Source organism: Camellia sinensis, chromosome 4 (assembly GCF_055761805.1).
Source record: "Camellia sinensis isolate YWXY chromosome 4, ASM5576180v1, whole genome shotgun sequence".
In the NCBI taxonomy this organism is placed as follows: Eukaryota; Viridiplantae; Streptophyta; class Magnoliopsida; order Ericales; family Theaceae; genus Camellia; species Camellia sinensis.
The window spans coordinates 185,203,607-185,274,918 of record NC_138964.1 but is presented as its reverse complement, the minus strand read 5'-3'; the positions used below and the strand labels follow the sequence as shown (position 1 = coordinate 185,274,918).

Here is a 71,312-nt window from a genome sequence, read left to right as displayed (position 1 = left end):
TCCTCTACACGAAGCGCTTAACGTCAGTATCTCGAATGTGAGTTAATGCCTCCGCTAAGACCCATTTCGTGAAGTAATCTGTTGGGACGATCAGGTATCGCTTGTTCCCTGGGGCCCTCGGCAATGGTCCTACGATATCAAGCCCCCACTGGGCGAACGGCCAAGGACTAGTGATAGAGTTCAACTCTTCAGCAGGTAGATGGTTTAACGGCGAGAATTTCTGGCACTGTTCGCACTTTTTTGCATAACACTCGGCGTCCGCTCTCATTGTCGGCCAATAATACTCTTGCATTAAAGCTCGATGGGCCAAAGAGCGTACGCTAGAATAGGCACCACAACTGCCTTCGTTTACCTCAGCCAGAAGCTCCCTGACTTTGTCCGGGTGCACACATTCCAAATATGGGCCAGAGAGTGACTTTTTATAAAGCCTTCCTTGCGGGTCCAAGTAGTATCGCATGGCTTTGTTTCGCAGCTTGTATGCTTCTTTCTTGTCGTCTGGGAGTTGTTCAGAGGATAGGAATGCGACAATGGAATCTATCTAGCTTGGTGTAGATTCTATAACGTTGATTTGGACTTCCTCCGAGGGGCCGATGCTTGGCTTTGGGATGAATCCAACTTTGATGGTTCGTTTAATCTCTGAGTTGATTGCGGAGGCTAGGCAGGCTAAAGCATCTGCGTGGGTGTTCTGATCACGTGTTATCTGATTCAACTCATAATGGTCAAATTTTGCCAACAGGGTATTGGTCGTTTTCATATAGGCCGCCATACGGTCGTTTCTTGCCACGTACTCCCCCTTTAGCTGATTGATCACCAGTTTTGAGTCACAAAACACAAACAGGCACCGAGCACCCAGGATATGCGCATTCCTCAAACCGGCTAAGAGGGCTTCGTATTCGGCTTCGTTATTCGATACTTCGAAGTCGAGCTTCACGACCTGCTTAATTATTGCACCGTCAGGGGTCATGATTACAACTTCAGCTCCACTGCCCCGCTAATTGGACGATCCGTCACAATACAATTGCTAGATGTCCCCGACATAAATCCTCCAGTCCGGCTTCGATTGAATCTCATCTGTCTTAAAGTCGGCAACATTAGACTTGAAGTCGGCAAGGCCCCCAGTGAATTCAGTGATAAAGTCGACAAGCACCTGTCCCTTGATTGAGGTTCTAGGTAGAAATTGAATATCGTATTGGCCAAGTTCCAGAGCCCACTTTGAAACACGTCCGGATGCTTCCGCACTGCGTAGTACTGATCGGAGGGGGTAATCTGTTAGTACCCCAATGCTATGCCCTTGGAAGTAATGCATGAGCTTCCTTGCCGCCATAACTAGGGCTAGGATGAGCTTTTCCAGTGGAAGGTAGCGTGTTTCGACGTCAACCATTGCCTTGCTCACATAATACACTAGCCGCTGCTCCCCCAGCTCTTCCTTTATCAATACGACGCTGACGACTCGGTCAGAAACTGCCAGGTACAGAATGAGTGGGTTGCCAGCAAAGGGTGTTGTTAGGAGTGGTACTGAGCGAAGGTAGGTCTTCAGACCGTTGAAAGCGGCTTTGCAATCGGCGGACCATTCAAAGGCCTTGCCCTGCTGTAGTGTATGAAAGAATTGTCGGCAGCGGTCTATGGATCGGCTGATAAACGTGTTCAGTGCAGCAGCCATCCCCATTAATTTTTGGACCTCCTTTACTGAACGAGGGGAGCCGAGCTCTAGGATTGCTGTGATTTGCCTTGGGTTGGTTTCGATTCCTCTGTGGTTAACAATGTAGCCCAAGAATTTGCCAGAGCTGATACCAAATGCACATTTGGAAACGTTCAACTTCATTCCATATTTGCGTAGGATGCCGAACGTCTCTTCTAGATCGGCTATATGATTCTGCTCTTCTTTGGACTTGACCACCATATCGTCGATGTACACTTCCATCGTTTTGCCGAGTTTTTCTTTGAACATGGTAGTGACCAGTCTCTAGTAGGTTGCCCCTACATTCTTCAACCCAAAAGGCATTACCTTATAGCAATAGGTTCCTCTTGGGGTGAGGAATGCAGTTTTCTCTTGGTCCTCCAGATGCATGGCGATTTGATGATAACCTCTATAGGCATCAAGGAAACTCATACGCTGATGACGCGCCGTAGCATCTACGAGCTGGTCTATTCCGGGAAGAGGAAAGCAATCCTTTGGGCAGGCTTTGTTTAGGTCCGTAAAGTCGACGCACACTCGTCAAGTCCCATTTTTCTTCTTTACCACCACTGTATTAGAGAGCCATGTGAGGTAGGTCACCTCTCTAATTGCTCTAGCGTCGAGCAGCCTGTCGACCTCCTCAACAATGGCGGCAGTGTGCTCTGCGGCAGACCGTCGGCTTTTCTGAATGATCGGCTTGCACTTAGGATCGACATTCAAATGGTGCTGTGAAACTGATGGATCTGTACCTGGCATCTCGTACGGATTCCATGCAAAGACATCGAGGTTGCTCAGTAAGAAAGATATTAGCTGCTGTCGGTCGGCCTGATTCAAGGAGGCGCCGACCATGAAGAACTTGTCTGGGCTTCCATCAATTTGAACTTGTTTTAAGTCTTCCGTTGCTTTTTCATTTGGGAGCCGCCCAACATCATCGAGGCTTTCTCGATCCGGTAACTCAATGGAATTCACTTGTAGTGCCTTTGGCGTTTTCTTCGCAATGAGGTAACATGCTTGTGCCGATTTCTGGGAGCCATGGATTTGCTCAATGCCGCGTTCTGTCGGGAAGCGAAGCAGTTGATGATAGGTGCTGGGCACGGCTCGCATAGTATGCAACTAGGACCGTCCCATGATGAGATTATACGGCGATGACAGCTTGACGACCAAGAATCCCACATCCACTGTTCGGGAACCTGCTCGAACGGGAAGTCAGATTTTCCCCAATGGGTATTTCGGATTGGCATTAAAGCCGAATAGTGGATAAGGGGCCGGGGAGAGATCCGATTCGGAGAAGCCAAGTTTGGTGAATGTCTTGTAGTACATAATCTCTGAAGTGCTCCCCGGATCGACGAGTACGCGCTCAACTGTGAATCGGTTTACGCGTAACTTGATTACCAAGGGATTAATGTGGGGCAGTGTTACTCCGGCTAAATCTGAATCATCGAAAGTGATAACTTCGGCTTTAAGGGGCCGTTTAGCCGGAGTGAGTTGCTCGTGATGGTTACACTTCGACTGAATCGCGTGTACCTCCGATGAGATCGGTAGGCTGTGAATCATGTAGATCGCGCGAAGCGAATGTGAATCCGGAGTCGAGGCTATTGCTTTGGCTGGGTTGCCTTTTCAGACGTACTGTTGTAGCCGGCCATCTTGTGCCAATTTCCCGTTATGCAAGGTGAATGACGGTGCTATGAATTTCTGGGATAGCACCGCCCTTGAAATCCGTTGTACAGAAGGATCGTGTTAATCGTCATCCGAGCTGTTTCTTCTTCGCTTGGGCCTTGTATGGGGACTCTCTTCAGGAGAACTGGAAATTGCAAATCGTCCCTTCTTCTTGGGCCTCAAGGATAATGAGTCAGGGTTGCTATTAGTATCTTGTTGTCGGGTTCGAGATCATCGACCATTTGCTTTTGAAGATCGTTCTAGATTTAGGCGCCCGGCTTGCACGGACTTCGCCATTTCCAAGGCCAAATCTTTACAAAAATGTTCGTTCTGAGCGATCATGCTTTCCAACCTCTGTTCGTTTTACTTTGCTTGTTCTATGATCGCATGCATTATCTCATACTCCGAAGTCGAGGGTGAGGCGAAGTTTAGGGCACGTCTTGCGGTGATAGCCTCTGTTCCAAGAAAGTTTGTTGGAGCGGTTTCATCTTGAGGTATGGGGTTGATAGTGACTGTCGGAGGATCTTTCGTCACGCTCGCCATGGATGTGCTTGAGTATTCCCACAGACGGCGCCAATTATGGAGAAGTGGTTTGGAAATACTCTTCTGATCTTGGGAAACGCTCGTAATCCTCTTTTGGTCACCTGAAAGAGAATAAACACTCCGGTCGGGGGTGCCGGAATTAGCACTCCAACGGGCAAGTTAGTATCTACACTCAAGGATGCTTGTGTTCTAAGTTAAGCACAGCAATTCTCACATACCTCTTTCTGGCTGATGTTTTTCCTGTTTATATCTTTTCTTCTTTGGGCCTCGGGATTAGATCCCTTTCCCACCTCGTATTCAGCACATTTTATGACTGTCCGACCTTCACTCGGCCCCTTGCTCGATCGGCCATTTGGCCGAGTAGGGTTGGATTTGAGCTTTCGAGCCCTTTGCCGAGTGCTTCGGAATATCGACTCTCCCAGGTTTGATTATCCGGAATCTCTATGACTCTCAATAATCGGCCTCTACATATATATATATATATATATATTTCTAATATACAAAATACCTCATTGTATTGAACTGCTCCAAATAGAATCATTACAACAAGGTTAATGATAACAATTACCTTAAAAGACATTGTTAATATTGAAAGTAATTAGAAGGGTATTATTTCTGTGGGCATTCTTAAATTATTATCAAATATCATTTTAACCTTTGAATTAAAAAAGTACTAGCATATCACCTGTACTATGCACAGATTATGTTTATAATCTATACTATATATTAAGCAAAAAGGAATTTTTAACTCCAAGCCTTGTGGGAGTTCCAATCTCTCAATCTAAATTTCTTGATTTTTTTTTATTTAAAAAAAAATAGCATTTATTAACTTCTCCCAACTCTCAAGTCTTACCCTCATAATAACACTTTAATGCATTAAGAACAAGCATAAAAAAAATTCTTTGAAATCCAACACATGAATTCCTTGAAAAGTCTCAATACATATGATTATTATCCCTCATAATAACATTTTAATGCATTAAGAACAAGCATAAAAAAAAATTCTTGAAAAGTCCAATTATCTATGTATGTGAATTGCGATTTTTAAATGTCTTTTTTTTTTTTAAATGTCTTCTTTTTTTTCTTTTTTATATTATATTAAAATTTAATATTTTGATAATAATCATATGTGTTAGACTTTTCAAGAAATTAAATGTCTTTTTTTTAATTATATTATATTAAAGTTTAATATTTTGATAATAATCATATGTGTTGGACTTTTCAAAAAAATTTTTTTATGCTGGTTCTTAATGCATTAAAGTGTTATTACGAGAGATAATAATCATATGTGTTGAAACTTTTCAAGGAATTCATGTGTTGGATTTCAAAGAATTTTTTTTATACTTGTTTTTAATGCATTAAAGTGTTATTATAAGGGTAAGACTTTGGGGTTGGGAGAAGTTAATAAATGCTAAGCTTTTTTTTTTTAAATCAAAAAATCAGGAAATTTAGATTGGAAGATTGGAGCTCCCACAAGACTTGGGATTAAAAATCCCTTTTTACTTAATATATAGTATAGATATAAGCTGACTTTATAAATTATTAATATTGTAAAATTTCTTAACAACGTCAATGAAACAAGTTTAATTTTTTTTTAAGTGTAATTTTTTTTTTTTTTTTTTTTTTTTTAGCTGCAACAGAACAAGTTTAATTAGTAAAATGTCGTACACTCCTTGTATCATTTTATCTCCACCAATCATAATAAAATATTAATTTACTCTTTAAACTATCATGAAATATTATTTTATCCGTTGAATTATAAAAATGTACAATTAAACATTTCTATTATCAAAATATCATATGTAATTAACCTTTATAAAAACCTTAGTCCTATTCCATCTCACCTTCTCACCCCATTTAAAAATCAAAAAATATTTATTTCTAATAATTTTTTTAAAAAAAACTAAGAGGTGTGTAAGATATTAAAAAAATTATTATAGAATAATAATTCCATTTTACTTAGCAAAAATGATAAATACAGGAACAGTATCGTACACCAACAGTCGTACCCCTATATAAAGCTCAGAGCTACCCAACGCAAGTGTTCTCTGCTCGCTCTCGCTCTCTCTAAATTTCACCAGCAAAGATAGAGTCGGATCGAAAGAGGAAGAAGTCTTGTTCGATCTCGACAGCAGATCGAAAGGACAAGAACAAGAAGAAGAACAAGATGTCGTCGTCATCATCGTCCTCGGATAAAGTTAGGGCTTCGCATATACTGATCAAGCACCAAGGCTCCCGACGCAAAGCTTCCTGGAAGGATCCAGAAGGTCGGATCATCACCAACACCACCAGAGACGCCGCCGTCTCTCAGCTCAAATCCCTCCGCGACGACATCGTCTCCGGCAAATCCAAGTTCGATGACGTCGCCTCTCGTTTCTCCGACTGCAGCTCCGCCAAACGCGGCGGCGATCTCGGTCAGTTCTTCTCTTGTTATTCAATTTTGCTTTTCGTATCTTTGTTTGATACTGCGTTGCTATTTGGTTTGTATGTCTTTTTTTGCTCGAATTCAATTTACTTTACCTTCTGTTTGATTGCTCAGGTTTCATTTTCGTTTTTTTTTTTTTTTTTTTTTTTTTTTGGGTGAAAAGAATAAAAACTAGTTTGACAAAAATACACTAAATTTTTTTTACAAATTTTTAAAATTGTTCCGTCCTCCAAAAAGATAAAATCATATGAATGATAGTGTTTTTTTCGTTTTTTTTCACCAAATTAGGTTTTACTTTTTGTTTTTGTTTTTTAAATAAAAATTAAAAATTAGAAAACAGATTCTGAAAACCAAACCAAACGGAGGAGCCATTGAGTTTGTGGATCCTGCTAATTTGGCATCAAAGAGGAAAATTTGGGAGAAAAAAAAAGAAGAAGTAATAGTCTGTTGATCGTCTCAATCCCAATGGTTTGGCCTGGTGGATGAAGCCAGAAACCTGGGGGTTTGCTCCCTCTAAGGGCTCAGGTTTGACTCCCCTCGCCAGCAAACTCTTGGGGCCGCGAACTGGAGGAAATAAATCTGTTTTAGAAGGTTTGTTCGTGCTGCTGTGACTTAGTCTAGTGCATGCAAGTGGGCCAGGATACCCTACATATCAAAAAAAAAAAAAAATGGTCTGTTGATCATCTCAATTAACTTTGCCATATGCTCAGTTAAGTGGAGATTTTCTTTTTCCGAATCCCAGAAAACGATTTTTCTATGAATTGAAAAAGTAGATTATATATGTTCTTGTATTTTATTGAGTTCCATGGAATGATAATATGGTTTTCCATGTCTTACAGTGGTGATGCATTAGAATACTGTCATGGAAGTGCCATCTTGTTGGTTTTTAATCCATTCAAGGATAAATTGTAATTATAAGCGTGCCTGCAAGTGTTGAATAAGAGTAATAGATCTTCAAATTCTCTCTAATGGTATATTTGTTGATGATACCTACTTATCAATATATTTGTACCCCTCTGAGACTCTCAATCTAATGTGTATATTTGTATATATTGATGATATCTGAATGGGTTTGCTTAAGAACTGCCAGGGTAAATAGATTATTGTATTCAGAGGCCCTGGAACTTCTTATTCCTCATCAAGCCTGTGGCATGATGCGTATTTTGGTGCTCTGCCCAGGCTGTGAATTTAATGAACGTTTATAGTGATTTAATGCAGCTGTTTTTTTTTTTTTTTTTAAATTAATTAATTAATTTTTTTTTTTATTTTTTTTACCTCTTTTGGGTCTTGTTAGAATTGAATCCATTTTTTCTTGCATTTACTTCTCAGCTGTTAGGGGGATAATATTTGTCGCATTGCCTGAAAATATTTGTCACAGCTATAAGTTGTATGTAATCTGGCATATGATAGCAGTGATATTTTGAAATAGAGTAAAGAGCTAAAAATAAAGCACACTTTGATGGCGAGTCAAGTCCTCAATCTGATCTTTTGCTTCTTCGTGTCCATATTCAAAATTTGTGTAGAATCTATCTCAAATAGTGTGCGTATATCAATATACATATCTTACAGAACATTGTTGTGCGACTTGAACCCTAGCATACAAAGACATATACTTAGAAATTATGTTGTAGGCATCATCATGGTGAAGGATCCCCACCATGTCGCCCCCTTTTACTTCAGTTATCTTCATTTCTTTCTTTCTTTCTTTCTCTCTCTTTTTTTTAGAGAATACAATTAAATTGTTTTGTATGTTTTTATTATCTGCATTGTGCATGTAAACTTTTCAAAGGAAAAAAATCCACATTATAGCATGAAGATGACTTGTATTCCACATTATATCTCCAGTGTGTGCGTGTTTTTTTCTTATTTTTACTTTATATTTTCTTGAAGGGGTGGAATCGTTCCGCTTGCATTGAACTAATAAAAATATACATGCAGGTCCATTTGGAAAGGGTCAGATGCAAAAACCTTTTGAAGAAGCAACATATGCACTGAAAGTTGGTGAGATAAGTGACATTGTGGATACCGATAGTGGCACCCACATCATCATGAGAACCGGTTGATTTAACCATCAAGAATGTTTTGTGTGTGTGTGTGTGTGTTTTCTCAAAGCACTGGTTGCAAATAGGATTTTCTCTTCTGATTAGGGATGCAATCTTCGACATTAATACCACTGATCTCTGTGCTTTGGGATTATTTGAATTGTTCTGAGGAATTCTGAATTTAGTGATTTACCGGTATTGAGTTGGAAGATTGGGATTTACTTGATGATTTTCAATTTGATCCCTGGTATAATGAATATATCTCTATTTCTATATGTCTCTATACATAGTGAACCCCACGACAACTAGCATGGTGGAAATGTGAGCGGTGTTTGTGTAAAAATTCTCTTCAGTCTCTGTGACTTCGTGATTTTGGATGAATTTGTACATTGATACCGCCATAAGCGGTGAAATAAGGCTTTAGGGAAGCATCTAAATATGACTTCCCTTTGGGATTGGATGACTGGAAGATAGTGTGTAACATGTAAGAAATTGATGAACATGTGTTTTTGAATTGGGGGAGAACCTGCATTTCAGTAGGTTCTTCTGAGAGGGGTGGGTGTTTGCCGAGTCAAATTCTGCAATATCTATTCTCTCATGGACGAGGGACTGTTGACATCTTAATGGACTTTGGCGTTATTGTTGCGTTAGCATGGTTTTGCATGGGCATCAGCCGGGATAATCGACAATAGTTTTTCCTGTAACTGGCCTTTGATTGGTTCTACATGCTGCCACTGATATTGTCTCCATTAGGGTTGTATACACTTGCTGAGTCAAATTCTACGTGCCATAAACCCTAAACCCATAATTGGAGGTTGTATACACTAGATTTGATCGCAGCTATTTTGTCTTGATCAGGACATGCCTCCCAACTGTAACTCATATCCCAACCATAAAAATTGAAAGATTTTGCAGTTTCTATAAAATAATTTCCTGCTATATAACTTTGAAATTTCACTTTTTGCATGGAAACTGAAATTTTTCAGTTACTCAAAATACAAACTAAAATTTCAAAATTTAAATCACACATTATTAAAATAGAAACAGTGAAATTTTGGAGTTTCTCATGCACATACACTACGAAAATTTTCAATTTTTTTTTTATTTATAATTTTATATCTAATATTAAACAGTATGGGGCTAGTTGTTAGATGTTAGTAGAGTTTGAGCCTGCAAGCTCACATTATAAAGTTGTGTTCCACAACTATTAAATCTAAAGTCTTGGTTCAATATTAAAATTTTATTTTATTTTGTTGATAAAGTTCAATATTGATCACCACTCTCATACTCATTGTGAATGTACCGTTCTTAATGACTGAAGAATTGATAGGAAACTTTATTCAGTTGCTTAAGGGCACCACGTAAACCATGCCACACAAATTAATAATAAATTATTACTCCCGTGTTGTCTCATCAATTAGCAACAAGAAGTAGACTTCATCATATTCATCAATCATAACTTTTGAGAGATATCACTTGGCCATGCCTTAGAACATGGAGTTAGTTCAGCCTAACCTGAGATGAAGCGATAGCGTATGATTAGGCAGAAAATTATTTAGAAAAACAAACATGTTTGATTGTATTTTTATTTTAATTTTTGTAAGAAAATAATTTCAAAATATTTTCAACATTTCTTAAAAAATGAGTTATTTAAAAATAAAATAAAAAATAGTTTACCAAACAGATTGATTCACAATGTCATCCGAGAACAACACACTATCCACATCAACCACCATCCCTGGCAGCTAATCGCTGATGCCACTGAATCACAAGAAGCTCCACTACACCAACCTCTCTTCCGCCACCTCGTTGACACCCTCCTCCTCCCGGCAAAGTTCTTTCAGTTTTTCATTGGGATAGAGAAACAAGTATACTTGTTTCAATCCCGTGACCACTAGCTTTGGTCGGTGGGCTTGGAGTCATACTTGGTGGGTCTTGAAGCAGTGTTTGGATCATGAATTTTGGTAGAGATTTAAAAAAAGAAAGAGTGAATGAAATATACGTGAAATGTAATTATATTTCATTAACATTTTACTTACACCTTCTCTTTTCCTTTTTAAATTCCTATTCAAATTCATGATCTAAACACAATGTAAATCTTTGTAAACAGAAAGTGAAACAATCACATTAACATAAGAACTGGGCAAATTTTACTGAAAAGATGAAATGTGGAGAAGAATTAGTCAGAGATGCATGAAGAAACAAACTGCACTAGCCAGCCAGGATCTGTAATCTCAATTTTCACAATTATGATTGTCAATTCTTGGAAAAATTTACATGGGAGAGGAAAAAAAAAGGGGAGATGAATTCTCTGTGCAGTTCAAAATTGTGGACTTACCACAGGTCTCATTTTGATGACATGCCCATGTTGATGGAATTGACTCCCACCTGATTTCATCATATTTGTATTCGAAAATGAACCATCCATTTTCAAAATCATACTCATCATCTAGTTTTTTGAAGACAAATGTGATAATGATATTAAAGGATCAGTTTAGACCGGAGAGAAGCTTGGCCCAAAAGAAAAAGTGTGCACATTAGTCTTAACTTGGCTTCAATGGTAGATGAGGCAAACTAGAGCTGGTTTCTAAGTCAGTAGGGGTCACTGATGAAAATGGCTTGACAGATGATCTGAGTGATTCTGGTCCCTCTGAGTTGATTCTCCTGCATAATGCATCACAGTTACTAATCACCTCAGTCAACCTTCCCTTCAGCTCCCCAAGTTCAACTTTCAATGCATGAACTGCATGCAATTTTTTGAAATAAAGTTAAATAACAATTTTAATAATAGTAAAGTCTATTTATACTAAGCATTCATAACACATCAGCAGATTTTTGCAAACTAATGGTTCAATTTGACAAATCTTTTCATCTGGATTTGCCATTGTGACTACCACCAAACTCTTCAGGGTCAAGCTTTCTTAATTGTACAGTTATTGCTTATCAACTGAATTCCACAACACATTTGGGATGGTAAGCCGCTTCCCATCTCAAATTGATTATTTGCAACCCGAGACTGGATAGTGCTTTTCTTTCTTTTTTCCTTTTTTTTTTTTTTTTTTTTTTGAAACTTAGTTATTGAAAAGTCTAGATAAGAACATCAGTCACCTTCTGATAGATGATGTGAAGAAGCCTTCATTGTCGAGACTGAATAATTAAGACGTTGAAGAAGTTTAACCACCAAAGCATCTGCAACTTCTATCTTGTTTTCTATTTCTTCCTGCAGCAATTATAACTAAGTTAAGACGCATTACAAATATATACAAATTTTTTTATTTTTTAAAAAAGAATAGGATGGGATTGGAAAGCAAGTCAAATTCATCTTTCTTGTAACAATGGCAACAAGTTTTCAAACACAAAAAATAATTAACCAGTGCAAACACTTTCATTGGTGGATTCTTGCTACTGTAATTAAATAAAAACTTTAATATATTATTTCAAGAACCTTTTTTTATAATAAATGTGGTCCAGCTTGCATAAGAGTTCTATGCTACTCAGAAGATCTGGATCCCAATTTTTAAACCATGACTCAAATCGAGATCAATGCAATTGTACAAAAAAATAAATCCAGAGAGGGATTTAGGAGAATCAGCTGCAGATCTATGTAATCCATGCCTTGTCCAAATAGAACTCATAAATATGCTCACTGCACTGTTGCAAACACATGATTTTTTTTTTTTTTTTTAAATTCTCAACCAAACCTGTTTCTTACTAATCTTCTGGGCCTTTGCCTCCTGCCAATCACGGTGAACTGAGAAGAGCTCCAGCAGTACTTTTGGATTTACTGTACCTATTTCATCCATAGGAAGCAGAATGCCAATAATTGGCTCATCAAACACTTTCTGTAATTAAATGAGATGCATTAAATACAAAAAATGGTGTGAATAAAGAAACAAATACAAGAATAGATCTTGGGTACACAAAAAACAAGCACGGCCAAATTAATTAATGCCAAACCCTCGCTTTATTGAAAAAGAACAGGTCAGATGTTTGACTTGTGCATGTTGATATCTCATACGAATATGCACCGTAAATCTGTTGCGGCAGACTAATGCTTCCATTCCATTCTCTTTATGTATGAATAAGATGAATGAACAGTTCACACATAGGAGTAAGTTTGAAAGGATGAAACTCAGGAATTGACGGGGGCCCATACAAGCGGTTGTGAAGCATGTGTTTAATTCGATGCACATTAAAAATAAAAATAAAAAACCACATGGAGACATGTGAGATGAAAGTGAGGTTTTATCTGTATTTTCGGAAAATAAGAAAAGAAAACAGAAAACGGCAGGGCCAGAAGCAGTTATAAGGTAAGGGCAGGGTCAGAAGCAGAAAGAGCTAAAAAGAGGCCAAAGGACACCAGTGAAAGCTGGCTCTTGACCAAAAGCAGTGACCTCTCAGTTCTCCAACAGTGTTCGTTGAAAGAGAATTAGTAGTTCTCAAGCCAGAACTATATCTTAGCAATTGAGAACTAAAAGTGCTAGCGCATTGAAGGAGCCTTGCAAAACTCAATTGAACTTAACAAAACCTCAGATTGAAATGGACTTAATTCAAAGGAGGTATGAATAATACTCCAAAATTACTTAAATCTGGTGATTTGTTCTGTTATATTTTATACATTTCTCTGTAAAATGTGTAAGAACTTCCAAATTCCCAAATTCCACCATCAAACAACATTGAGTTTCAACTCCCAAATCAAATGTGCAGAGTTATTCAAATTTTCAAAAAGAAAGAAACTATCACCTGAAGCAGCAGAAGAGGATGAAGGTTTCCTCACTAGCATATCTGTCAAGCTAGTCTCGGTTGGCAATGCCGTCAGTATGGGAGTTGCCTGCATTAAGAAACAAATACATGTATACATATAAAACTTATAAAGCCAGCAATTCAGTTTGCTTGGTGCAAACAACAAAGTGAAAGTGTATAACTTTTTTTTTCAATTTCAAAATTATCCAACAAAAAACAGTTTGAAAAACTTTTGTGCGTCCTGTCAAGGCAAAATTGCAAAAAATTCACACATTGGAAATCATTCAACTTCTCAATTTATGTAACTACTTTAATCTATCAAATTCCCAACCCTATTTGTATTATGATCACGTATTGCATGTGCCCACGATCTCTAGTGCCTATATATCTATTCTTATATAAAGTGTACAACTGATTTGGTGTAAATTCTGTCATGGTTTTATTCTTTCAAGAATGCGCTTTACATCAGTAATTTTCACATGCTAAACAATTTTTCTTATTTATCAAACTGTCTAAAACTGCTAAACGGTTTTCCTCATTCATCAAACTGTCCCTCAATTCAATCATTAACCATCCAAAAATTTAACTACAAATTGCAAACGAATTGTGTTTTCACCCACCTCAAGTATATATACACACACATAAGTAAAACAACAAAAATTGAGAAAAAGCCAAAACAATGAGAAATGCAAAACCCTAGAAGGAGGTGATGAAGAGAAAGACTCACAATTTTGAGGGATCTGAGCCTCTCTAGGATGGGATCTGCGCCTCGGAATCGCTCAGAGACAGTGGTGATCTCATCAACCGCCCCCTTGACGTACATAAAATAAAATGCAAAAGTTTTTACAACAACAATATTGGCAAATTTATCAAGTAAAGAAATAATTGTTTTGAAAAACACACAGAAAATTGAACATGAATCGAAAAGAGACAACCTTTGAGCTTAAAAGGGTTGATTCTGATGAACCCATTGCAAAACAGAGCCAAAGCAAAATCGGAATCGTAGTAGTTGATGGGAAATTCTAAAACTGTTTTGTACTTTCTATGTGGAGGACTAATACGACGCCGTGCAAGTGTTTAAATTGTGTAAATGTCCCCGTTTCGTAACTTGGATTCCCAATTTATAAATACCCGCCACCCATTTGGCTTTATATCTTTCTTTCTGGAACAGAAAGTGAAACAGACGAACAAATCTCTCTCTCTCGATTGCTGAGGCAAATTCTAGGGTTTTCAGACTTCAGATTCATCGGTGTTGTGTAGATTAGCCATTTCTAGGTGTTAGAATAGTAGTATGAGATGGGAAATGATATGTATTGATTTGAATTGTATTAAATTCAATTGTGCCTTAATATAGGTCGAGAAAGAGTATCTATTTAAAAAAAATTAATTATGAAAAAGAATATGTTAATTATGACAATACCTAATATATTTAGAAAATCAATACTTAATATATATATAAAAATATATATTATATATACATTAACATTATTTATAGTAGGAATAAACCAACAGATAAGTAAGAATAAACTAGCGGATAAAGGAAGAGATCTTCATTTTTGGAAAAAAAAAAAAATGACAGCGGAATAGAGGAAGAGATCTTCATTACAGGAAAAAAAAAATTGACAGCGGAATAGGTTGAGGTCTGGCAGGCGGCTAAGGCAAGGCTGCTGCCCGCCAATAAGGCGAAGAACACCAAAACAAAAGCTTACGCCTCATTTGGGAACAGGTTAATTTGGTAACTTTTTTAGCTATTTAGCTAAAAAGGTAGGTAAAAAAAACTTGTATGTTCGGGATGACTTTTTGACTAATTACGAAAAGATATGCAAAAAGTAGAGAGAAAATACAATCTTTGACTTTTTTGTACGAGTTGTTAACTTTTTGGCTAATTTAATAACTTTTTGACTAATTTAATAACTTTTTGACTAATTGACTAAAAAAGGAAGTCCCAAACGGGGCCTTAATACTAGTATAATACAAGGGTATAATACTGGGGTTTTCAGACTTGAGGTTCATTGGTGTTGTGTAGATTTTAAGTACTTGTTTGTTTAAAAATCATCATGAAGCCTCGAAATGCCGCAACCCCCAAATCGGCCGCGGCAAAGAAGACTCCACTGGCCAGAAAATCTGCCGCGAGTACCTCTCCGAATCCACCACCGGACTCAGGGACAGAACGGCTACGCCCAAAACCAGAGCTAATTCGAACCTGAACAGCCTGGTAGAATTTGATTTCTTGGCTTAATTTTATTAGGGTAAATTACACTCACACCATGACGTTTAGTCTTTTGAAAATTACATTTTCCTTATAGTTCCTCTTAACGATTTAATTTTTTTAAATACTAATTTTGTCCTCATTAAATAAATTACATTGATACCCCTCATATTTTTTAAATTACAATTACCTCCCTAAGATTTAAAGTAGTATTACCAATCGCCCTCAGTTAGTATTAGTTGAAAAAAAAAATTCATTGAAAAAAAAAATTTAATTGAAAAAAAAATAATTGGAAAAAAAAATTTATTTGAAAAAAAAAAAATTGTTAGTAAAATTTTAAATTTCTATTTAAAAATCAATGTAAACTCATTTTTTAAATTTACGTTTTTTCCTCAAATTTACAAAATGAGACAATAATTTATAAACCAAAAAAATTATCAAACAAATTTTTATGACAGTTTTTAAAATTTTTGTAAATATAAATTAAAAATTGAAAACGAAATGGTTATCAAACAGGCCTCAGATGGTAAAAATGTCGTAAAATTAACAAATAAATAAATAAGTTACCAACGTAAAAAATGACTTATCAAAAAATTCTTAGGCTATGTATGGTTTGATTTTTAGAATTTTTTTTAAAAAATTAAAAATTAATTTGGTTAAGAAATAAAAAATAAAAAATAATTATCATTTAAGTTTAAAAAATAATTATCATTTTAACTTTTGGGCAGGTTATATATATACGTATGGCTGTTTCAATTTAATTTGTAAAAAAATATTTCTAGCCATTCGAAAGATAAAAATTATATAAAAATAAAAATTATTTTTTATTTTTTATTTCTTAACCAAATTAATTTTTAATTTTTTAAAAAAAATTCTAAAAATCAAATCATACATAACCTAAGAATCTTCTAATAAGTCATTTCTCACGTTGGTAACTTATTTAATTATTTGTTAATTTTACGACATCTTTATCATCTGAAACCTGTTTGGTAAACATTTCGTTTTTAGTTTTCAATTTATATTTACAAAAATTTTAAAAATTATCATAAAAACTTGTTTGATAATTTTTTTGGTTTATAAATGATTGTCTCAGTTTGTAAATTTGAAAAAAAAATGTAAATTCAAAAAATGAGTTTACGTTGATTTTTAAACAGAAATTTAAAAAATTTACTAACAAAATTTTTATTCCATTAATTTTTTTTTCAAATAATTTTTTTCCAATTAATTTTTTTTTTCAATGAATTTTTTTTTCAACTAATACTAATTGAGGGGGCAATTGCTAATGCTACTTTAAATCTTAGGGAGGAGATTGTAATTTTTAAAATGTGAGGGATGTCAATGTAATTTACCAAGTGAGAGCAAAATTGGTATTTAAAAAAATTAAGGGTTGGTTTGGGGTGTCCTAAAAAAGTGTACTTTTTGTCTTTTTACGGAAAAATATGTAGAAAAGTAGAGAGGTGATGTAATGGAAAAAAGATAAAAAGATGGATTATATAGGTTATACCAAACCTAGCCTAAATTGCTAAGGAGAATTTGTAATGAAACTTTAAATCTCAGGGGAAAGGTGTAATTTCTAAAAGGTGAGGGAGAACTGTGATAAATATAAATCTCAGGGTGTCCGTGTAATCTACCCATTTTATTATACATTACATATGTGATTATGTTTGTGCTGTATTTTTTTTTTTTTTTTATGCTAATATTGAGTTTGGCAGTGAAACGAGTAATTCAATTTTGCTAGTAAGTAATTCGAGTTTCGCCAAGCTTTAGTATTATGAAAGATTAATCTTACTAGGCTAGGTGCAATGTTTCGTCCAAGCCTCTCGCTTTGGTATCACTTCTTTGAAGCTATTATGTGGATCCTCAGCGTCTATGGGTTGAGTGTCATTGTAATATCTATATTACTAGCATATCACCCGTGCTATGCGCGGATTATGTTTATAATTATCTATATATGTGAATTGTGATTTTTAAATGTCTTTTTTTTTTTTCTTTTTAAATGCCGTCTTTTTTTCCTTTTTTATATTATATTAAAGTTTAATATTTTGATAATAATCATATGTGTTAGACTTTTTAAGGAATTAAATGTCTTTTTTTTTTTATTATATTATATTAAAATTTAATATTTTGATAATAATCATATGTGTTAGACTTTTTAAGAAATTTTTTTTATGCTTGTTCTTAATGCATTAAAGTGTTATTATGAGAGATAATAATCAAATGTGTTGGGACTTTTCAAAGAATTCATATGTGTTGGATTCAAAAAAAATTTTTTATGCTTGTTCTTAATGCATTAAAGTGTTATTATGAGGGTAAAACTTGAGGGTTGGGAGAAGTTAATAAATGCTAAGGTTTTTTTTTTAAATCAAAAAATCAGGAAATTTAGATTGAGAGATTGTACCTCCCACAAGGCTTGGGGTTAAAAACTCTCTTTTGCTTAATATATAGTATAGATTTGGAATCAAACTAATGTGTTATCAACAAAAAAAAAAAAAAAAAAAAAAGGAAAAAGAAAAAAAAAAGAAAAGAAGAGCATATTCAAGTATGATTGGATTCGCTTGCCTTGTTTTGAAACTGAATTAGGGCGTGGACACATAGATTCATATTTATACATGCACAAAACATTGCATATGTATAGGTATTAGAGTGTGATTGTGTTTATGTGTGTGTTTCAGGTAATTGGTCTTATTTGATTTTGGTTGAACAAGCTAGAGCATCGGATGATTCTGTTGTGTTGACACCGAAAACAAAAGTAGCTGAAGTAAGGAAAACTGTAGTAAGGAAAGTAGTGGTTAGAACCAAAACTCCTACTTCAGCAAAAGCTGTTTCTAGGCAGAAACCTAAGTCAGGGGAAACTGGAAAGTCGAATGTTGAAGAATCGGTGGAGAAGGAAGTGATTGGGGATGCTAGGGATGTAGATTCTGCAAAGAAGGAAGAATTCAATATTTTTGGTGTTGGAGAATCTTTGGAGAAGGAAGAACACAGTGTTGAAAATGTTGAAGGAGACAAAAGGAAGGAGGATCAGGATGTTGTGAATGTTGAAGAACTCCCATAGGACAAAGGAAAGAGAATTGAAGCAGAACTGCCTTTGGTTCCAAATGTTGGAAAACCTACAAGTCTGGAAAATCCTGGTGCTGTAGATGTCGGGGAGTCCTTAGAGAATCAAGAACCTGATATGGCAAGAGAGGAAAATAAGGTGAAGGAAAATATGAAGGAGCATACGACAACTAATGGCGATAAAGTGGAAATAAAACATGTGTCTGCCAACACAGAGGAAGATATTAATAATGAGTTGAAAGGAGAAGATACTAAATAGGGTGATGAATACAATGTTGAGGATAGGATGGAGGAATGCAGTGACCGATTGGATCTTAAAGAATTTGGTGAGGAAGAGCTTGTAGAGGACGACATGCCAGAGCAAGGCGAAGGAGCAAAGTCATTAGAAGAGGAACACATGGAATTAACCGCTGCAGCAAAAGAGCGTAAGATTAGGAAAGAGCTTGAGATATTTGTTGGTGGGTTGGATCGTGATGTGGTGGAAGAGGATGTGAAAAAGGCTTTTGAAAAGATTGGAGAGGTAGTTGAAGTTAGGTTGCACAAGAATCCTTTGACTGACAAGAATAAGGGCTATGCGTTTGTGAAGTTTTCAACTAAGGAGCAAGCGCGCCGAGCTTTGTCAGAAATGAGAACCCCTATTGTATGGATATTCTCTTAGTCACGTTGTTTCTTTTTCCAATGCCAGTACCTAAGAAGCACGGACACTTCTAAGAAGGTGACGTATCCGTGTCGTGTCCGTGTCGGACACCGACACTCTTTGGACACTCTTAGGACATGTGTCCGATACTCTTCAAAACGTGTCCTATTTTTTAAATATTTTTAAAGACTCGGACACTCTTTTGACACTTGGAGGACACACGTGTCAATTGTTTAAACACATGTGTCTATTGATTATAGATATGTAAAACTAATTATAAGTTTGAACAAAACAACTTAAGATACAATAATAAAACAAAAACCTTATAAATTTATAGGAAATAGTGCTATATTGCATTTTTTATTATCTTTGAATGATATATTCATATATATAACATATAATAAATATATAAAATTATATATTTCATGCGTGTCCTCTACGTGTCGTGTTCTGCATTTTTTTAAAATTAACGTGTCGGCGTGTCCGTGTCGTATTCGTGTCGTGTCACGTGTCCGTGTCCATGCTTCTTAGGCCAGTACATTCTGATCCTTTTGTTCACAGATATGTGGGAAGCGATGTGGGACTGCACCAAGTGAGGACAATGATTCATTGTTCTTGGGAAATATTTGCAATGCTTGGACAAAGGAAGCTGTAAGATTTTACTTACCTTAGTAGATGGACCTTTAGCAAGATTACTTGCTCATTCTATATATACTGTGTGAGCAGATCAAACAAAAACTTAAAGACTATGGCATTGAAGGTGTTGAGCACATTACTCTTGTCCCAGATGCCCAATATGAAGGGTTGAGTCGTGGTTTTGCATTCCTTGAGTTCTCTTGTCATGCTGATGCTATACTTGCATATAAGAGGCTTCAAAAGCCTGATGTTATTTTTGGCCATCCTGAGAGAACTGCCAAAGTAGCCTTTTCTGAACCTTTACATGAGCCAGACCCAGAGGTAATGGCCCAGGTGAAGTCTGTATTTATTGATGGGCTCACTCCTCACTGGAATGAAGACCGAGTTAGGGAGAAATTGAAAGGTTATGGGGAGATTGTTAGTATTATGCTGGCTCGGAACATGTCAACTGCCAAGAGGAAGGATTTTGGATTTGTTGATTTCACTACACATGAGGCAGCTGTTGCTTGTGTTGAGGGCATAAATGACACAGACATGGGAGCTCAAAGGTATTTTTCAGTTCTGTAGTTATATTAACACTTTCGGATGTGCTTTGGTAGCGTGCCAAATATTTTTTTGTAGGAGTTGCCTTGCTAATATTTTCCACGTCCATTATGGGTAGATTAGGTGAGGTGGACATCGCAAGTATTGACGATTTTCTGCATTTTTTATCTTGTACAACTGGAACCTCTGAAAAGTACAAAATTTGATTAAATTTCTTTTCTCCTAATTTGTAGCTATTCATGATGCCAATTTACTCTTTATGACTTGTATATCTTAATCGTTTTGAAATGCACAACTTTTGCCACTATGTACAGATGCATGCAAGTAATCTTGGCCATATGTTTCAGAACCAGTGTTTAGTGTGGTATTAACAGAGTGAGTTATGTTGTTTTCATGTATTGTTAGACTAAAGTGAAAGCAAGACTTTCAAATCCTTCGCCAAAAATTCAGGCTGTGAAGGGTGGAATGTGCGGAGGGTTTAGAATTGGCCATGGTGGTGCTAGAAGCTTTTCAAAATTTGGTAACTCTAACAATTGGCACTACTGTTGCTTCATTATCCTTTCTGGACCATTTTTATAAAATTGTGGTTTTTATTGTTTACAGGAAGGGGTTTTGGATGTGGTGGACATGCATTCAATTAGCCAAACTTTCAACGTGGCAGGGGTTTCTATCAACGTGGACGTGGTCAAACTTGGAGAATGGGGTTTTCCCATGAGCATGACCTTGGTAACCAATATCCTCCTTCCCATCGATGGGAAGCGTTTGGACGAGGTTATTTTATGACCCTACTGAATTTTCTATATTTTATTAACTCTTTCTGCTAACACACATATAGACAGACAATGCAGCCTATTTGTGTGTATGTGTTTATATATGTGTGTGTGTATGTGTGTGTGTGCGCGCGCCTCTATCATAAAGAATAAACCAAGAAGCAGTTTTACATTGTAGCATCCTTTCAGCCCCCATATGCAAGACCATTCTCTATTATTTTCTTTTCCCCTTTGTCTTCTTTTCTTCGTCTTAAAAAAAATAAAAATAAAAAAAGAACTATGAAAGCCCCAAAGCATTCCATGTGTTAGCTTTTTCCCTTCTGATTTTCTTTCTTCCTATCCTTTTAAATTTCTGAAATTTCGACACTTTCGAGACCTGATTGGAGGAGAGGTGTGACATAGATTGGAACTTTGTTCCTTATCTGATGATTCCACTTGTATAAGCTCTACTTTTTCATTCTAGTTTAAATCCACCCCTCCTCCGCAGCCCTAAAAAAATGAATAAAAAAGAAGGAATAAACAGAAAATATATGATCTCAAGGACTGGGTTTCATAGTTCCTACTTGGCAGAAACGTTATAAATTTGGGCCAACTTCATTGTGCTTAAGTTCACATGATTACAGAATCTTCTATCAAAACAATTTTCACATGTTCTTACCATCAAAAGTGGTAATTTTTAACTCACAGACCTGAAATGTTGGACCAAAATTGATCATCTATGTCCTCAACATTTTTTGTAATGGTTACTGCTAATCTTTATAACCTGAATGCATTCACTTATCAAGCCCTTGTATGTAACCTTATATAAGCAGGTGGAAGGAGAGATTTGTTTGGCAGTTCTCATGATGCATCTGGTGGAAATGCTGTTCCAGCAAGACCTAACCTTGATAGGATCAGGCTCGAAGCAACTGGTGGTGGCCGTGGGAGGCATATCCCAGTCAGGAGGCAACCATTTTCCCCCGAAGAAGGATTTAACGGGGCCTTTGTTGGAAGGCACTTTGATGACCACTACTTTTATGACAACAGTTCACATGGGATAAAACGACCATTTTTCATGGCAGTAAGCTGGACTTCATTTAAATTTCTTTTTTTGTTGAAGAATTATTGGTTTGAGATTTCAGTCAGTGTCACACATAATGTAACTTGTTAAATGTTTTTTTTTTTTGGCATTAAGGACCATGATGCTGATTACATGGAGCCTAGCAGACTTAGACCTCAATTAGATTATTCTGATCCAGCAGCTCACACACATCGCTATCAAGGTATGGATTTTGTGCCCAATGTTCCTTTTTCCCTGCTTGTTTGTATGGATTGTTTTTTATCAGATTGCTCATGCTCATGTCTCTTTTTCTTTTAGATTCTTTTGGAGCTGACAGCAGTCTCTACTCACACGATTATTATGGCTCTGATGTGAGCACTCATAGCTTACTTTATGTTTATTGGTTCACATCTTACACTTTACCATACTTTTGATATTCTACCTTCTGTCATGTTACAGTATGGTGAAGACTCATATTCATCTTTTTATGGGAATGATCACCCATATGGAGGTGGCTATTACTACTAGATTTGAGAGGCTTTGGTAATTTGAATGTCCTACCTTCCTAATTTTACAGCTGGCTGCGATATTGTTCTATTAATGTTTCTAAGGCTCTTGCAAGTGGACAACGGATGGTGGGATGGACATCACTCAATGGTGGATTGAGGACTTTCTGCTCAAAGGAAAGCTAAAATTAGTTTCTATCTTCATTTCCTCTTTTCTTTCTATTTTTCAGTTGTCCTTATTAGACCTCTTTCCTCATTTGTCTTCCTCCATCTCCCTTCTCCTTCTTTATTCTCTTTTTTACAAATTTGTGAACATAAGTTTGTATCAAATGTGTCTAGTTTAGGTGATGCCTCTTCGTAGGACCTTTAATAGAGATGTCAATATGTTTTTGTGTAATAGGGTATGAAAATGGCATCAACTCTGTATTGCCCTAGATAGGAGCAGCTTGAGGACAGTAGGTATGCTCTGTTACGATTAGCTGCAGAGATTGTGTTACTTGATCATATTTTTATGTGGGATTGAATACACATGTTGATCATTTATCTTGAACCTTAGAGGAAACAATTGGGGTGACTATTTGTTTTCTAGAAGGCTGAGTCTCAGGTCAAGATTTTCTTTCATTGATGTATTCAGAAGTACCTTCAATGTTCAAATGGTGGTTTTTTGGAGATTACAGTTATTGTTTTGTGGGGAGAGAAAATTCAGCTCTCATCTTATATTTATGTCACGTGGGAGTGAACCTTTTAGTAGTATAATCCTAACTTCATGATATAATCAAAAGGCTTATCATGTATTGGAGTTGACTTTCTATGATTACTTTTCATGATCATTTGTGTGATTTGAGGTTCATGGGATGTTGACGCTGACCTTATTTGTAACAAAATCGTATTAACTCTACCTCAGGAGCAATTGTAATGTGTAGTTGGATTCAATGTGTCTGACGTTCATGTGGTCAATTGTGGATAGGGATGTGATTTGCTAAGATCAAAGGTGGTATGTGATGTATTTAATGTGTATTATGTAAAGGAGTTGTGTTACCTGAGTGAAATTGAGGTTTTGAAGGTTTTGTTTTCATGCATATCCGGAGGAGTGTGAACAATCACCTGGGTCAGTGATGTTTCTTTGCAGTCAATATCAGTTATTATGTTTTTTAGGAAGATATTTATGAAATTATGATTTGATGGTGAAGTATATTAGGGACTCTTAGTGGTTATTTTTTTCCTATTGACTGCCATTAGGTGGTCTAGGTTGGTATGGAGTCAATAATTTTTACAGTGAGACAAATTTGTGTTGTCATTAGGTGAATCATGTTTGAGGTTCCTTGCATTCCTCTAGTCACTTGTCTTGTATAGTTATAGATATGACTTTGGTTTGCATTGAATCTTATCTTAAAACTAGAGATTTAACCATCTCCTGTTATTAATCAAAATTCTGTTACATTTGGATTTCTGAAATAACATAGAAGAAAGTGATTTATGTATGATTTTGTAGGTCCATTTTGAGTTTCTTTTAGTAGAATTGAATGTTTCAACATGCACACGTTATGAAAATTTTGGGGAAACTGTCTAATATAAAAGAAAATTTGAAGATGAATTAATGGAGATTAAAACCCATGATGGAAATTATGACCTCTTTGAGTATTTGTTTGACTGTGAGCTGATTCCTTCAAGGGAGCTTTTCGATCAGATGTGTGAGTCCATTCCTCTTCTTAATTTAGAACTTGAAGACTGCATTACCTTTCATTAGGACTTTTTCAAGTTCTACAGAATCTGTTTTGTGGTTGTGCTTTGCCTGTGTGCTCGGAGAACTCAAACGGGAAATAGGTTGAAGTTTGATATTGATATAACATAGTCCTGTGACTGAAGTTTCTGAAGCCTATTTGTCTCACTTTTGTGAAATTTCTAGATTCTGATACAAAGAGTATAGGATGCTGGTTGTGAAGTTCCTGCTTAGAGGGGAAAAAGTGCTAGTACGCCAATGATACCTTATATGCTGAGGACACAGCTTGTTGAGGTGTTTCTACTTGCTATTGTAGCGTAAACTTTGGAAATGGCTGGGAGATCACAGGTTAATTCGTAGCAGTTTAATTGTATCCTAGTTGTTGGGTTCTTTGCATCATCTTAATGCTTTTTTAATAAAATTTACTCCTTATTTAAAAAAAATAAATAAAAAGAACAGTTTAATTGTATCCTATTGGATGATCATTATACATAGCATTCCATCAGTTAACTGTAACTGACAACAGCTTTGATGGTCCTGTTTAGCAATTTTCAGAATAATTTTGCCCAGAATATGGCATGAAATTAATCGATTTCTTATTTTTCCCCTTGAATTGCTGCCCCTAGGCTAAGAAATCGAGTGGGTGGGGTGGGGTGTTTTGTTCTAACATGAGGGCTGAGGGTAAAGTTTTATAATTTGTTCACAGGTGGAATTTGGAAGCAGCATTACTGTTTTATGAGGTAATGATTGAAGATAATATATATAGCAGTCTCCACAAACTCTCGAGTTTAGTTCTATAATATAATCTATAATCCTTCGTGACACAAATAAATTCTGATGGTGTAGGTGTTTCTGGCACATTTGTGATAGTGATCAAATTTATTACAGATTGGTGGGATTATTGATTTCATTTAGGGTGAAGATTGACATTGGCATTTGGTGACGTGCTTGATTTAATATAGACAATAGGTATTTCTGCTTTTCTTCGTATTTTGATTGATTACACAGAAACAGCTTCATGTATTGAATTTTCCCATCTGCTCCTTGCACTTCCTGTTTTCTGTGCTTATGTCCAGCTTTTGCCCCCCCCCCCCCCCCCCCTCTCTCTGAATTCCATTTGAAGTTGTAACAAAGGGATATTGGATCTTACATCAATGTACACCTATGTAAAATCAAAGTTTTCACATCCAGTAATTATTAGTGAAAATATATAAGACAAGGCTCCAAATGAACGGAAAGATCATTTTTTGGTAATTGGGTACAAATGTCTGATATGTTGACATGGATGTAGAACCGGGGGTAGGTATTGTGATTTTCCCTTGTACCGCTATGCTAAAACCCTGTCATCATAATTTTTCAGTTATGGACTATGCTTTGCTTAAAAGTTTTACAGGTTATATTACACTAAGGTTGCAACGACCATATCATGCCACAGCTCAGGCCTCAACGCATTTCGCTACCAACTGATTATGACACCCTTCCGAACCTTTTTTGGCCTCTCTTTTATTCTATATTTTATTTTATTTTTTTCCAGATTTCTTCTTAGGCCTGAACCTTCACCAAACTAAAGTCATGGTTGGCAACTGTAATATTTTACATTTGACGAGTAATGGTTAGCAAGGATGCACTTGATGAAGAAAGGGTAATTTGGCCCAACGTTAAGGATTGTCATTGGTGTCCGTGTCGTTGGTGGTGCAGGGTTAAGAGTCACGAAAACAGTTTTTATCGAGACAAGAGTAAGGTTTTGTACATCTTACCTCCTCTAGATCCCACTTTAACAGTAGTCTTATGCACTGAATTTTCCTTTTAAGATGCATGTAATAGTGTATATTGTTAGAGTGCCATGTGCAAGAGGGTTTTTTTTTTTTTTTTTTTTTTTTTGTGTGGTGGTTTTATTGTTGATAATTTTGATCACTCCATGTCTGGTGCTTGATGGCTTAGCTTGTGTTTTGAAAGGAAGTGAAATATGCATAATTTTGTTTACAATTTTTGATGACCCCATATGGTGTTGTGGTTTTAACATGTCTACTATTTTGAATTGCTTTGATGTGGTTCTGTGTCCTTTGTTTCTATTTGTTATTTTATTATTTTTAAGCAAGTTAAAAATTACTAATGACTTTCTTAAATTTGATTTGCATATTTCAAATTCTCAACACTTTCTGTACTATTATTATTATTGTTATTAATGTAGCATTCTTGACAAAAAAAGGAAATGTATTTCCTAGTGATTGATCTGTCATGTTATAAATCTCTTTCTTTTACCATCTATTTATAGCTCTTGTATCCCTTTTGTGTTTATTTTTATTCAAAATCAAATAAATAGTGTGTGGATAAATTTTATTCTTTAATTATGGTAGCATTGCACCAACATCTGTGGAAGCCACACCAATTAATTTTTCTTTTTCATAGGGCCACCGGATTACCAAATGATATTATTTTGTTTGTATCACGTTTCCCACCTCCATCCGTTTTGTTTTTCTTTTTTTATTAATCATTTGACACCATTTCCAGTCTAAAAAGAAAAAAGAAAATTGGTGGAATTTTGTGTTTATAGAATAAAAACAAAAAAATCAAGGAGATTACAAAAGGTATTTTATTTACTATCATTAATAATAATAATAATAACAATAACTAAGGCCTCAATTCAAAATTGAGTTAACTTGCCCTGCAACAATTTTGAATCACTAGTAAGCAATCAGTACATATAACAAGCATTTTGTTTTCCTATCAATCTGGTCTCCATTTTTCTGTAACCAACAACATAACATTAAAGAGAGTTTGCAATATAATTCTGAAAGCAAAAAAAGACTTTTTTAAACCAAAACCAAAATACTATCAAATCAGCCTACAGTGCCCGCAATTTGTGCGATGTGCAGCTCTATAAGCCTATAAAAGTTTTGTTTAAGAGAGAATACAGACACCACAACACACAACTAAGATGCGAGCTATTTCAAGGTGCTATAACGATTGGTGCCATGCTTGGCCCAATGATCCTTGAGATCGAGCGGAGTGGAAAGGTCATAACCCTCATCAGCAAGTCGGTTAAGCAATTTAGCAAACACATTCCCACTCATCTTTCTTCCCCCAACTCGAGCATGGCGTTTGTTGGACATCTGAGGTAGAGGATACATTGACATGGTGGTGGTGCAGCACGCCGATTGCCACCCACCGTTCCCCCACTTATAGCAAGGCTGAGGCACCCCGGTGCACGAGCAAACTGGGATCGGCATTGTTGACTCGTCAAAGTTGACCTGGTTCAACCCTAAATTATCCTTCCACACCATGAGATCACCGTCTAGGTCATCACTGTTGCCACCCAATTCCGGCTCGTTTTTCCAACCGTTGGATGTGTCCCCAGTTACTTGGCTAAAATCTTCTTGCCCCCTTTTACCCTTTCTCGGAGATTTGGACTTTTTTGTTGAAGTTGCTTTGGTCTCCTTTGTTTGCTTTACCTTTCTTGGCTTGGCAGCCTCGCAAGAAACTCCTGTACTCTGGTAGGGATTGCTTGTTGGAATTTCCCTTGGATCATATCCTGTTTCATCCAACTGATGTATGGAATGCATTTGCTGGTGGTGGTAAATGTTCTTTGCCCCATGTCCGATTTCATTTTCGGGTGAATCGGGAGATATGTTATTCTCGTTCATGGAACTCTCACGGAATTGAAGGGCGGAAAGGGCCTTGTCTCGATCATCAATTGCACTGTTCCGCTCTGCAATTGCTGCGTCTCGCTGCAACATTGCCATGTCTCGCTCGGCAAAGGCTCTCCTCCTCTCGTCTAGTGCCATATTCCTTTCGCGGATGGCAGCATCCCTCTCGGCCATGATGGCCATGTATGTCTTTATCGTCAAATTGTTTTCCTTCAATGAAAACAGAAGTCAGTTAAATGGAGCTGTACATAAATCTATAATTGCCCAATCATAAGCATAATTGTACAGGTCAGAAACCAAAATTTTAAAGTTTGGACAGCAAGTAACTGTCCTAATTTTCATTTGCTTATTAATGTCAAAACCATACACCATGATGGTTAAACCCATTTTGAGCATTAGCTAGAGTTTTGATCAATGTTCTAGACTCAAAACATAACAGCCTCGGAATTAAACGGCTTCAGGCATGGCAACCTAAAATGAATTTGTCAGTCATGGGTTTCTAAAGCATACCATCATGCAAGCTAGAAATAAGATTTCAGTTAACACAATAAGAAGTGCAGGGTCATACCATCGTGGATAATGGGCAACACTAGAAATCCATCCTCCAATATGCCTGTTTCTGCAACAGTGAAAACCCCGTCCAGCGAATCTGAAATCAAGAAAAGGACTTCAAACCCCCAATCAATTTAATTTAAGTTCTTTAAAACATTAAAAACTTTAAAGGCAATCAAGTATATTTTTGTCATACATTCAATATTGGTACGTAGAGTCCTAGGAACTGTTTCTGTGGAGATATTTTTATATTACACACAGAAATGTGGCCTTGAATGAATAGTATAAACTAGCTAGGTTGGTTCAGCTTCTAGTCAAACCACTCTGATAGCCAGATAGTTGGACAAAGAAAGAAGGGGTTCTTGATACAATTTAACATGGTTATATAGTGTGTTTAACTAAATTCCAATATCTCAAGAACAGCTTAAATGAATTTTAAGAACTAGTCAAGTCAGAAGCTTTTAAGGGCCTGCTAACAAATCCCATGGGGATAGTGAAGCTTTCAAATACCAGCCTCTAAATCCTAGGGATGCTTATAGCCTGTTGTTCAATAGATATTGACATGACCCACAACCTTTATTCTAGTCTCTGAATAATTCAGAGAGAACCATGTAAGAAATTGGAGCTCATGGATTCAGAACAGAAACTTTTAACATTAAAGAAATAGAATCAAGAGCTGCAAAAAGTGCATAGGAAATGAAGTATGTATATGGTATAGACATTTAACACATAATTTACCGTGGCTTTGAAGAATCGACAAAAGCCCTCCTAGTTGCCCCCCAATCTCTTTCTCTGCATGGGAAAAGAGTGGGGAGAGGGAGAAGATGAATGCTGTTTCAAAAGAATAAATTAGCCAAGTATGGTAACATCAAGAAAACAATGAATACAAACAAATCAATGATCAACCAAAGAGACATAAAGTACATACACTATATAGGTGAAAAGATTGAGTATAAATTCCTAAAGTCAGAATTGTTAGTGTTCAACAATATGACAAGATATCAACATTTGAGAGAGAGAGAGAGTGAGAGACAGCTTCTCAATTGTTATTCAACTAAATCAACTTACAAGAATTTATTTTAAAGTTAACAGTGGTCAAGTTTTGGAGATGCATGGCATCCAGCATAATTTGTGTATAACAAAAGCTGATCAGAGCCAAACACCGTAGTTCATATGCACATGAAGCTGCAAGGCCACTTACAGGCCACTTACATTTCTATCTTTGGGAATGATCATAGCATAGGACTATAGCAGCAGGTATAAGATAAAGATGAAGGAAAATCATCGAGAAGATATAATCATACGACTACACCACACGCCACGGCTCACCACAACGACAATTTTACACCACATTCTTAGTCTAATTCTGTCATCAAAAGATTTTTATCCAAAGAAAATCTGATTAAAAATGTATCAAACATTTGCCAATACAGTGAGTCTATCCCATTTATGCACAAGCTCCATATTTAACTATGAAATAGTTTGAAATCTAAATAATACATCCTATTCCCATAATGCAACATTTACCAACACATTAGGGTTTGACTTTACCACAATATTCTATAATACTTCTTCATCCAGGCAATCACCACCAAGAGGTGACCATCAACAATGTTTTTCAAACAGTATCTTATTCTCAATGTGAAGGCTGTTCACTTGTATGATGTTCCTTCTTTTTTCATCCATTTCAGCCGTGGTCTTTCAAAAAAAAAAAAAAGTGCCTAAATTACGATTATCTGAAATTTTCCTGCAGTAACATGATGATGGCTGTAACAAATTTAGAATTCCTGACTCATTATCTGAGAAGATAATGTTTCCATTACTGGTGCTATTACTATATTTGTGGTAGTTGGGACAGAAGATTGGGCAAGTTCATGAAGTCTATGAGGAGGAAGAAAAGCGAAACTGTGGAAAGGATTTGATCTTTAAAGGTAGTGGCTTGTCAAATGGACTCTCCTAAACAGATATGTTTTTTCAGCTTAAAGATGGCAAGAGCCACTTGAAACTCAGATTCTGCTATAAGAAGAGCACAATTTCCAAACAACTTGAAGAAACTCCCAAAATAGGTTCCAAGTGCAACGAGCCAATCCAAGCAAATGAATCATCATTTCATGAGTGTGCATAAAACCAGGGCTACCCTCAAGTTACTTTCCACTTGCCAATCATTGAATCACTATGTGGTGTCTTGAAGGTGGTTGCTCACTAGGCAAGAACATATTTTCATCTATCAGTGCTCTATATTGAGCTTTTATTCATTTTTGAGTATTTGATTGATGTTAGGGACCAAGAAAGTCATGAAGACTAAAATATCTGCAAACTAAAAAAATCCATAAGAGTGGATTTGAAATTATCATGTGACTCGCAACTATTAGAACTAAAAGAACACAGTTCATTTGGCTTGAGACAAAGCCTATCTGTCGATACAGTTTATAAATCCAAAATCAGATTTTCCCCCTTCACCCTTACTCATATGATTAAAAATAAATGAACAAAAACAAATAGAACCCTTTATAGCAATTATATGTAATTAAAACTACCATTCCATTAGACACATCGTCTAAGAATAAAACTTGATAACTTTTCCTTAGCAGATTTAGAGTGACAAACTTTGGAGGACTGCCCAGCCATGCCCATCCCATTTAGCATTAATAGGTAAAGAATGTGTTCAAGCTTACTGTCAGTTAAAATCTTAGATATCCATGAGATTATACAACTAAGCTATAGACATCTTTATCAATAAACTTCTTTGATTCCTTGACGCTGCATTTGGTTGGAGATTTAAGGAGAGATTTGGAAAAGAAAAGGAAAAAATTAGGTGAAATGTGAATAAAATATACCTATATTTCACCTAATTTCACACACCTTTTCCATTTCCCTTTCCAAATCCCTCAACCAAACATAGCATAAAATAAATGAATTCCACCTAATGAAACCAATACTACTAATTAGGGTTGATCAACGGATGCACCGACCCTGCCCAACCCGACCACTTTTGAATGGATGCGTGACACGTAGCGGGAGGGTGCGGGCCCAAATTTTGGGTTTTCACGAGTTTGGGTCGGGTTGCGGTTGATCCGCCTGTTTACCCATTAAACCCGACCCGCATGTGTTTGTCATTTTTTTTTTTTGGCTCCCTTTTTCTAATCTGACCACACTAACCTAACCTAACCTAATTCATTCATCTTCTTCAATAAATTACACTCTCTCTCTCTCTCTCTCTCTCTCTCTCTCTCTCTCCCCCCAAAACCCTACCCATACTGACGGCGACGACGATCGAGCGACGATCTACACTGAAAAGCCATCGGCAATCAACGATAAGTGTTTTTTTTTTTTTTAATTTGTACACCCTCAACCAGCCCTTTTTTGAGAATCTCAGATTAAAACCCTAACCCATTGGCATTCTTCGACCTGAAAGAGGATCGGCAATCGTGGTGTGGTGGTGAGATATTGTCTTTTCTTCTTCTTTCCTCTTCTTCTCTTATTCTTTGATATCTCTAATCTATTCGTTCTGTAATTATTATTTTTTTGTTCGACTTCGACAACCTCTGAAGTTCTTATTTTCTGTAATCGGTTCGGTAATCTGTTCTATAAATTTTTTTTGTTACGTAATCTGTTCGTTCTTATTTTCTTTCTTTTTCATTTTTTCATTTTTTTCTTTTGTACCAGTTTGTTGTAATTCTAAAGTGAAACCAGTGGAAGAGAGGTTTTACACAGTGTGAAGAAGCTTACAGAGAGGAAAAAAAAAGTGTAAGTTTCCTCTTTTCTTTCCCTCTTCGTACACCAATTTTTTGTATTATGCAACATTGAATCTGTTTACAGTGTGAAGAAGCTCACAGAGAGGGAAAAATGGTGTAACTAAATCTATTTTTTGATTTTTTTTTTTTTACAATGTTGAGTGGATAAACTAGAAAAAATGGTGTAACTTTCCATTGTAGCAAACTGTGTTGAATATTGAATTTGTAAACTGTGTTTGGATAAACTGTGTTTGAATATTGAATTTGTAAGCAAATTTGTGAATGAAAAATGGAAAAACTTAACGAACTTATACAATTTGTAGGCAAATAAGTCTTATAGTAATTTATTTTTCTAAAATCCCCTTTTTAGTTTTAGTTTTTTTTTTGGTTGGAGGATGTTTGTCTTTTTTTATTTACAAATTCTTCACAGAAACATTTGAAGCATGAGCTTATACAAATAACAAATTCAGTTACTAGACCAGTACATATTTCTATTCTTTACCCTTAAAAATCAATCAAATGTAACTAAATTAAATGGGTTAAATGGATATCATGTTAGGATAATTTCAGGTACTAAGTAATGCAATTTACTAATAGGCTTACTGAGTTAACATTGTATGAGTCGCTAAGTAGTTGCTAAGTAGTAATGTTTGTCTTTATTTATTTATCTTTTGGTCAGGTACTAAGTAGTGCAGTGTCAATACACAAGTTTGTTATTCATTCTCTCTCTTGTTCTATGTTTGGTTTTTGACAATTTATTTGATAATCTTTTTGTCACGGATCCTCCAAGCGAAGAAACATTTTTTGTTAATCCTAATGTTGAGCCTGAATCATCTTCTATTGACCCCTCTATCCAACCTATTGCTCCCCCTCCTAGACCACCCTTGGCCAAAAGTAGTAGTAGTAGTGGGAGAACACAATCAAAGGCTTGGGATCATTTTGAAAAGATTAAGGTCATGTTTAATTCACAAAATTAATAGTAAAGTATTAATAATCCTATTAAATTAGTGTGGTATTCACTATCCAATTGGATTAATATCCATTGGATTAATAATCTCACTCCTACCTCATTACTAATAATCTTACAAATTTGTTGGATTAATTATCCATTGGATTAATTATCCTAAACCAAAATGTTAAAACAAACATAGGATAATTGGGCCCACGAATTAATAACTCCAATCTCATGCTCTAATCCACTCAATCAAACATGCCCTAAGGATATTGATGGAAAAGATAGGGCTATGTGCAAGTATTATAAGAAAGAATATATGGCACGCTCCAAGAGTCCTGGAACAAGTAATTTATTAACTCATTTGAAAAATTGCACAAAGCATCCATATAGAGATACTCAGGGGCAACAAACATTGGGATTTAAACCTAGAGAAGTTGGTGGGGAGGGTGGTGTTGAGGTTGTGGCTACATCATTTTCTATAGAAGTTGGTAGGAGGTATCTTGCCGAGATGATAGTAATTGATGAATTGCCCTTTAAATTTGTGGATGGGGTTGGTTTTAAGATGTTTTGTAATGTCATGCAACCCAAGTTCAAGATCCCATCTCGACATACCGTTGCTAGGGACATTGTAGATATATACACTAATGAAAGGGCGAGGTTGAAGAAACTTGTGAAGAGACGTAGAATTTGCTTTACCACAGACACATGGCCTTTCATACAAAATTTGAGTTATATGTGCAACACATTTCATTGATGATGATTGGAAGTTACAAAAGAGGATCATTAATATTTGTTAAGTTGAAGACCACAGAGGAGAAACTCTTGGTAAAAAAATTGAGACACTCTTAATAGAGTGGGACATTGATGGCCTTTTTACCTTAACTGTTGACAATGCGAGTTCTAATAATCCAACCATTAGATTCTTGAAACGAACCACAAAACTATGGAAATGAACTGTCTTGGGTCATGACTTTTTACATATGCGTTGTTGTGCGCATATTCTAAATCTCATTGTTAGTGATGGATTGAAGGACCTTGAGTCTTGTATAGAGAATGTGAGACATGCAGTGAGGTATGTGAGGTCTTCTCCAAACCGCCTTGAAATTTTTAAAAAGTACGTAGAAAGTATAAAAATTGAGAGTAAGAGCCTCTTGTGCTTAGATGTGCCAATACGGTGGAATTCCACATATCTTATGTTGTAGGCGGAGAAAAAATTTGAGAGTGTTTTTCAAATAATGGGTAAAGAGGACTACAATTATAAACACTACTTTTTGGATAATGAAGGGGTGAGAGGAGAGAGATGCCTCCAGCTAAGGATTGAGATAATTGCAGGGCGTTTTTGAAATTTCTTAAAATGTTCTACAATTCAACAAAGAGATTTTCTAGGTCTTTATTTGTTACTTCAAATACATTCTACACAGAAATTTTTGTCATTGAAAACATTATTGGACAATTAATCAAAGATAATGATCCTTTTTTGTCTTCAATGGCAAAGAAAATGAAATAGAAGTTTGACAAGTATTGGGGAAATGGGAATAAAATCAATCTCCTTTTGTATGCTGCGGTTGTGCCTGATCCTTGAAGGAAAATGACATATTTGCAATTTTGTTTTTCAACAATTTTTGGTGGGGATGTAGTGAAAGTGAAAGAAATGTTAGAGAAGGTGAAACATTGTTTAAGTCAATTGTATGATCATTATGCCACGCTTGATTCAACAAATGTGAATACCTCCAATTTAAATGAAACAATAGATGTGGTGATAGATGAAAATGATCCACATTAGAGGGACAATTTTGTAGTAGTGAGAGTATGTCGGAATTGGACAAGTATTTGGGTGATATTGAAAAAGGTAAGAAAAATGCTCAATTTGATATCTTAGAGTGATGAAAGATTAATGCAACAAAGTATAAAGTATTATCACTTATAGCACGAGATGTGTTGGCAATGCCTGTTTCCACTGTTACTTCTGAGTCGGCTTTAGTGCAGGAGGTCGTATACTTGATCCATTCCGTAGTTCACTTGCTCCCAATATGGTGAAAGTTCTTGTTTGTACACAAAATTAGCTTCGAAGTAACATTCCAACATGCCTTCGGCAAGCAATGGATGATGTTGAAAAATTTTAACAACAATATGATTCAGGTAATATATATATACAATGATTTATTTTGTTTTAAATTTTATTGAATTTGTATTATTCAAAATTCATTATCTTCACTTCACATGTTTTTGTTGTATTATGTTTTATGTGTAGTTATTTCGAAATCAAATTCATGTTCAAGCCCAAGTCTGGAGAGTTGTTTTATTTAAGTTTAATATCATTGGTAAAATACTTCCCCTTTATTAAATTTTGTGACTTTTTAGTGTTTTTCTTATTAAATAATTTCATTTTTTTGTTATACAGACTTAGATGGCTCATGGTTTGGCTCAAAGAAATCAATGCCTTTATTGTTTCTTTTTAAGTTATTTTGAAAATATGACCATTGGTTGAAACTTTCTTTAGATGACTACAATACTTTATTTTGGATGATTGTATTAAGATGCTTTAAATTTTTTGGATGAGTGTAATATTTTATTTTGGATGATTGCAATACTTTATTTTAGGTGATTGTATGTTGAAAATTTGTGTTGCATTGTTGCGTCCATTGTCCAAGTTGTTTGTTGTGCCCAATGGGAAAAACAGAGTTTGTTTGTGCCCACTGCCCACTGGTTGTTTGTTTGTTGTATATGCATGCACAACACACTGTGTAACTGAATCTGAATAGAGTGTTTGTTTGTTTGAATCTAAATCTGAACAGGTTGTTTTTGTATATTGCAGCAATGCAAACTGATATAGAAGTCTTCTGTGATCCCTCACACAATGTTTGAACTAGTTTGTAATACTATTCTATTATAAGTTGTTATATTCTATTAATAGAAGACTTCTAATAGAATAGAAGTCTATTATTATGCATGCACAGCACACACACACACTGTTTGTAATACTATTGTTCGTGTGTTTTTGCAGTATATGTGTTTGTTTGCTTTGCCCACTAGAGTGTTTATTTATGTATGCATTGCACATAGGTGGTGGTTGAGAAAAGAAGTGCACATTTTTTTTTTTTCTTTTTTTGAGGAAGTGCACATGTTAAATTATGTCGAAAATTTATAAAATTTTAAACCGCCAACCCAATTCGCATCCATCCACCAATCCGCATCCGCCGGATTGGCAGATGGATGTGGATGGATTTTCTCCAATCCGGCGAACGGATGACGGATTAGAGGTTTCGTGGCCGCAACCAACCTGCGACCACCCCTACTACTAATTGTAAAAAACACGAAGTCCTTGAATGCAGATGATAAATCTCATGACACAACTAACAAATATTTTTAAAAAAATAAAAAATAGTGCAACAAAACTATCTAAATGTCAAATTTTGTAGAATGTGTACCTCAATTGAACAATGCAAGCACCAAACTTCTGAAGGAAGATTATTTTGTTGACCTTACCTGAAAATTTAAAATCCTTGTGAATCTTTAAGTCCAAGGTAAAATTCAGAATACAAATTATACAGTTAGCATTAGATGTCACATATAATATAAGAACATAATTAGAAGAAAGAGGTTAAAAAAAACAAATGACAAAGAAAAAAGAAAAAAGATATCACAGAACATCTAAATTCATACACCAGTCAGAGACGGTTTTCAGTGGAACATTTTTCTGTACTGCAATACCTATATTGCAAACAATTCATAAATTCTTCAAACTCAAATATTGAATGCGCCATGATTCTTCTGTAATTAATAATAATAATAATAATAAATTATTATTATTATTATTATTATTATTATTATTATTATAATTATGTAAAATGAAAACAAAGAAAATATATATATATACATACATATTTTTTTGATAAGAGTATTTTTATTAAAAGAAGAGCATCAAGATGATGCTAACAAATACATCTACGAAATCTGCCAAAGAATATAAATCCGGAACCACTTTCCCCAAGACCCAACTATACAAAATCACAAAGAATCTATTTTTCAAAAAAGGTACCAGGACCGCCACCCCTTAGAAAATTCATCTATTACGCTCCAACCAAATCAACCACATCAAACACAATGGCGCCAAATTCCAAGCCTTCAAACACTTTCTCCCAACCCCGCCCCCTTTCCAACTACAAAGAACATCCACCACTCACTTCCTGAAAGGGTCTTGCTAACACGTGTCCTTAGGACACAAGAAAAAGACAAAAAGCGGAAAGATCACATGACACTTTTTACCCATTCAAAATATTTTTTCATAAATTTCATAAAATATCAACCTCTTTATCTTTTTTCCAAAACACTTTTCATCCAAGTCCATATATTAACTAATGCTCGGGACAGTTGTTAGCATTTGTGTTTCCTAATGTCAATGCAGTATTTTTTGTTATGGTGCAACCAAAAAAATTTCAATATGCTTTTAAGACAATTATTTCTTAGGTTTGATTTAGATTTAGAACTCAATTAGGGCAGAAAAGGCTGTGGATCTCTTGAATCTGTTATTTCCTCCCTACCTCATTGGTCAAGTTCTTAATAGGTATTCAGCACCACAATTTTTCACATTAGAACAAGCACAAAAAATATCTACTTAGTTTAGGTAACCTAGTTAGCTAGCATCATGGGAAGAAATACGTTTCTTTCATAATTCATACTCATTATTTCATCAAAGTGATTTCAAGATTGGGCAGCCGTATGCTATGTTGCAAAGAAATGAAATCGGAAGTAACAATACTTTTTGAGATGATCGGGAAACTGAATGTCGAAGGTCAATTGCCTGCGTGCCACATCCCAAATGTTGGTCTAAAAGCATTTTCATATTTCCATACTCTCTCCATCATCGTTCCAATCGGTCCAATTCATCCAAACACACGATATGCATTTGATAGAGATAGTGTGTGGATATTTGTAATTGTATGTTTATGATAGAATTTATTTCCAAATCTTTCAACAAAATTCACAGCTTGGCGAAACCTAAACTACTATGAGGAGTTGACCAAATTCACTTCACCAAACGCAAACATTTCCATTCTCAACGTGCTAAAACAGAGAATCAAACTTTTACATCATATACAAAATCAAACTTGCTAAATACACAGTCAAAAACACAAATTTACACAAAATCGAGAGCTAATTCAGAGAATACCAAAAATCAATTCACTCAAAACACCGAGAAGACGATCGAAACCGTGAAACCGAAAATAGGTAAAGAGATCGGAAATGCGATCGATTAGAACAAAACAAAACAAAAACAAAAAAATATTGAAGATAAAATGCTTACCAGAGAATCAACGCAGAGCTGATTCGAAGTTTTTCTTCGTCTTCTCAGAAAGAGAAAAAAGAAAGTGATATTTATTTGGCTTAGCTGTTGCCAATGACGACTTCGAAGATGCTTTTTCTCTCTCTCTCTTTCGTGTGTCAGTCTTGTCTGTACATTTTTTCTTTTTTAAATACGGGGGATTTAGGGCATGGGGGAAAAACGTCGGCGTTTTCGGGATTTAGATGGTGAAACCACGGCGTTTGGACCAGAGGTGCAAGTCTTCACCGCTGTGGTCCTGACGTCAAAGAAGGTTTTTGAACCGCGTCTACAGTTGTCTTCGTGTATTGACCCCACCACATCATCCCCTAATCAAGCCCCTTGGTACACCAACTTTGAAATGGAGTAATTGTTAGTTTTTATTTTTCTTTTTTTAAAATTTTTTACAAATTAAGTATTGTTTTGATAATTTAATAATCGGTTCATTTTGTGACATTTTATTGTATATTATTTATGAAAAAATTTACTCAATTAGTCAATTTTAATTTCTTTATTTTATTTTGTTTGTCTAAAAAAAATAATCTATAATTCGTTTTACAAAATAAACTGTTCAGATTATCGAATCGAAACACATGATGAATAACCCCCTCAAATTCTCTCAATCCTAATTACTTAATAATTCAAAAACCATCATAATAGATCACCCGGTAGTTATTTATGTGGGTATATTCGGGTTGAGTAATATTAGAAATTTCAAAAGTTCTATTAAAAATTTTATCAAATGTCTTACATGAGTGTGTAACCTACAGGGGACTCACATTGTATCGGTTTCACGCCTATGTGATACATTTTGTAAAAAATTTGATAGAATTTTTGAAATTTTTAAAATTTTTCATTTGGATTTTAGTATTTATTACCACTTTGTGAGGTTAAGCCTACTCTTTTGTGCCTAGAGCACGTAGTGGGACCTTAGTTTCAATCTAATGTAGGTGTAGTGGGATCTCCTACAAATTGTTGTGTAGTGCTGAGGAATAATTCTTTATAAACAGTATATGTGGATTAACTTATTTATATATTTTTTTTGTTTATAAAAAATATAAATAATAAATACATAAGATTATGATGATATGTAGATAGACTAGGATTTCCCGTAATAATTTTTTGGGCTTGGCTTCTGTCCAGTCCTTAATCAGATTGGACCGTGCTGTTGGGCCCATGGAGACCCACTACGGGTCCCGTTTTGATAATCTAAATCGTTCAATGTGTAGAACTTGTCGAGTACTATAAGCCTATAAAAAATCACGTTAATCGGATATCGGTAGCTATGTGATCAAATCAGTTTTGTTTAAAAAAAATGGACAGTGAGTAAATTAACAGTTGACAAAAATCTGATTTGATCACATAGCTACCGCTATCCGATTAATGTGATTTTTTACAAGCTTATAGTACTCGACGAGTTCTACACATTGAACGATTCAGATTATCAAAACGGGACCCGTGGTGGGCCCCACGGGCCCAACAGCACGGTCCAGTCCAATTAAGGACTGGATTGGACAAAAGCCAACGCCTAATTTTTTATACTACTCCTAAATAGAGACAATTTGACTCACTTTACTTTGCTAAGCGAAAAACAAAATCAAATTGTTGGCCGAATGCTAATGCCACTATGATATTTCAAAATTATGAATAATTTTTTAAAATATTACTTCTTTTTATAGGAGGTGTAGAAAGATTTAAAACACTACATGATAGAAGCATGTAAATTCACTAAAAAAAATTTGAAAACCCTATTGTTGAGCAAGAGGAAGTTCCAAATCAATCACAGCTGATAGAGAATTCTGTTAAGGAGAAGAAACAAGTTCATTTGGGAAGTGAGTTGGCTTTTTTATTTTTTGACTTTTTTAGTCTAGGGCTAAAAAATTTCGTTTGGGAAGGATTTTTTTGGTTTTTTTGACTTTTTGTGAAAAAAAGAATGTAATAATTATGGATTAAATGTGATATTTTGCCTTATTGAGTTAAAAAAATTATTTTATTTTTTTGTAATTATTTTAGTCAAAAAAAGCCCAAACCTCAACTCCCCAAACGAGGCGAAAGGCTTGAAAGTAGAAGCCTAGATTGCCTAAATCACCTCTCATCCTCCATACTTTTTAGGTATTTTACAAAACAATTCACTCATGTGTGTGGTTTGTCTTAAGCTTCAAACATGTTGTTAGGCAATTCCACTGCCACCTTTAATCTAAAGCAAAAACCACCTGATATCCATAATGAGCACCTCCAGCCACTCCAGCACCAACAAGGACTCGGAGACTCCAGTAGCTCAAATTACCAGGATGCAGCACAGCTCGATGGGATCATACCTCGAACCAGAGAGCATAGCCATTCACCTAGTAAACATCGAGTGGTGGATAGAAGAGATAAGGCTGAATATCGAGCCCAGGTGGGTGAGCGTGGGAGGAAGACTTTTGCAGGCAACACAGATGGAAGCTCTAAGGCCATCAGAGCTATCCAAAAAGATAGTGCGTAAATATCTTGGTCTGGCTAGCACAGATCCGCTACCCATCCTTCCTAATCGTTCATCAATGAATGTTATGCTGTGGAACTGTCGGGGAGCCGACAACAAAATCTTTAGAAGAAACTTTCGAGAACTTGTTAGACTTCATCACCCTAATGTTGTGGCTCTGTTTGAAACAAAAGTTTTTTTTAGCTCTATGGGACTTTTCTTCAATCACTTGGGGTTTACTGCCTCTACCATTGTAGATCCTGTTGGGCGAGTTGGAGGTATATGGCTAATTTAGGACCCCTCACAAGTATCTATTAGCGCTCATATTGCCAATTTCCAAGTCATCCAAGCCATTGTGAAAAGAGAGAATTATGAAGTTAAATTAATATAAATAATGTAAAGTCACCGTATAAGTAAAAATAATAATTTATTTAAATGCAAAAAGGAGTCATGCATATATCATAATTAAAAAAATTTAAGTCATAACTAAAAAAAAAAAAAAAATTGTAACAAAAAATTACATAAGATAAAAGATTTTTTGAACCATCACCAAAATAATATCATAGTTAACGTTAATAAAGACTCCAATCCAAACAGAGTAGGCTTTGACCTATTTTGAAAAGTAAGTTAAAAATTAATTTTTTAATATTTTTTATTTTTTAAAAGACATGTAAAAAATAAATAAAAAAGATTATATGATTAAAAAACCAAAAATAATAATTTTTAACCTAGATGCCAAAATAGGCATTTGTAGGCGTAATTTCTTTGGAGAAATTATTGGTTAGTCTTATTAAAAGACAAATATCCTATTATTTTGAGACAGAAATGTGATGAATCTCAGTAATTTAACCAATCACAACCAAGTTAAATCACCACAATAATTTTCCGTTTCTTCCGATCCAAACGTGGCATACAACTAACTTAGAAGTGACACAGAAGTAGTGTCGGTTGCGAGCTTGCACGAAACTTCCTACGTGGTCCGTCCGTCTGTGTAAACGTGTGATCGATCGACATCTATTCAATTCCAAATCTCTCTCCGATCTGATCATCAATATTCAATCTTTGAAAAATTTGCAATCGATAATTCGAAGGGAGAGAAAAACAAAAATGTCGTCTACGTTCAGCGGCGATGAAACTGCTCCGTTCTTCGGCTTCCTCGGCGCTGCAGCTGCCCTCGTTTTCTCCTGTAAGCCTAACCCTAACCTTAATTTCCTCCCTGTTTGGTTCTCAAGAAACTGTACGAAAATAAAAGGAATCGAAAATTTTAGGGCTAATTTCACTTTTTATCTCTTAAACTGTTACCATTTTTTTTCATTTATTTTTTAAACTATCAATTTCATCTGATTTTGATGGGAATTTTTTTTTTTTTATAAAATTTTCTTTTTGTCATCAAATTACGGTTCATTTGTAAAATAGTGATTAAATAGATGAAATTAGTACTTTAGGATGATATGAAAAAAAAAAAAAATGGTGATAGTTATGGGGATCAAAAGTGAAATTAACCCAAAATTTTAATTTGACTTGGGATTTATTAGGAAATCCTTTTCTTCAAGTACTTGTATCCAATTAGTTCCTAACATATTCTTGTTTTCCAGTAACTTTTATTGTTTGGACATTTGATCTAAATCATAGTATTTTAGTATTTTATGAACAATTTTACTGTATGAATGCTTACATGAATATTATTATTATTATTAGGGTATTTTGATAACTCTTCCAGGAGTTGTTGGAAAATAATTTGGACTAAATAGAACATAAATAGGTAAAGAGAAATTTATGAATAAATGCCCCAAAATGTTTGTTTGTTTCAGGTATGGGAGCTGCCTATGGAACGGCGAAGAGCGGTGTGGGAGTGGCTTCAATGGGTGTAATGAGGCCAGAGCTCGTGATGAAGTCAATTGTGCCAGTTGTTATGGCTGGTGTGTTGGGTATTTACGGTTTGATTATCGCTGTGATTATCAGTACTGGAATTAATCCTAAGGCCAAGTCGTATTACCTTTTTGATGGGTACGCACACCTGTCGTCGGGTCTAGCTTGTGGTCTTGCTGGGCTTTCAGCCGGAATGGCTATCGGGATTGTTGGTGATGCTGGTGTTAGGTACTCTCTCTGCCATTGTCCATCTTTAATGTTTGTTGGAGGGTTATAGTTTATTTGTTTATTTTTAATCTTAAATATAATGTTGTTGAATTTTGGAATTATGATACTAGTGACATGTGTTTCTTGTGGAAAATGGAATTGCGAAGAGAATTATGTTCACGGTATTCGATGAAGCTGTCTGTTTATATAATTTGAGAAGCATGGGATGTGGAGCTATGATCATGAAGGCTTTGCATTGTATCATATGAATAAGGCTGCTCTGCACCAGCATTTAAATGTAGAAGAATTGGCATCCAAATTGAAATGGAAGCCACAAGTGATACTCAATTGATTCCAGGATTATCTAGGGTTACATCCATCCATGGCTACTTCGGTTTTATGATGATCAGAAATGTTACAAGACATTACAGAGATATCCACCTTATCCTAACTATAAATACATAGAAACTTGGGCAATAAAGCAAATGTAGAAATACCAAAAGTATCCTCACCCCAAATTCGGGTAGCTGGAGTCCACTATTTATTAGGATTTACACTACCCCAACAACATAGGCATTATGCCAAGTATGGGACTGGGGGCACTTGTAAATATTGGTTCTGTTTTTCCATCACATATTTATGAATTGTTATTCTCATGTGCCAGTTTTTGTGGGTATATTTCTTTGTACTTTTTACAATGAAGGGCTCAGTCTTAGGAAATGTATATATAAAGTTTTATGAGGCATCCATGGCGACTTTAGGTACAATAGTTATAATGCTTCTCAAGATTCATTATTCAGCTGGGACTCACAATTGGTAGTTAAACTATTTGAACCTATCCTGGTATCACATAGGCATGCCTGACTTATCCCAGAGTGCTAATTGATTATAAAATCTGCTTACGTCTATATAAATTGGTCTCTAAGGAGTTCCTCAATGAGCTTTTGTGTCAATGGACTATGGAGCTCAATATTTTACCGCTTGAATGGCACATAATCCAGTTTTGGATAATTATACTGTTATATTTGTTGGCATATTATAATCACCGAAAGTCACTTAGTATTTTATTAGCCGAAAGGCACTAGGGTCTGTAATCATTGTTATGCCCTCAGGGATCATCTTGTAATTGTCTTGTTTGTAAACCCTAATCTTCATTTATAAATAAGGGGTGATATCTCATCATACCCTAAGCTGGTTATTCAAGCTTCATGGTATCAGAGCTGAACCTATAGGGTTTCGGCTCACCCTCGTTGGTAGACCTTTTCACCAACAACACTCTAGGGTTCGAAGCTTACCTAGGTGGATCATCACTCAGCCGTCTTCCTCAGCCGTCTTCCTCAGTCGATCTTCCTCAGTCGATCTCCTCAGCCGTCTTCCTCAGTCGATCTCCTCATCCCCTCAGCTCGTCTTCCTCAGCCGTCTTCCTCGTCGACCTCCTCTGTCGATCGTCACTCAGCCGACAGCTCCGCAGCTCGGCGACCTCCTCCAGCCATTTCGTCGCTCGTCTTCTTCGTCGTCCTCAGCCTCTGATCTCACTGTGGTATATAAATATATATATATACCTATATATCCTGATATATATATATATAAATAGAGCCGGATATATATATATTTATATATAAAGACATGTATAAATAAATCAACTTAAAATTAAAAATAAATAAATAAATAAAATAAAATGAAATAAAAAAAAAATATATATATATATATATTCAAAAAAAAAAAAAAAAATTATTTCTTAATTTTTGTTATGTCTTTATAGTGGTCATTGTGCCTGTTATCTCACTACCACCTTCCGGGTTTGTGATTTCTACTAGTTTGTTGCGGGTTTGGTAGTATTGTATCCATGACAGATTCCACTAGTGTGTCCTCTTCGTCTCAAACACCAAAGAGTGAGAGTCTCATTCTACCTACTACCATGATTGAGAATCCCAACCCTAGTCTGAAAATCACCACCTCTCTATTTAATGGTCAGAACTACCTAACATGGTCTCAAAGTTTGACTTTGTTTTTGAAAAGTAGAGGAAAGATGGGGTATGTTGATGGCAGGATACAGGCACCTAGTACCACTGACTCAGGTTATGACCAATGGGAGATTACCAACTCTTTAATTATGAGTTGGCTTATCCATTCGATGGTTCCAGAACTTGGTGAGGGCTACTTGTCTATGGAGTCTGCCCAGGACATTTGGGAGGCTGTGGCTGTTACCTATTCCCGCAAAGGAAATTTTTCACAGGCATTTGAGTTGCGTCGCTCTATTGAGAGCACACTTCAGGGGGAGCAGACTGTTCTTCAGTACTTCACTTTCCTCACCAACGGCTGGAAACGCCTTGACCACCTGGAAGACTATAAGCCCGTTTGCCCTACTGATTCTGTTGGGTACAAGAAGTTCATTGCTCGGGAACGGGTCTTTAAATTTTTGGCCGGCCTAAATATGGAGTATGATCCAGTTAGGGGTCGTGTTCTGAGTATGGACACCCTTCCTTTACTACAGGAGGCATTTGCCTATGTACAAAATGAGGAGAGTCGTCGGTCAACTATGATGTCCCCTGTCTCTACTGACCGTTCCGCATTACTGTCTACTCCTCGAGATGGCCTCAGCCTGCCTCCTCCGTCTGTTGCTAAGGAGTCTGTATTTTGTGATTATTGCAAGAAGCCGCGGCATACTCGTGAGACATGTTGGAAGCTTCATGGGACTCCATCTGGGGGTCGAGGTGATCGGTCAGGTTCTCGAGGAGGTCGGTCAGGCCACTCTCGAGGACGTGGTTCCTATTCCCCGGCTCATCAGTCTAGTGCCGTTGATACCCTTGATTCTAATTCTACTTCTGTTACCCAAGCTTCTGATACTGAGCTAGAGGATGCTTTGCGCCAATTGTTGGACCGCCGATCTTCTACTGCTCTCAGTACCGCTTCCTCGTCCTTTGCCCGCTCAGGTAACTTAGCATTTGTTCCTTGTGCGTTCCTGTGTCATACATCTTTGCCTTGAATTATTGATTCTGGTGCCTCAGATCATATGTCTGGCTCCTCTGATCTTTTCTCTGCCTATAAGCCCTCTTCAGGTCAAGACAAAGTTAGGATTGCCGATGGAACTGTTTCTTCCATTTCTGGAAAAGGTTTAGTCCAAGTCACTCCTACCATGCATCTATCTTCTGTTCTTCATGTTCCCAAGTTTTCTGTTAATCTGTTATCCTTAAGTCGTCTTACCCAGGATTTGAATTGTTGTGTGACGTTTTTTCCTGATCATTGTCTTTTTCAGGACCTTGTCACGGGGAGGACGATTGGTAGTGGTAGTGCAGAAAATGGTCTCTACTTCCTAGATCAACCGGACAAACTTGCTTATTCTTCCACCACGTCTTCTACTACCCCCGCTGATGTATGGTTGTGGCATCGGCGTCTTGGGCATCCCTCATTTCATTTACTTAAGCATTTATTTCCTTCTAGTTTCGCAAATCATCATGTGTCTGACTTTCTTTGTGAGTCTTGTCAACTTGGAAAACAACATAGAGCTTCTTTTGCTCCCAGTTTGAATAAAAGCTTAGTTCCTTTTTCATTAATACATTCTGATGTTTGGGGTCCCTCTCGTGTTCTGTCTGTGAAAGGTCATCGCTGGTTTGTTACATTTATTGATGATTTTTCTCGTGCTACTTGGGTGTATCTCATGAAAGATAAGAGTGAAGTTTTCTCTGTGTTTCGCACTTTTCATAAGATGATTTGTACTCAGTTTGGGGCCACTATCAAAATATTTCGTTCTGATAATGGCGGGGAATACATAGATTCTGGGTTAGGACAATATTTCTCTACTCATGGCATTATCCATCAGACCTCTTGCACCAATACCCCTCAACAAAATAGGGTGGCCGAACGCAAGAATCGGCATCTTCTTGATATGGCTCGGTGCATGTGTTTTTTTATGAACGTGCCTCAACCCTATTGGGGCGACGCTGTTCTCACCGCTGCCCATCTTATTAACCGTCTCCCTACCCAGGTCTTGGACAAACAGGCTCCGCTTCACGTCCTCCTCGGTTCTCAGTCCTTGTTTTCTATTCCTCCCAAAATATTTGGTTGTGTCTGTTTTGTCCATAATCACTCTCCCTCTCGTGGTAAGTTGGACCCTCGCTCCCTCAAGTGTGTTTTCCTTGGTTATTCTCCTACTCAAAAGGGGTATAAATGTTACCACCCTTCTTCTCGTAAGTGGTTTGTGTCCATGGATGTCACTTTCTTTGAGTCCCAGTCCTATTTCTTGTCCTCTCCGGTGTCACCGTCCTCATTTCCGGGGGAGCCTTGGCGTGAAGTGAGTCCTGTGTCTCCTATGGTAGAAGTGAGTCCTGTGCCTCCTATGGTAGAACCAGTTGTTCTTGCACCCCCTTCTTCTACTGGAACTATAGAACCCACTGTCACCAAGAATAAGGATGGGCATATTTATGTCCGGGACATCGACAGAAAACAAGTTAACTGGATACAAGGGACCGTTTCTGCTACTCCACTGCCATCTCCTGCTTCTGATGAGAGTCTAGGTAACTTTGAATCTCGTGAGTCCATTGATCTTGATGTTCCTATTGCCAAAAGGAAGGGTGTGAGATCTTGTACTCAACATCCTATCTCACAGTTTGTATCATACTCTCATTTGTCATCCTCATATAGAGCGTTTGTGTCCAATATTTCCTCTGTTAGCATTCCTAACCATTTTTAGGATGCTCTTGCTATCTCTGAGTGGAAACTAGTCATGATTGAGGAAATGAAAGCACTTAGGAAGAATGGCACTTGGGAATTGACTGAGTTACCTACGGGCAAACGACCTGTGGGCTGTAAATGGGTATATACTGTGAAACACAAAGCAGATGGGTCTATTGAGCGTTACAAGGCAAGACTTGTGGCAAAAGGGTTTACTCAGACACATGGCATTGATTATCAGGAGACCTTCGCACCCGTGGCTAAAATGAATTCAGTCAGAGTACTTCTCTCTCTAACAGCTAATTTAGATTGGCCGCTTTATCAGTTTGATGTCAAGAATGCTTTTCTCCATGGTGATCTCGAAGAAGAAGTATATATGGACATTCCTCCGGGTTTTGAGGATCATCAAACAGAAGGGAAAGTATGCAAACTTCGGAAGTCATTATATGGTCTCAAACAGTCTCCAAGGGCTTGGTTTGAAAGATTCACTCAGGCTATGTTTAAATATGATTTCAAACAAAGTCAGGCAGATCATACCTTGTTTGTGAAACATTCCTCATGCGGTACGACTACAGCACTTATTGTTTATGTAGATGACATAGTTCTTACAGGCAATGATAGTGGGGAAATATCTCTGTTGAAGAAATACTTAGCCAAAGAGTTTGAAATCAAAGACTTGGGAAGCTTGAAGTATTTTCTGGGAATTGAAGTTGCTCGCTCTAAGAATGGGATATTTATCTCACAGAGAAAATATGTGCTTGACCTGTTGAAGGAAACTGGGATGCTTGGCTGCAAGGCATGTGCCACCCCACTGGAACCCAATCAAAAATTGGGAGATGATGAAGGAGGAGAAGTTGTGGATAGGGGGAGCTATCAACGATTAGTGGGTAAGCTCATTTACCTATCTCACTCCCGTCCTGATATTGCTGTTGCTGTCAGTGTAGTTAGTCAGTTTATGCATGCTCCTCATCAGATTCACTTTGAGGCTGTCATGAGAATCTTGAGGTATTTGAAGTCTGCTCCTGGTAAGGGTCTGTATTTTTTAAAGTATGATCATCTTCGTGTAGAAGCCTATACAGATGCTGACTGGGCTGGGTCAGTAACTGATAGGAGATCAACTTCAGGGTATTGCACATTTGTCGGCGGCAACCTAGTTACTTGGAGGAGTAAGAAACAAAATGTGGTTGCCAGGTCAAGTGCAGAAGCTGAGTTTAGAGCTATGGCACAAGATGTGTGTGAACTTTTATGGATCAAATTATTGTTGAGTGATCTAGGTATTGCTCAGACGGACTCCATGCGGTTATATTGTGATAATAAGGCCGCCATCAACATTGCTCACAATCCAGTTCAACATGACAGGACAAAACATGTTGAGATTGATCGCCACTTCATTAAGGAGAAACTCACTAGTGGTACTATTTGTACTCCTTTTGTTCAGTCTGGTGAACAACTTGCTGACATTCTCACCAAGGGAATTGGGAATAAACCGTTTCATGACATATTAGGCAAGCTGGGCATGAGAGATATCTTCGCACCAGCTTGAGGGGGAGTGTTGGCATATTATAATCACCGAAAGTCACTTAGTATTTTATTAGCCGAAAGGCACTAGGGTCTGTAATCATTGTTATGCCCTCAGGGATCATCTTGTAATTGTCTTGTTTGTAAATCCTAATCTTCATTTATAAATAAGGGGTGATATCTCATCATACCCTAAGCTGATTATTCAAGCTTCAATATTTTGGTGTAGTATGTTCGTCACTTGGGATGCAGTGCTGGCTATTATATATATCTGTCAGATAAATTTTATATTCATAATAAGCATGTTCCCTCCTGATATTTGACTGTATTTTGGCAGAGCTAATGCACAACAGCCCAAGCTTTTTGTTGGAATGATTCTCATTCTCATCTTTGCTGAAGCATTGGCGCTGTATGGCCTCATTGTTGGCATCATCCTTTCTTCTCGTGCTGGCCAATCTAGAGCAGATTAGAGAGAATACTATCCTCTTTTTTCTTTTTTTGGTGGTTTATGGGCATCGCCTTACAGTCAGGTTAGAGATACGAGTTTGGAAGGGGTACAATATTTATTCTTGCTATTGTGTTGCACACAATTTCTTTATCACATGTAATTTTATGCTGATTGTAATATTGGGAGCAATTTTCCTCCCTGAAATAAAACTGCATAAAGCTTGTTTCTTCCATTTGCATCATGTTGTGGTTTATGTTAAAAGTTTTTGTTTTCATAACAGTTACTTTCTATTTCAAGCTGAAGTCTGGACATGAAGATTGTCACACTCATTGCTTCTAGTTGACAAATTCTGTTACTTCCACTGTAGATATTTCATGCTTTCATGGCTTACCTAGTCGCCATGCAAGGTCTGGCTGAGGATTTGTACCACAAATTCTTTTCAATTACTGGACACTTCAGATGTAATGAATGAGGTCGTCCAAAAACACAGAATCCATGGATAGAATTTAGGGCTTTTTTGGTTCAAATTTGAAGATGAGAGTCTACCCTGTGGATATTAAGCCTCGTTTGAGAACATACTAATTTAGTAACTTTTTGATTATTTGATTAAAATATGAGCTAAAAAAAAGTAATATGTTTGGGATGATTTTTTGACTTTTTACGAAAAGATGTGCAAAAAATAGAGAGAAAAGAGAATCTTTAATTTTTTGGTATGAATTATTGATTTTTTGATTTTTTTAATTATTTTTTAACTAAATGGGTCACTTTCCAAATGAAGCCTAAGCCAACTTCATTGAAGAAGCAAATGGAAGAAGCAAATGGTACTAGTGTTTGGGGATATTATTAGATCCAAGTAATTTTTTAAAAGAAGTACAAATATCAGCAAGAGTACAAGTAGAAACTGTGTCTATTCCACAGTATAAAAAAAAAAATTGATCATTTGCTATTTACAGTTCGGTGGTGTCAAAGAAGCATTTACACAATTGAAAAAATAAAACGACAATGCTACGTAGCTCAAATTTTGTGGCTCAAAAGTGGCTCAAATGGCCAAAACGACGTCGTTTTGAGTACAGAACAACATAAAAATGGCCAAAACGACGTCGTTTTGGCCATTTGAGCCACTTTTGAGCCACAAAATTTGAGCTACAAGACATTTTCCAAAATAAAATATTCTTTGATTCTTCGTTTTTCTTTATAGTTGGTTGGATCCATTTTTCTTTTTTTTTTCGTTGCACTCATATTTAAAAAAGAAAAAGAAATTATATTATTAAGGAATCTGTCCCATTATTTGTCATAAAAAATCGTAATTATATAATCTCATCATGTCTTCAAAATAATAGAAATCAAACATTTTTTTGAAACAACAATGCTAGGTAGCTCAAAGTTTTGTGGCTCAAATGGCTCAAATCACTCAAAACGACGTCATTTTGACAGATTTTGAGTGTAAAATGACTTCGTTTTGACATATTTGAGCCATTTGAGTCACAAAATTTTGAATTACCAAACATTTTCCTTTTTGAAATATAGACTTGCTATTTTTTTAAAGACAAATGTGGCTACATTTTTTTTTTTCTTTCATGTTTATGAATTATTTATACTCAATGATGCACAACATAAATCTATACTATATATTAAGCAAAAGGGGGTTTTTAACCCCAAGTCTTGTGGGAGTTTCAATTTCCCAATCTAAATTTCCTGATTTTTTGATTTAAAAATAAAATAAAATCTTAGCATTTATTAACTTATCTCAACTCTCAAGTCTTACCCTCATAATAACACTTTAATGCATTAAGAACAAATATAATTTTTTTTTTTTGAAATCCAACACATATGAATTTTTTGAAAAGTTCCAACACATATGATTATTATCTCTCATAATAACATTTTAATGTATTAAAAACAAACATAAAAAAAATTCTTGAAAAGTCCAACACATATGATTATTATCAAAATATTAAACTTTAATATAATATAATAATAAAAGAAGGAGGTTTTTAAACTTTAATCTATATTATATATTAAGCAAAATGAAATTTTTAACCCCAAGCCTTGTGGGAACTCCAATCTCCCAATCTAAATTTCTTGATTTTTTGATTTTTTTTTATAAAAAAACCTTAGCACTTATTAACTTCTCGCAACCCCCAAGTCTTACCCTCATAATAACACTTTAATGCATTAAGAACAAGCATAAAAAAAAATTCTTTGAAATCTAATATATGAATTCCTTGAAAAGTCCCAACACATATGATTATTATCTCTCATAATAACACTTTAATGCATTAAGAACAAGTATAAAAAAAAAAATTCTTAAAAAGTCTAACACATATGATTATTATCAAAATATTAAACTTTAATATAATATAATAAAAAAATACATTTAATTCCTTGAAAAGTCTAACACATATGATTATTATCAAAATATTAAACTTTAATATGATCTATACTATATATTAAGCAAAAGAGGGTTTTTAATCCCAAACCTTGTGGGAGCTCCAATCTCCCAATCTAAATTTCTTGATTTTTTGATTTAAAAAAAAAAAAAACCTTAGCATTTATTAACTTCTCCCAACCCCCTAGTCTTATCCTCATAATAACACTTTAATGCATTAAGAACAAGCATAAAAAAAATTCTTTGAAATCCAACATATGAATTCTTTGGAAAGTCCCAACACATATGATTATTATCCCTTATAATAACACTTTAATGCTTTAAGAACAAGTATAAAAAAAAAATTCATGAAAAGTCTAACATGTATGATTATTATCAAAATATTAAACTTTAATATAATATAATAAAAAAAAGACATTTAATTCCTTGAAAAGTCTAACACATATGATTATTATCAAAATATTAAACTTTAATATAATATAAAAAAGGACAAAAAGAAGACATTTAAAAAAAAAGAAGAAAACATTTAAAAATCGCAATTCAAAAAAAAAACCTTAGCATTTATTAATTTCTCCCAACCCCTGCATTAAGAACAAGCATAAAAAAATTCTTTGAAATTTAACACATATGAATTTCTTGAAAAGTCTCAACACATATGATTATTATCCCTCATAACAACAGTTTAATGCATTAAGAACAAGCATAAAAAAAATTTCTTAAAAAGTTTAACATATATGATTATTATCAAAATATTAATTTTAATATAATATAATAAAAAAAGACATTTAATTAATTGAAAAGTTTAACACATATAATTATTATCAAAATATTAAACTTTAATATAATATAAAAAAAAAGAAGAATTTTTTAAAAAAAAAAAGATATTTTAAAATTACAATTCATATATATAAATAATTATAAACAATACAGGTGATATGTCAGTACTTTATATAATCGAACAGTCATGATAGAGACCCTCTCTAATCACCACCCCACAACCCCACAGACACGTGGCGGGTGGTGATTGGAAGAGTAGGAAAAAAAATGTAACCAATGAGAGAGAAAGGAGATCAAAAACGGTGGGGGAGAAAAGGGGCATGAAACATTTTTGATAATGGAAATAGGATTCGTGCGGAATCCCGCTGCCCAAGAGTACCGAGCAGTCCACCAAGCCTGTTCCCAAAATAAATAATGGCTTGTAGATAGATCTCTCTGATACATTTTAAGACACATACTTCAAACCTGATCATTAATTTTTTTTCAAGGCCTCCTACATAAACCAGATTTACATACACAACATTTTCAAGCCTCAGCAAATTTTCCAAGCCTCTCTCATCCACAAATTACGAAAAAGAATTTAAAAAAAGAAATAAAAAATCGAAGTGGAAATCAATAAAAATCAAAATGTTCTATGAAAGAGGTAGCCAATAGTTACCGCATATCCAACGAACATTTCCTCTTGGCGATCAACATGACCCTTACAACAGAGACAGTATGCTCTGTTTCAAACTGTAGGATCTTCTGCTTGGGGTTTGGGGTGCAAAATTAAGCCCAAACATCTCTTTGGGAACCCGCCCTGGCTCGATGATTCCAGCCAGCTTTGAGACAATGAAGGCGCTATCTGCAACGTGGTGCATGTCTTCTGTGTTGGTCCACAACCGGGAGGTCAGCTGTGACCTCCTGTTCTTTGAATTGATTTTGATACCCCATTTGAGGTAGAGGCTCTCTCTATCTTGCTCTGAGAACCTCTTCTTCATTTGTCTCCTCAGCATCTCCCTCTCGCGACAAAGAGCCTTCATGCTGTTTCCAAATGAAAGAAAGATGTCAAGAATTTAAAATAATAATAATAATTTTAAAAAAAAATGTAATTGTTATATTGTCATATTGCATTAACTAGTTGAACACGACAGTATAACCTAGTACTAAAGACAAATAGAATAGAAGTAAAGATAAAATAATTGCACTTTAATGGAGGTGCAAATGGCTGCAAGTGCGAGCTGTGTCCCATGCCACAACTTTCACTTGCACCGGACACAAACCCACTCACACCTCCATGTATCAGTCTCCCGTCCCTTGCAGAAAATCACATCACAATACTGAAATGAAACAATGTATGTTCACAGGAAAAACGGGGGACATTCGGCAATGCCCACATGGTGAAGAAGCAATCTGATGATTGCAACAAATACCAGATTGGAGCTCTTTTCTTTGGAAACTTATTAGATACTCCCAAAGTACTACATGACATTGCCAACACACATTAAGTAGGTCATCATTTGTCTTCTAACTATTTAACAAAGGTAAGTCAGCATGTCTTGCCCATAATTTTTTTTGCTACATAATTGGTTTGGAGCACCACGTAAATAATGCCACATGGTGGTCTAGGTCTATTGAATAATTATCCTTCTATTTCCTTTTTTCTTTTGTTTGGCCAAACAATGACAAAAGGAGATTTGCAGGAAAATGAATCCCACATTAGTTGCAGATCTTTTTTTTTTCTGTCCCGCAACCTACTAGATGAATATAAATTTTACCTCGAAGCAGGCAAGAGAGTCTGACCCTCTTCAATAGTCTTGCTACCTCGAGAAAACGTATCCTTGAGGAAGGATAGCCTCCTGAGCTCCACTTCCATATAAATGGAGTCTGTTGGGTCGCCTTTAAATAGCAGGAAGAAGTAGGTTCTGTGGGCCAATGACACATTGCAAACATCCCAAAGTTCAATAATTTCCTTTTGGAGCCTGTTGAATTCTGAGGGCCAATTCGAAAGACTCTTCGAATCATCTTCTATTGGATCCAAGCCAACATCTTTTACATTCTTTAAGGATTTCTTGGCCTTTGGTTCAGACTCATGCACCTGTCAGGTATAACAAAACATGTTAAATGAATAAAAGCAGCCCGAGTATCATATAAATGGGAAACAAATGCAAACTGAAAGACTTGAGCGGAAGACCTCTCCTGCATTGAGCTTTGATACCATGTTAGATACCACTGTCCTAAAAAGCTTAGGCTGTTAGAAAAGGGACCCAACAATGCAAATCAAGCTCTCTAACAGAATCCACTACATAGGGAGAATTATGACAACTAAAATGGTCATTCCTTATAACCCATTTTCAGAGTTTGTATAAGAAGATAAACGAGAATAGTTAAAATAATTGAGACTCTCCCACGAGTGGACAATATTATTGACTATATATGTAGCATGGAAACTTCTATAGAGGAGTTGTGTCCAATAACAATTTGTGGGCACTCCCACGAGTGTCAAGTAATTCTTTAATTGTGCATAGGATGAACACACTCTACATGCACATACTTTTAGAGAGAGAGAGAGACACACACACACACAAAGATAACATCATCCATGACAGCCATGATTCAAGAATGAAATGAATACTCTCTCAAATCTGAAACTAAAGAAAGAGAGTAATAATAGTATTATACATAAAATTACTATATGATGTTAGTTAAAAATTCAATCGTTAACATTATTGTTAAGTTGTATATCATTCCTTTATTGCAAACTGGGTAATAAGAAATGACACTTTCTTGTTGCTTTAATGAAATACAAAAACAGTCAATTCATACACAAAGGTAAGGCCACATACATCTAACCCTCCCTCCCCAAACCAGCAGTAATAGAAGCCTCCTGCACTAGGTTGTTAAGTAAGACACTTATATCCCAACAAAGTGTACATGTACATGCATATCTTGTGTATCCATTTTATTATATAAAGTGTATACTTGAGCTAGTGTAAACGCTGCTAGGTTTTTTTACTTTTCCAAGAATGCCCTTCCCATCACTTTTGATAATTATTAGAATAACTTTTCTCCTTCATCGAACTGTCTAAAACTGCTAATTAGTTTTCCTCAATCATCAAACTATCCAAAAATTTAAATATAAAATTGCAAATGCATTGCATTTGCATCTGCCGCTAGTATATATACACACACCCATCTATATGTAGGTCCTAAAGGGAAAAGATAGGAAAACACCCATTTACACTTTCAAACACACCCATAGAGAGAGTCATGGGTGTGTGTTTCCTAAATGGCAATTGTCAAAATTTTACCCAGGGTATGCCACGCATGACAACAACCAGCTACCTTGTGCATGGGCCTTTGGGTCGGGCCTATGGCCTAGGTTTTAGGTAGTCCATCAGTCTGGGCTTATGGGCCAGTCCATGGGCCTTACCTATTTGTCCAAGCCCAGCTCATATTTTAGGACTAGGCCAAGGACCAGCTCGGGCCGGACTGTGGGCTATGAACTTTTTGATGAGCCTTGTATGTACAAACTAATAAAAAGAGTACATTTTTTATACGAAAATATTCATATTTACCTTTCCATGTACCGTTGTGTCCATGCCCTACACTAATTGAATTTGCCATGTTGGCATTTTCATTTTGTCTCATGTATGTGTTTATGCTACTCAAGTTGTTGATACAACTAGAAGAAAAAAGCCATGAATCTCAGCCGCTCAGGCTTAGCTAAATGACTGTCGTAAATCATAAAGTGCATTTATTATGAATCCCCATAGCATAATAGGTGTCGACTGTTCTCACTGTGCTTAATTAATAATGAAGTCATATATAATTGATAAATGAAAAGAACACAAAAGTTTCTCTAGAACTCGTTAACAAATTCCTGCTTTGGCATCAGCATAAACTCTGTTGAGCCATAGTTTTTCACAGAAATACTTAAAATAAAAGCTGGAAATAGAAATAAAACTCACAGGATTATCAGCAACTTGCTTCTCTTGCTGAAGCTCAGCCTTTTCCTCCATTCGTACAATGCATGTATTAACACTAGTAATGTTATCATCAGTTGAAGTTCTGCCTCTGTGTGCTTCAAGATCAATAGCAGCAACACTCCCGATAGAAGATTGAGAACCTTTTCTTGATAGCCTTTCAATGTTGGCACCATAGTTCAATTCATAAAGCCTTCTTCGGATATCCTCAGGTCTTCCAATGAATTCTTTCTCGAACCCAGTTGGTGGTGTGTGCTCATTATCATTAGTTTCCTCCTTCTCAAACCATGGTGAATATGGGCTAGTCATCAGGCTTGCTTTACAGCTTCTACTTTTAGTTAATTTCAAGCTTTGAGAGCCAGACATGTACTCTGTTAACGGCCATGTAGATGGTTTTTCGTGAGAATGAGCAACGAAATGGGGAATGTAACTTAACATACTATCTTCCTTTAGTGGCGGTGACACAAACTCCTGATCTGTTGTGTCTCCATTCCCAGCCACCATCGATTCAGAGATTTCAGTGTTCTGTTCAGGAGATGATGATCTATTTGATTCTTCTGCCTCTATGCATCGAACGTCCTTGCATAAATCCTCTGAAGTTCCATTGGTTTTTTCTTCAATCATGTCCCAACTCCGTCCAGAATTGCTTCGGATAAACATAGAAGCACCGACCAACAGCTGTGGAGAAGTATCATTCGGCACAAAGTTCTCTTCAAATTCGGGAAGAATTTGTATGTAGTGATCATCAGAGCTTCTCCCACTATGTCCATAAGAATAAAGGGATCTGTTGACTGCTTTAACACCAATGTTCAAGGAGTGAGGACTTGCCAAAGGGGATGTCTCTGGTACTGGATTTTCACATTCCGGTGACTTCCGAACTTGCAAGCGTGGGTAGTTATTAAAACCTACCTGGAGAAGTACAGAAGGAAAAAATAAATAAACTCAACTAAACAAGGCACACCTAGATGGAATGGATGCTTCAGTACAACAATTTAACTACAGTTACCCGTGTCATTGAATGTCCCTCATCCCCAACCAGTTGTAGCAAATCCTGAACCTGGGATTGAGCCAAGTCTCGTTGAACAGTAAGATCGATCATCTCCTTCTCCAGCTGCACAAGTAGAAAAAGTATATAAATAAAAAGATAAAGGCATTCAACACATGAGCCAATAAGACAAATGCTGCTTCTTGCATGGATGGAAAAATTTGCAGCATGTTCATGAATCATACTTCAAATGTTAGTAACTCAAGGTGCACTCTTAACTTTCCCCAAAAATGTCATTGAAATTGAACTTTTTAAGCCTACAGCTATCAAAAAGTCAAATAAGCAGACATTAGAAGGATTTCCATATGTAATGCCATGGTTCTTCGGACTTTTTAAGCGTACTTCTTCTTCCTTCTGCAATGAACTTCTTGTGTGTTTTTTTATCAAATCAAGACACATTAGCAAAGTACATAATTTAACAATTTGAGTTAAAAGTGAAGTAAAATGACATTAAAACCATACATCCTAAAATGACATAGTTTTGCTTAACTTTAAACATAGGCCATTGGATTACTACAAGAAGTCCAGAGAGATTCATTGTAGAGAATCTTGACCCGGTCAACGATGGTACACCAAATTAATTACCATTTTCTGTTAGGTTAAGTTGTTAAAGATATCCCTTACAGTGAAGTAAAAGTCAAATGAAGTATCTAAACGGCATCCTTGCAATGTTATTAAACTAAATGGTTCATCACCAGATCTCATATTTTCAAATTGGTATTGCTCTTGAGGTGGGATTTTGTTGACATTTCAACTGCTCCTCTCTTGTAATAATCTAAGAGTTACAAAATCAATATGCTTTTAGATCACAAAAGTCCTAAAAATTCAACCAAAATTGAAATGAGATTGTCAAAGGATTAGAAGCAAGGCAAGGAATAAAGATTAGAAATGATTAAATAGACCAAGAAAATTCTTTTTGCATGTTCCGTACAAAACGAGAAATATACGAAAGGCTTAATATGACAATCAGACAGTGAAAAGGAATGGAAGTTATGCAACCTAAAAGGAAAAATGGAATTAATTATAAATGATGGAGAAGGATGCACACAGAAATAAGGGATTACACTTATGGTTGCTAAACTAACTCACTCTAGTGGATGTGATCATGTGACATAATTTAGGGAAAATTTCACTCTACCCTCCAATGTAGTTTAACCTATGTGTGGATTACCCCCTATCATTTGGAAATAACCATACAATCCCCTTATAGTTTGTGGACTGGAGTGCACCATCAGGCATCATGTCCAAGTTAACAAGTGTGAAGCACATGCCAGGACATAAAGGGGTTATGCGCTCATTTCCAAATGTCAGAGGGATAAATTGCACATGGAGTAAAACAAAGAGGGTTAAAGTAAATTTTGTCTCCCAAAAAATGACAAAAATGTTTGTGGTTTGCATAATCAAGTTACTTATGTACAAGGGTTTCTCAGTTCACAAACTGGAGGGATTTATGTGCTTATTTCCAAATGACAAGTGGTTATGTGCACATAGGCCAAACCACAAGGGGGCGAAGTGAAATTTTCCCTATAATTTAATTTAAGATCCAGAAGTACGACATTGTGGTTTTAAAGAGTCTTGAAATTTATATTCATCATGCAACGATTACACAGAAATTTATGAACTGTTTGATATTATTATTGAAGAGGTATTGCAATTTGATAATGAAAGCCCAATCATTACCTTTTCAATCTGAAGGCCTTTCTCTCTCAGTAATGCCGAATAATGTGATGCAACAAAGGTGGGCCCTTGACTTCTCAGTTCACTCTCCAACCTAGCTAATTCTCTCTGCAGATGCTTTACTAATGCTTTATCCGATATGACTACATTAACTTGAGCGTTAGTTGTTACTTCTTTGGCACAACTTGCAAACAATAGCGTATTTCTTGATTGCTCAACATGACTTCTCGCAGGGCTCATGGTACAGATGATGGCAGTTCTAGCATTGTCTCCCAACGAGGATTGCAATATGCGAGTTAGCTTAGAATCTCTGAAAGGAACATGCCCATTTCTTCCCTTGCTGCACCCAATGATAGGACAACACAAATGATAACAAAACTTGCAATCAACAAATGGTAATGTTCAGGATGAAACATCATACAATCAAACCAAAAAAAACACAGACAAGAAAAAGAAAAGGCAGGTAAAAGGATTAAAGGCACAAAATTCCTGAGAATTTAACCATTATGGTTGATTTAAAAAGACCACAACAACAAATCTTTGATGTAATAAGATCATCATGATTACCCATAGGAGTGTACTAGCCAAAAGTGATGATAGTAATCTGAGAAAATGTAGAGTAAAGCAGAACGACCAAGTGATTAGACGTATGATCCTGACAACTGCATTGTCTTAATAAAATAAACAACTAACCATTACTAGCACCTGGTTGATATAAGTGATTACCAGTCAACGAATTTGAAAATCATGGCCTAAATGATGATGGTCAGAATCAAGTTTGAGTTACTCTGATGAAGATAATTCAAGTAGTCCTTGGTTTTTTGCTTTAAAACAATTCATTTGACTCTTGCTCCTATTAAGACCATCAACAGGAAAAAAAGACCAAAAAGTCCATGGTTCAGTGAAAGGAGTATTTAGCTTTGTTTCAGTTCCCTTTGTTGTTCAAGCCAAGCAATAAGGCAACTCATAGTTTTCACAACATAGATGAATGCAATCCTTGACAACTAGATAATGATTTTTCCTAAGTACCATTGGATTGAATTATCATCTCATTACCCCTTATTGTTATTTGTTACAGAGGGAGGTTTGGACTTTCACAATCCTTCCATGTGCTAGCTTTGAGCATCAAGTTGTGGAGAAAACATCAATGTAATATGTGACTGTGGGCAAATTTCTTACTAGCTAAATATTGTCATGGAATTCATCTTCATTCTTGCACTCCCCATACATTTCATTCTCATATTTGGAGGAGGCTTTTTAGAAGCTAAACCTTTCACAGAAGATATACCACATACCTTCTTAATATATGTTGTGTATACTTCTTCAGGATAGTTGGCTCCGAGATGGTGCTAATATTGACCACAAAAGTTCATAATTTACCATGTGCTGAACCATAGTAAACGATCATGAATGATGGAACTTAAATTTAGTGGAACATCTCCTATCTTCTGAGGACCTGATTATTTTGAGTTGGTCCAAATAATGGGCATTGTTAATTGACTCTGCTCATGAGGGTATTTGTTCTCAAGGTTCCACCACAAAGTACATTTTGTAACTAATTGTGGAAGAAAATTCCTATTAAAATATATAAATGTGGAAATTATTTCATTACATCATTGCATTTAACTTAGTGGTTGCCAAATGTTGGAGTGTCAACCTCTAGATGTAAATGTGGATTAGACAGGACATTGGAGTTTATGGAGCGTTGGTATCCTACTGTCAATCTTGCTTCACAGATTGTGATGCACTCAGTGAACTTCCTTGGTCTTCATTTTTCCCATCATATTGATATTGTTCATCAAATTAGTTTCTGCTTGTCTAAATGCTCCCAGTCTGATCATTAGCCCATTGAGCTCATAAAGGTTTCACTAACTTTTTCGCATTTGGTGGGGAAATTTGAAAAGGACGAAATAAATAAATAACTCAGAACTGGATTGCAGATACTTTATTGGTCTTTATTATTTGCAGGCCTTCTACAGATTTTGATAATATTGCTTTTGTTTAGCGGTGCAACTTGGGCGGGTTCAGTCAGGTTGAGAGGTTGTTCAAGCCAAACCCAAGTTGTGTTGAGAGTTGCCCAACCAGCCCAAACCCAACCTCCAACTCGATCTTGTCTGCCCAAGCCTGATCAATAAATTGAACTTGGCTAAGCCCAAATTGCCCACAAATTTATAATAGAATAGCATAGATGTAATTTTTATCGAAAAAGCCAAATGGTCAAAGTGTAGTATAAAACACCATTGTGCTATTTCTTGTGCTAAGTTTTGGAGAGGAAATAGCATTATGCTATTTTAGCATTATGGTCGAAGTGAGTTTTTTTTGCTGAACTGTGCTAGTTTAGCAATGCCACACCTTAAAACTTCACAGGAGGAGCTCTAAAGCTCCGTCACAGCTTTCTAAATCTGAAGCATCAGATACTCAAGTGTAGAATTCGGTTCTCATATATATATAGGCTATAGAACCAGTAACTTTTCAAGCAATGACTTCGAGTTAGTTTCATTATCAAAATGATTAAAAAATTTGAAAAACAAGCTAACCTTAGCTTGCGAATAACAGTTCCCAGTGTCAGTAAACTACGATTTATGTGGCAACCCTCCTTTAGCCTGGTGCCACCTGATAATGACTGAGATGCACGCTCGCTTCCCGCAAGATCAACAAAATTCTACATAGAATGTATCGATATAATATTAATATAGATCAACATGGTATATATTAACATCTTAATAACCATGCAAATTAATCTAACAAAAACTTGACGATCCATACCACAGCAGCTGTAAGGGTGCTTAAGTTGTCCTTGCCTAAAAATTGCTTAGCAGAACTTTCAATTGTCTGCAAAAACCCATTAGTCAATTGAATGGCAAGAATGATAAGCTATGTTTAGAACAATCATTCAAGAAAACAACATTCCTACCAATCTGATTATTTGATGAGATCTGGAGCTTGTTTCATTCAGGGCAGTTTCCCCTATTTGTCTTTGAGCTTCATGAATGCACCAAGACATTTAGAATATGCAGTCACGATCATCTAGTAAAAGTCAGACGACTAAAGAATATCTTACCTTCGCAGATGGAGAGGAGTTCCATTACATGATTCCAGTCCCTGAGAGGTTCCTCTGTGAGTTTCTCAATAACTGTCCCTCTCTGTGAAATAGATAAGAATTAAGCATAATGGAAAAATATCAAATACTAATTATTTAGTCGACCAAGAAAGTAATTGACCTCGGGATCATCTAGAAGTCTAAGTGGAGTACTATCTGTGCTGAGGAGGTCCCTGACAGATTCATTGTAAATCTCCATAGCAGAGAACTTCAAAAGAAATTCTCTTTCATTGTGCTGCAAATAAACACACATGTAAACAAAAAACAGGTGAAGCCTAAGAAGCATAGGCACAGACATGCAACATGACACAGAGACACGCCGACACTGAAAATTTTCAAAAAAGCAAGACAACACGTGTGACACATGCAAAATATATAGTTTTATATGTTTTTATATGTCATTTATTATATATATGAATATTTTATCAAAAAAAAAAAATGCATCATAACATTAATTCCTACAGTTTCGCTAATAGGCATAAAACTACATTGTTTTTCTTTTAAACTTATAATGTGTTTCATGTGTACAAATATCCAAGGCATGTCAGGTCCAACACACATTGGGAAGTGTCAAATGAGTGTCAATGTCCAACATGGACACGCCAACTTATTAGAAGTGTTGGTGCTTCTTAGGTGAAAGCCCAAGGAACATAGTACTATAATAGAATGCAGGAACAAGAAGTAGTGAGAAACAGTGAATATTAGTAGTTTCTTAATTACCTTCTCTATATAATCATAAATATCTGCGATGGCATACTCAGTAATTCCCGTCATCGTGAATGTCTTCCCACTGCTTGTTTGTCCGTATGCAAAAACAGTAGCTGAAATTTATGCCCATTATTTGACATAAAGAAAATTGTCAATGGAATGCAAGTGAAATTCAATATCAGGAAAAATGGAGAAGCAAAGAGAGATTATACTCACAGTTAATACCACTGACAACTGAAAGAGCAACGCCCTTGGCTCCTTTCTCATAGACCTCCTTTGTGGAGCAGTCACTCCTAAATACTCTGTCTAACAGGGGGAAAAAAGATGAAGAAAGAAAGATCAAGACGAGTATCCAAGCCATGACACCAATGCTGATATGAAATTGTAACAATAAGTTGCATTCAAACTTAGGTTTCTCAAATCTAACATACTGAACCATATGCAAAGCTTTACATTTAACAGGAAACTTCACAACATAACTGTGGCAATAGATTCTGTAAAATTGATACCCAGACAGCCCTGAATTTGAAGGCCTTCAACCTTTTTACAGTTCTTTTATTCAAAATTAAACAAATAGTGTATGGACAAACTATATTCTCAAACAACAGTAAAACATGATTAGCAATCATACTTTTTAAAAAATGTGATTATTAATCACTTTTTTTCACTTAACACATACCACTATCTGAACTACCTTTACACATTATATAAAAAATGTGGTTAGCAATATTTATTTTTTGGGTGCGAGTTGCTAACCACGTTCTAACGTAATTTGGGAATAAAGTCTGTCCTACATTAAAGAGCCTAAATTTGAACCCCCCTGGAAGGAACAGTTTTACAAGGAAAACTCCAATAGAATCGGCTAAATGAAGAAAGAACAAAAATGGTTTCCTATTTTCAGACATTTCAGGTTTGAATCATCAACCACAGCGAATGTTGAAGATTTTAGCTCAAATAATGGCTCAAATTCTCTCCACAAAAATAAATAAATAACCCACATAGTTTAACAAACTTCTAGTTTTGGATCTTAATTTGGATAGAGAATCGTGAAGCAAAGAGAAAATAGAATGAAAATGTAAAAAATAAAATAAATTAATTTATACTTGATTCATTCACATTTGACCATCATTTCCTTCTCACTCCACACACTTACCGAAATCAAATCAAATCAAATCAAAGATCCAAACACAGTCTTAAATTTAAACAGTCAAAAACGACACAAACACATGAAAAATGAAGAGAAAAGTAAATTAGCATACCAAAAGTGTAGGCAGTTGGATACATGGAGCGATCTGGAAGTGGAAGATTACAGTTTTTGAAAATGATGGTATCTTCATTGATGCATTCCCAATCACACACATCGTTCCTCGCAATCTCCTTCTCATTCAAAGGCCTCAACCTCACCGACACAAATATCTTCTCCTCACAGCCTCCACCAGTCGTCCCCATTCCTCCACCACCACCGCACACCGACACTCTTCTCACCGAAAACCAATATCCAAACAAAATGCAAATGCAATCATATATGATAACTAGGACTAAAAAAGATCAAAGAATGGAAGATTTTACCCAAAAAACTACACACCACTCACTCGCTCATCTTCGAATTCAGACCATAATAATAATAAAACCATCATAAATAGCTTTTCTTTTTTCATTTTCTTTTTTTTTTCCCTTTCTTCTTCAGTATCTGGTTGGTTGGTTGGTTGGTTGGTGTGGTTGTACGAACAGAGTGAGGGAGGGTTGAGTTGAGACCGACATGTGTACCCAAATTCATGATCTGTACACATTAAGAGTGAACTAATCATTGGTTTTAAGAGCTAAATCACACACAACACAAGCATTTTGTGCACTGTTCTGTCTCATCTTCTATCATTAAAAACTGGTTCTTATTTCTGTAATTTTAAACATCCTTCTCTTTTATGTTACCATTTTTTGGTTTAACAATGTCTATTTTTTATTTATTAAAATAAAAAATAAAATAAAAAAAAATCATAACGTGACTCGTTTGGAAAGTTGATTATTTTACTTATTAATTTTTTAATTTTTTAATTATTTTAATCTGATTAAAAAAATTATATTTGGAAAGTTAATTAACTTTTATTTTTTTATAGTTGATTTGATAATTATATAAAAAATAATAATAATTTTGATTTGAATATAATATTTTGCCTTATTAATTATTTTAATTTATATTATCTTTATTAACTATTATAATCAAAAAATCTAAAGATCCACCCATATTTATTCAGAAAATTTTGGATGAATGATTATATAGTTAATATTAATTTGTGTAATTCATGTAAAATATGATAAAAATTAATTTTTAAAGGTATATTTATAATATTTTTTTTTATCAGAGGTACATTTATGATATTTGGTATTGTTTTTACGTCGGGTGGGTCGCTTTCTTGGAATGTTTGTGGTGCGTGTGGCTGTGATCAGACTTATGGCAAACGCGCTGTCAGTAGAATGATTGATTGTTTGGTGATTTTATAATAGTAATGTTTTACCTCATTACATTTATGAGGTTATTTTTCATAGATTATTAGACTATTTTTGGAGAAGTTTCTCTCGTCTTAGGAAAATTAATTTTGACATAGGTAAATCTATAAAGATTATAACTCACTATTTAAGACTTAGGGTTGGTTTGAGATGTTCTAAAAAAGTGCACTTTTTGACTTATTGGCTTATATGGGTTGGGTTTGGGTTGGGTTTGATTTGATGTGTTAGAGAGGTGATGTGATTTAAATAAGATGATGTGACTTAAATAGGATAGTGATTTTTTGACTTTTTGAATTATTTAGGTCATGCCAAACTTGGCCTTAATACATAACTCAAATACTAAAACCCAGTATTACTGAAGCCCCACGTAGCAATAAGAATCAATGACATAAAGACACATGACAAGAGAAGGACAAGTCAGTAGACAAAGATCTGCAAAGTTATTACCACTACACATTGCCATTAATGAAACCCCTTACAATATTTATTGTGATAACCTCTCTCTGTCGGGAAAGAACGCCTTCACTATGAACAAGGTAAACTAGAGCATAGACTTTCGGCCAAGGAGACAGGTCGGAAGGAACAACAAAATGATTACTAGAGGATATAAGCAGACGTCGAAGACAAGAAGAAGGTTAAGCTTTCTAACTCTAATCTATCTCTACATCTCACCTCTCTCTCTAACTTGCTCGTCGGAGGGTTTGCTGGGGGACTCCTCGTTCCCTGTTGAACTCTTGTGCAGGTTCCCCTGTGGGCTTGGTCACTCGGACACCAGTTTGGGAAGCGTGGATCAGTCCGACCCGTCCCGTCTGAAACCCGCAGGATCATCAGTCGGCGTCGTCTATGGGAAAGTTTTTGTTTCGCGCACCAGTTGTGCTCATTGTCGCCGGAGACCCTCTCTTCACAACCCCCTCCTACCACCTATGAAGGTGTATGGTCACAACTAGATCCATGGCTTCTCACCCCAATGTTGCCGATCATCAAGCCGACCCTCCCAATCCAAATAACCCACCATAGTATTTCACCGAGCTCACCAACAACATTAACCGCCTGGCTGAGCAAAACCAAGCCTTGATTAATGCTCTACTCCAAAGAAACATTCCTATGCCTCCTCCACCACCTCCAGATATCCTACCTAACCAAGAACGAGCCCTGAGCCATACTATCCAGCAGCCTAATCCACCCAACTTGGAAGGCTTGCAACCCTCTCCCCCAGGTATAAACCTGCCACCCCGGGGCCCACATCCATTGATCCTGGTACCAACCCCTGAAGGAGAGGCCAGCAGCGTCTAGCCTTCGCTGCCTTCCGGTGGTGACAACATTCCTCTCTGGGACATAGAACTCCGAGCCATGAAGCTCCAACTCTAAGGGGTCATGCAGAACATACAGCATAAACCATCTACCACAGCCAACTTCCCATTTGTTACCGCCATTAGGGACAAACCTCTACCTCCTAAGTTCAAAATGCTCACGATCGACTCTTTTGATGGTACAACGGACCTAGTCGATCACTTGGAGACCTACAGAACCCTCATGATCCTCCATGCATTCCCCGATGAAATCATATGTCGGGCTTTTCCCGTGATACTCAAGGGATCGGCTCGACTCTGGTTTAGTCAACTGCCAGCAGACTCTGTCTCCACTTTCCAGCACCTCAGTGACTCTTTTCTCAGCCATTTCATTGGAGCCCAGCGCCAGCGGCGTTTGGCAACCCAGCTCCTCAACATCTGTCAAACTGAGGGGGAGTCGCTGCGCAGCTTTGTCACCCGCTTCAACACCGAAGCCCTGCAGGCGGCGAAAAACGATGACAAGGTCATCCTCACGGCATTCATGGCCGGCCTATGATCATCTGATTTCCTTTTCTCCCTCTCAAAAAACCCTCCGACCTCCATGGCAACCTTTCATTCCAAAGCCCAAAAATACATGAACGCAGAAGATTCCCTGGCCGCTCGCCAAAACCCTACAGCAAAAAACCCGACCCCTAGAGAGAAGAGAAAGGACTCAGAAACCAGAAACACCCAGTACAATAACCAAACACCTCAGTATACCGACCGACCCCCCCGAGTCGACCGGTCGGCACCAGCCCGACTGCCCGGCCGGTTCGAATGGTACACACCCCTTAATTTCCCCATGGAACAGGTCTTTAATCAGATCCAACGAGACTACCCCCTGAAATGGCCCCAACCATCACGGTCTCCTTCCAATCGGCGAGACAAGTCCAAATATTGTCGTTTTCACCAGGACCACGGTCATAATACTAAGGAGTGTGTTAACCTCAAAGATCAAGTCGAGGGCTTGATACGTCAGGGACGTCTCAGTCGGTTCACGGACACCCGTCCTCAACAAAGGCAAAAGACCGAACCCATCAGAAACAACCACCGGCGCACTCCTCCCCGACAACCAGCACAGCCTAACCCTGGCCGTGATCGCCCTCCACAGCAATCCCGAGCATAAAGTAACCCCGCCCCCCCTGTCGGAGAAATCAGAGTCATGGAGGTCCATCCCGCTCGGCTCAACGGGCAGAACTCAGAAAAATAAGACAGGGCTCAGACAAAGAAGTTGCCACATTAGACTGCCCTCCCAAATAGCCCAAGCAGTAGATGGAGCCCATCACCTTTACGGAAGCCAACTACACAAGCATCCGTTACCCCTATGACGACCCCTTCGTCATTTCTGCCGTCCTTTCCAATTATAAAGTCAGACGGGTCCTCGTCGACAATGACAGTTCTTCAGAAATCATCTTCCTAAATGCCTTCCGCCAGCTCAAGATCGGGGAAGAAAGTTTGTCTCCTCTCCAAACCCCGTTGGTCGGTTTCACTAGAGACCGGGTGACCTCCATCGGTTCCATCGATCTTCCCATCACAATCGGCAAATACCCGCGGCAGACTACAAAGTTACTCACCTTCCTTGTTGTCGACTGCCCCTCTGCATACAATATCATCCTTGGCCACACCGCCCTAAATGCCTTCCAAGCTATCACATCCACTTTCCATCTTGCCATCAAGTTCCCTATCGATCTTGGAGTTGGCACAGTGAGGGGAGAGCAGACCGTGGCCAGAGAGTGTTATGTCGCCTCACTTAAAGAAGTCAAGCTTAAGGAGGCTATGATCATTGAAGGACTCGACGTCAGAGATGAGGACGAGCTGGTCAGAGGGAAACCAGTGGAAGAGCTCGTCGAGGTCTTCATCGATCCCACCAACCCGGCAAAAACTGCCAAGATCTGCAGCCAACTATCCTCCCAGGCCAAGGACGACCTCACCGTCTTCCTGATTGAGCACAACGACGTATTTTCCTGGACCCACTCTGACATTCCAGGTATTGACCCCTCCTTCATTACCCACCGTTTCGGCATTGAGCCCCATTTCTGACCCATCCGCCAGAAGCAGCGCATCTTTCACTCGGAGCGTAATAACCTTATTGTTTCTGAAGTAGATAAGCTCCTTGAGGCACAATTTATCACAAATGTAGACTACCCCAGATGACTGTCAAATGTGGTTTTGGTTTGTAAAAACAATGGTAAATGGCGACTCTATGTCGACTATTCTGACCTCAACCGAGCTTGCCCAAAAGACAGCTATCATCTTCCTCGCATAGATCTGTTAGTTGATGCCACGACCGGCCATCAAATGCTCAGTTTCATGGATGCCTTCTCTGGATACAACCAAATTCTGATGCACCCGTCTGACCAGGAACACACCTCCTTTATCACTGACCGGGGAACCTACCATTACCGTGTGATGCCATTTGGGTTGAAAAATATTTGAGCCACTTACCAACGGTTGGTCAATGCCGTCTTTCATCACTAGATAGGCTGGAACATGGAAGTATATGTCGACGACATGCTAATTAAGAGCAAGCTCTCCACTGATCATCTGGCCGACTTGCGAGAGACCTTTACCACCCTACGAAACCATCAAATGAAGCTCAATCCGAAAAAATGTGCCTTCAGCGTAGGATCTGGAAAGTTTTTGGGTTTCATGGTCAGTCAGTGGGGTATCGAAGCTAACCCCGAAAAGATCAAGGCCTTAATTGAAATGCAGTCACCCAGAACGGTTAAGGAGGTTCAAAGGCTTACTGGCCAAGTTGCCGCCCTCAACCGCTTCATTTTCCGCGCAATGGACAACTGCCTCCCCTTTTTCAAAATTTTTCGGCAAACTTTTGAGTGGACGGCAGAGTCCAAAGAGGCCTTTCAGCAATTGAAACAGTGCATGGCCAACCCCTCCTACTTTCTCAGGCAATCACGAGTGAACCCCTCTTCCTCTATTTAGTCGTATCAAACACCGCAGTCAGTGCAATACTCATCAGGGAAGACAGCTCTGTCCAACGACCGGTCTACTATATCAGTCGGGCTCTCAGAGGCGCGGAATAAAATTACCCATTTTTAGAAAAAATGTCCTTAGCTTTGGTCACCGCCTCCAGACGACTCCGTCCTTACTTCCAAGCCCATTCCATAGTGGTCCTCACTGACCAACCATTGAAGAAGATAATGTAACAACCAGAGCTTTCCGGCAGACTTATGCAATGGTCAGTCGAGCTCAGCCAATTTGACATCTCCTACCGGCCTCGAATGGCTATTAAAGGGCAGACTGTTACCGATTTCATCATGGAATTCACTAATCCCACTCCAACGACAGCTCCTCCGCCCCCGCCACCCCCTACCGAGCCAGAAGACCCCCACTTTTGGACCCTCAACGTCGACAGATCATCTCGCAAAGAAGGCAGTGGGGCTGGTCTCATCCTCACCGCCCCTGAGGGTGGTTATTTCAAATGTGCTCTTCACTTCTTGTTCAACGCAAGCAATAATGAGGCTGAATATAAAGCATTGATCACAGGTCTTCGCCTCGCCAGAGACATTGGTGTCAGCCACATTCAAGTGTTCAGCGATTCCCAGCTCATTGTCAGACAAATTACGAGGGAATTCGATGCCAAGGAAGATACAATGCGGGCTTATAGGGATGTCGCACTCCCTCTTGCTCGCCTCTTCAATAATTTCCACATCAAACACATCCCTCGGACGAAAAACTCCAAAGCAGATGAAATGGCTTAGTTAGCTTCGGCAGACTAGTCAGACCTCAGCCATAGTATCCGCCTCGAGTACCTGGACCACCCTGCCATTTCCCCAGCTCAGCAGCAAGTCTACTTCCTCCAAAATGAACCTATTCCATGGGCGGCTGACATCTTTCTATTTCTGACAACGGAGGAACTGCCAGCCAACAAACAGTAGGCCGCCAAAGTCAGGGTCCGGTCGTCCAACTACATTCTTGTCAGCGGCCTCTTGTACAAACGCGATTTTTCACGCCCATACCTGCGATGCCTCAATCCTGCTCAAGCAACCTACGTGATGAGGGAAGTCCATGAGGGTATCTGTGGTAATCATTCGGGCACCCGGGCCCTAGCCCACAAAATGCTTCGCACTGGTTATTTCTGGCCTACTCTCAATTAAGATGCGACAGACTTCGTGCTCAAATGTGATAAGTGCCAGCATTTTACCAACATCCTCCATGCTCCTCCTACAGAATTGATCACACTTTGCAGTCCCTACCCATTCGCCAAATGGGGGATCGAC

At 36.8% G+C, this 71,312-nt stretch overlaps 5 protein-coding genes and 1 pseudogene across 10 annotated transcripts; 3 read left to right on the top strand and 3 right to left on the bottom strand.

The window, feature by feature from the left end:
* Window positions 1-5,489: 5,489 nt before the first annotated feature.
* Window positions 5,490-8,616, top strand: LOC114294503 (peptidyl-prolyl cis-trans isomerase Pin1). Its single transcript, XM_028238640.2, has 2 exons — window positions 5,490-6,288; window positions 8,238-8,616. The coding sequence occupies exons 1-2, from the start codon at window positions 6,042-6,044 to the stop codon at window positions 8,360-8,362; spliced, it is 372 nt and encodes a 123-aa protein (XP_028094441.1). The 5' UTR covers window positions 5,490-6,041; the 3' UTR covers window positions 8,363-8,616.
* A 1,950-nt stretch (window positions 8,617-10,566) lies between these two features.
* Window positions 10,567-14,729, bottom strand: LOC114314996 (uncharacterized). 2 transcript variants are annotated; one of them, XM_028261575.2, is made up of 6 exons: window positions 14,020-14,729; window positions 13,812-13,895; window positions 13,085-13,172; window positions 12,043-12,131; window positions 11,450-11,561; window positions 10,567-11,084 (listed from the first exon to the last, which is right to left on the bottom strand). In XM_028261575.2, the coding sequence occupies exons 1-6, from the start codon at window positions 14,053-14,055 to the stop codon at window positions 10,885-10,887; spliced, it is 609 nt and encodes a 202-aa protein (XP_028117376.2). In that variant the 5' UTR covers window positions 14,056-14,729; the 3' UTR covers window positions 10,567-10,884. The 2 variants fall into 2 exon arrangements, with proteins under 2 accessions (XP_028117376.2, XP_082723247.1); XM_082867121.1 differs by having other exon boundaries at window positions 10,567-11,005; window positions 14,020-14,506.
* A 2,048-nt stretch (window positions 14,730-16,777) lies between these two features.
* LOC114315015 (uncharacterized) lies at window positions 16,778-25,239 on the top strand (annotated as a pseudogene). The gene is made up of 11 exons (XR_014365952.1): window positions 16,778-16,790; window positions 17,966-18,987; window positions 19,546-19,635; window positions 19,711-20,168; window positions 20,478-20,487; window positions 20,569-20,683; window positions 20,767-20,934; window positions 21,746-21,993; window positions 22,108-22,195; window positions 22,291-22,343; window positions 22,432-25,239. The product of XR_014365952.1 is annotated as an uncharacterized LOC114315015 (transcript).
* Window positions 25,240-26,912: 1,673 nt separating this feature from the next.
* LOC114314997 (protein BASIC PENTACYSTEINE6) lies at window positions 26,913-38,737 on the bottom strand. Of its 3 annotated transcripts, none has more exons than XM_028261577.2 (5): window positions 38,392-38,737; window positions 36,515-36,572; window positions 29,136-29,228; window positions 28,414-28,494; window positions 26,913-28,055 (listed from the first exon to the last, which is right to left on the bottom strand). In XM_028261577.2, exons 4-5 carry the CDS (start codon window positions 28,414-28,416, stop codon window positions 27,144-27,146), a joined length of 915 nt encoding a protein of 304 aa, XP_028117378.2. In that variant the 5' UTR covers window positions 28,417-28,494; window positions 29,136-29,228; window positions 36,515-36,572; window positions 38,392-38,737; the 3' UTR covers window positions 26,913-27,143. The 3 variants fall into 3 exon arrangements, with proteins under 3 accessions (XP_028117378.2, XP_028117377.2, XP_028117379.2); XM_028261576.2 differs by having other exon boundaries at window positions 36,515-36,588; window positions 38,392-38,656; XM_028261578.2 differs by lacking the exon at window positions 36,515-36,572 and having other exon boundaries at window positions 38,392-38,656.
* A 2,972-nt stretch (window positions 38,738-41,709) lies between these two features.
* Window positions 41,710-49,812, top strand: LOC114314998 (V-type proton ATPase 16 kDa proteolipid subunit). Of its 2 annotated transcripts, none has more exons than XM_082867118.1 (3): window positions 41,710-42,053; window positions 42,679-42,964; window positions 49,470-49,812. In XM_082867118.1, the coding sequence occupies exons 1-3, from the start codon at window positions 41,975-41,977 to the stop codon at window positions 49,600-49,602; spliced, it is 498 nt and encodes a 165-aa protein (XP_082723244.1). In that variant the 5' UTR covers window positions 41,710-41,974; the 3' UTR covers window positions 49,603-49,812. The 2 variants fall into 2 exon arrangements, with proteins under 2 accessions (XP_082723244.1, XP_082723245.1); XM_082867119.1 differs by lacking the exon at window positions 49,470-49,812 and adding an exon at window positions 43,075-43,619 and having other exon boundaries at window positions 41,742-42,053.
* A 3,373-nt stretch (window positions 49,813-53,185) lies between these two features.
* Window positions 53,186-65,118, bottom strand: LOC114315000 (kinesin-like protein KIN-7C). Its single transcript, XM_082867113.1, has 13 exons — window positions 64,501-65,118; window positions 63,458-63,547; window positions 63,254-63,354; window positions 62,655-62,768; window positions 62,495-62,576; window positions 62,348-62,415; window positions 62,200-62,265; window positions 61,971-62,095; window positions 59,437-59,773; window positions 57,718-57,822; window positions 56,697-57,620; window positions 54,504-54,823; window positions 53,186-53,769 (listed from the first exon to the last, which is right to left on the bottom strand). The coding sequence occupies exons 1-13, from the start codon at window positions 64,688-64,690 to the stop codon at window positions 53,448-53,450; spliced, it is 2,844 nt and encodes a 947-aa protein (XP_082723239.1). The 5' UTR covers window positions 64,691-65,118; the 3' UTR covers window positions 53,186-53,447.
* Window positions 65,119-71,312: the final 6,194 nt, after the last annotated feature.

Coding starts and splice junctions, on each gene's coding strand:
- LOC114314998 (XM_082867118.1), top strand. CDS start 41,975: ATGTCGTCTACGTTCAGCGGCGATGAAACTGCTCCGTTCTTCGGCTTC. Junction 42,054..42,678: donor AGCTGCCCTCGTTTTCTCCT/GTAAGCCTAACC, acceptor TGTTTGTTTCAG/GTATGGGAGCTGCCTATGGA. Junction 42,965..49,469: donor GTTGGTGATGCTGGTGTTAG/GTACTCTCTCTG, acceptor GTATTTTGGCAG/AGCTAATGCACAACAGCCCA.
- LOC114314996 (XM_028261575.2), bottom strand. CDS start 14,055: ATGGGTTCATCAGAATCAACCCTTTTAAGCTCAAAG. Junction 13,896..14,019: donor CAACCCTTTTAAGCTCAAAG/GTTGTCTCTTTT, acceptor ATGTACGTCAAG/GGGGCGGTTGATGAGATCAC. Junction 13,173..13,811: donor GGCTCAGATCCCTCAAAATT/GTGAGTCTTTCT, acceptor TTCTTAATGCAG/GCAACTCCCATACTGACGGC.
- LOC114294503 (XM_028238640.2), top strand. CDS start 6,042: ATGTCGTCGTCATCATCGTCCTCGGATAAAGTTAGGGCTTCGCATATA. Junction 6,289..8,237: donor CAAACGCGGCGGCGATCTCG/GTCAGTTCTTCT, acceptor ATATACATGCAG/GTCCATTTGGAAAGGGTCAG.
- LOC114315000 (XM_082867113.1), bottom strand. CDS start 64,690: ATGGGGACGACTGGTGGAGGCTGTGAGGAGAAGATATTTGTGTCGGTG. Junction 62,577..62,654: donor GACTTCTAGATGATCCCGAG/GTCAATTACTTT, acceptor TCTATTTCACAG/AGAGGGACAGTTATTGAGAA. Junction 53,770..54,503: donor ACTCTCTTGCCTGCTTCGAG/GTAAAATTTATA, acceptor ATTTGGAAACAG/CATGAAGGCTCTTTGTCGCG.